The sequence below is a fragment of the Prionailurus viverrinus genome, chromosome F2, assembly GCF_022837055.1.
Source record: "Prionailurus viverrinus isolate Anna chromosome F2, UM_Priviv_1.0, whole genome shotgun sequence".
Lineage (NCBI taxonomy): Eukaryota > Metazoa > Chordata > Mammalia > Carnivora > Felidae > Prionailurus > Prionailurus viverrinus.
In genome coordinates, this window is record NC_062578.1 from 67,182,105 (window position 1) to 67,250,620 (window position 68,516).

Sequence of the window (68,516 nt, forward strand, 5' to 3'; positions counted from 1 at the left end):
TGGGTGCATTTCTATATTTGATGACCTGTTTGGAATTAGCCAGACATTTCCCTGCACTGGGGTGGACCAGTTCTGGGCAGATCTCCATGCCATCCTGATGAAACCTTATTTCGGGGTTGGTTGTTGGCAGGCCTGAGCTGGCCTCTGTTCTGCTGGCCCCATCAGCAGGCTCATTCCCAGCATCCACTTTCGCTGCCCTTATGGTTGTCACATCACCCATGTCCTCAGCAATCCTGTGGACCTACAGTGACTTAACGTGGTTGGTATTATTTACATGTCACACGGAGATGCCAAGCTGACGTCACCAGCAAGTCTCATGCTCCTGCTCCCCAGCTGGCCCAGGTCAAGGGCCTGTAGAAGGTCTTCCTCTTGGAAAGGGACTTGTGAAACTCATTTACTTTTGGAACTTGCATTTGAGACCTGTTTTGCTGGGTGTCATCTCTTCCCCCATCTCTGTATGCCAGTATCTACAATAATCTTCTTGGGCTCCATATGCAATGCAACCTCTGATGAAATCAAACATCTGGGCAATTATCTCTGGACGTGTTTCTAATTGGACTAATTGAAATAGAATTACTAGAGCTGCAGAGAGACCTGCTGCTCCTGTCTGGACCTCTAAATGCCAAACAAAAGAAGCAACCAAGTAGTAATTCAGATGGTGGATGCCTCGGGCAGTTCAAGACCCATTTTCCTCATTAGCCAAATCTCTGTTGCCCTCTTTCCCCTCTCCTCTTCAACATTTGCTTCCTAGTGTGATATAATTTTCATGAATCACATCCATGTGTCTTGTTTTGGAAACTATGAGTAACTGCTGTAAACATAGCATTGCATCTCCCTACATTTGAGTACCCTGAGATTTATAGTGCTTGTGATGGCTAATACATTAATTAGGCCTTCATTTAATAAACATGTCAAATGAGTCATTTGTAAACAAATCTTTATTAAGCACCTACTATGTGTCAACCACTGTTCTAGTGACTAAGGCTATAGGTAGAAGGCAGACAATAGATAATGCAGAACAAATAAATCAATAGAGATGAGATGATTTGAGATAATGATAAGTGCTATAAAGGTGGCAACATGACTGAGAAGGGAAAGACTATTTCACATTTAGTGGTCAGGGCAGGCAAGGTGGTTAGAGGTATAGAGAATTACTATGTGTGTTGGACTGGAAAACTAGGTAAGATGTGGCCCTTGGTCTCAGCTGGAGATATGGGTAAAGAGAACGATAAAGAATAATGCAGTATGTGCTCTGATGGAACTGTGTGAAAGGGAGAGCTTGGAGAGAGTAGCTAACTGCATGGGGAGAGGGGCAAGCAGGGCAAGGGGTTATGCTTGAGCCACAGCTGAAAGAGAAAATAGACTGGAGAAAGGGAGGAAGGAAATTGTGTTGGTAGTTCACCAATTCAACCACTTTTATTGAGCATCTACTATGTGTCAGGCATTGTTCTAGGTGCTGGGATTACATGGTAAACAACAGAGAGACAGTCCCTGACGCCCTAGAATTTATCTTCTGATGGTGGGGGCAGTGGGGGTAGACAATGAATAAGTAAAGAGATAAGATACTTTCAGATGGTGACAATTGCTATGAAGATAATACAGGATAAAGTTAAAGGGAAATTTGGGGCATGTTCTGAGGGGTGTGGTGGAGATGGGGCTTGATAGGTTGGCCAGTGTAAGCCTCTTGAGGGAGTGACATGTGTGATGATGTTGGATCATGGAGTGGTCTGGGAGAAGGGGAGTTCTAGGCAGAGGGAACTATGGTGCAGAAGTCTTGAGTCTGGAATAAGGGTGACAAGTTTGAGGAACAGAAAAAGCCCAGCACAGTCAGTGACTGGTAAGTGGGGAGGGAGGTGTATGCCTGAAGGACTCAGAGGTGAAGCAACTGGGGAAGTAGGAGACCAGTTATGAAGCTATATTGTAGGGGTCTAGGCTGGAGAGGATGGAGGCTTGACCTGGATTGACATCTATAGAGGTGGTGAGTCATGGAAACTTTAAGACGTTTGGAGACAGAGAGCTAGCAGAACTTCTGATAAATGGTCCTTGAGGATTGAGGAATAGAAGGAATCAAAGATGACTGTGGTTTGACCAGCTGACTGGCTGGGGGTAGTTACTGAGGGAAATGCAAGAAAGGAACTGGTTTTGTGGGGGAAATGAAGATTTTTCTTTGGATGCATTTAGTCTTAGATGCTAATTGGACATCCCAGTGGAGGAGAAGCAGCCCTGATAAAGGCTTGTGGTCTGAGTGGCCAAACCTTCACTGGGGACAGTGTGGGAGAGAGCTATCGTTAGGGAAAGCAGTGCCAGCTGTGGGGTGGGAAATAGCCTGGAGGAGGATGTGATGGGAGGTAGTGGGGGGTGTCTGTCATGTTAGTCCAGGTGGGAAAGGGTGGGAGGCATGAATCTATTTGGCATCCACACCTTGGATTTGCCTCATCGTGCAAGAGACTGCTTCGTGATTCCATTTCAGGGTTGGCTACCCCAGCACAGATGGGGTGACTTGGTTAGACAACCAAACAGCAGGAGTGTAGGGAGCTCTTGGCATGGGTCCATGTCTGTGCTAAGAGCTTCTGATACTTTATTTCATTTAATGTGCACCAAGATCCTATAAAGTAGGTATGGCTCCTCCACTTATTTGTAAATGTAGTTATCATGCTGTTGTTTTTCATAAGCTCAAAATGACGGAATAAGTGACCTCTAAAAACATCTCTTGTTAGCAGGGAGAGCTTCCCTGTTTGTCCTGGGGTGGTATTGTTCTCATGTATGAAGGCTTTTTTTGCTTTTGGTCCTTAAGTGTGGGAGCTTCTGAACTATCACCGTGCCCATTTAAAGATGAAGAAGCTGGGTCTCAGGAGAGCAAAGTGGTTTTCCAAAGTGACATGGCCTATGAGTGGAGCTGCCTGAAGCCTCTCCCTGGTCTTTCCTTCTCCTATTAATCACTGTGTGGAGGGTTAGGTATTGGGATATGTGGGAGGTGATGACAGTGACTTAGAGGTCTTTGACCTAAAAAAAAGCCTGTGTGATTATCATAGACAAATCAGTGTTTCAGAAGGAGGAAAAGATGTGTGCACCTTTTGCAAGATGGACCTTCAGAGTTGTCATTGATTCTTTTTATTTTAATCGCAACACACCTTTATTTAGTCTTTCCAAAGCTTTCAATTTAATGTTTATAGAAACAAGAAGTCCTTTTTTTTTCTATCTAATTAAATTATGTAATTACCATAGTGAGAACAATAGATATGAACAAATTTGGGAACAAATACAGGGCACTCTTGCCAAATGCATGATCTACCATAAGACAAAGGACTTCCTACTCAATCCTGTGCCAGCTACCAGCCTTAAGAGTCTCCAGGACATCCACAAAATAAATTCCCTAGAGAGCATGGGGCATGTTGGTTAATCTGGCAAATAGGTTAAATGAGATTCAGTTAAAAGAGCTGCTACTGGTAGAAATACATATACAGTGCATATTTTTTTGTGCAGACATGTGAATGAAATACTTTTATGGAAGTGATTATGCTTTTCTTTTATCTTCTGGCTCAACCTTTTGCAAAGACTGGTTCCAGTTTCAACTGGTCTGGTAGGATTTCAAAAACAATAGCTTTGATTTTGTTTTCAGTTCAATAAAAAAAAAATCAATACTTGGGTTGGGTTCAGAGTTCAGTCAATTCGTGTGTCCATTTTGGTTTGTGAGTCATATTATCCTGGCCCACATTACAGTGAGGAATGATTCAGATTCAGTGCTTTTTGTCTTCTAGCTAAGAGTCTAAAAATGCCTCAAGCCTTTTTTGTCGTAAGACATCCTTGTTCTAAGCAATCCTGAAGTGACACTTATTGGGGACCAAAAATCATTAACAGGAAGAGAATGGCATAAGAACCCGCTATTTCTTGATTTTGACACTGAAGGTGGTTGTCTTGCTCTCCATTTCCCCTTCATGGTATCAATATTGGTTGAACACATTTTGGATTCATTGAAAGTTTGTTACCTTAGGAACAGAACACATCGGTATTTCTGACTTAGTCACAAAAGAGTCACGGAGCATTCTCTTCAAAACCTAAGGACAATTCCATGGGTGCCTGGTAGTGGAGGAGGTCAGAGGACCACTCAGCCATGGTCTACCCTTTCTTCCCAGACCTGGGCCAAACTTGGCCATTCAGAATGGAAATACAACCAGTGGCACATGCAGGGGCACTGTATGCTTTGCTTTGATTCTCCCCATGGATCCTTTCTCTAGGAGCTTCCCTCCCACTATCTTGCCTCCTTGTGCTGTTTTTAAGGTGTCAAAATCCCCTTTTTTAGTGTGAACTATATGGTCCTGGATGAAAATTGACATAGTATGAACTTGTATGTAATTTAGTATAGATACAGATGGATCTATGTCTGTGTCTAAATCTATATCTATGTCATATGTCTATATATATGGTACAAATATAGATATGTGTGTATACACATTTATATTTCCTAGCTCTGTCCACTGAGCGGCCTTAGAAGTAATGACACCCCAGTAGCAATGAGCACACCTAGTGCTCAGATCTTGGTTTCTAAAACCATTCTCCCATAAACAGAACCAGAGCTCCTTGGAGAAATAGCAGATTCTAGGGCTGGGAAAGGGAATATGCAAGATGAATGTGGAGCACCTAGCAGTGCCAAAAGTTCAAGAAGTACTAAAAAAGCAAAGTGAGGGGGTATGTCAAAGGGACACAGGAACCAACTGAAAGAACTCCCAATAGAAAAAGCTGGAACATTTTGAGTAACAAAATAAATAATATAGTATTGGATTTGTACCCAAAGTACAAAATAAATATTCCTAAGCCTATACTGATATAAATAAATTATTGAATAAATAAATAAAGGGAGAGAACAGACAAACCTCCTGAACAGAAGAATCCCAAATAATTTATGTAGATACTTCTCACTCAAAGAGGTGGAGCATAATTTCCTACCCCTTAAGTGTGGGCCATCACAGAGACTTTCTTTTAATGAGCACAGTGGAGATACCTGACAAACTGCCTGAGCCAGATGGTCAACGTCAACGTCAACAGTGATAAGTCATGTTGATAGCATGTACCTTTGATATGATGTGGTAGGAATGGCACTTTTCCTCTGTGCTCTTCCTCCCCAAATTCCCAGTCTATTCATGAGGAAAAAAAAATCAGACAAACCGAAACTGAGGAACATTCTGCCTGCCCAGTACTCCCCCTAAACTGTCAAGGTCAACAAAAACAAGGGAAGTCTGGGGAACTGTCACAGTCTAGAGGAGCTTAAGGGGCATGCAGACTAAATGTAATGTGATAGTCTCATGGCAATCTAGTACAGAAAAATGACATTAGGTAAAAACTACAGAAATGTGAATAAAGCTTTATTCAATTATAATGTATCCATGTTAGTTCATCAGTCATGACAAATGTTCCATATTAATGTTAGCACTATGAGACACTGGGAGTGGGGTATATGGGAACTCTGTAGTATACTCATACCTTTTTCTGTAAGTCTAAAATGTACAGAAATAATAAAATAAAAAGTTTATTTTGAGAAATCGCCCCAACCCCTGTTGCCACTTCTTTTCTTTCTCCTGACCCTATGTTTCCCAACATACTAGTCTGCATCCTGTGCCCTGGTCATGCAATAAATTGCAGTGACACTAACAGGCAGCCTTCACATCTCTCTGAATTCAATGTGGTAGCTCTTGCTTGTTGGCATGAAGAGTTGAATACCACTTCTGGTTTTCCAGCACCCTTGTTTCTTGGCTTATCTAGTTTCTTGGGGCTTATCTGAGGCATTTTTATTGGCTATAATATGTCTGAGAAATACTTTATTTGCAGCTTAGTGGAGACTTGTGCATTGTCTCTTGCTGCTGGAGGAGACAGACTGCATTCCTAGGTCAGGGACACGTTGCCCTCCACGTGAGGATGGCAGAATCTTCCAGGGCTGTCACATCTAATTCTGATGACGCTGACATCTTCCTGAAGGCAGCCTGGGTAGCCCTCTTCTGCTTCCTTGTGCTTCTTCACCATCTATCTCCTTGAATGTGATAAAACCTCTGTTTCATCTTCTGGAGCATTATTCCCATCTCCTTTTTCCTCTTAATCTTTGCTTTCAAGTATTCTCCTAAGAATAGATTTGCGACGGGGCGCCTGGGTGACTCAGTTGGTTGGGTGTCCGACTCAGGTCGTGATCTCACAGTTCGTGGGTTCGAGCCCCGTGTCGGGCTCTGTGCTGACAGCTCAGAGCCTGGAGCCTGCTTCGATTCTGTGTCTCCCTCTCTCTCTGCCCCTCGCCTGCTCACACTCTGTCTCCCTCTCTCTCAAAAATAAACGTTAAAAAAATGTTTAAAAATATTTAAAAGGTACCAAGGTACCAAGAGATACCAAGAGGGGCAGAACTTAAAGTGTTTAGAATTAGAAGCTGATAACAAGGCATTCTGTCTAGGGAAGATCTCTTGAATGTCCCCTCTTAGGTAAAAGGGGTTACTTACCGTTCCAGGACCACTCCATATGGTAGCTCTGTGCAAATTAGCAGGAAGTACCCTCTCTAGGCAGCAGCTAGCTACCTCTCTAGTTTCAGCCCTGCAGGCAAAATCTGATGGGGAAATTAGGACTGGATTTCAGGTCCCAAACGTCTCCTCAGCCAGTCAGCCTTGTGCAGTAGACAACATAAACAACTATTCATTATGACCCTGAATGTATGGTAGGTAATAATCCATTGCAGGGAAGAGTGTTCAGGATAACCACTTCTTATGTGAGTACCTGGAATCAGGGTTCAAATTGTCTTGGGAGTCCTCTGGAAGAAAGGGGTTAAGACCCATGCCAAGTGGAGTGCTGGACTTGGCTCCTATTAGTTCATGAGGTTTAATTATTAACTTTACAGGAGTTTTATAAGTTAGTTATTAAGCCTAGTGATTATTAAAAATTAAAGTATACAAACTTACAATTAAATTATATTGATACAAATGTAGTGAAAACACAAAATTTATTACTTCCTAATTATTTGCCATATTTTACTATCATCTATGCTCTTGAAGTTATTTACATCTATCGTATCTGTATGGTGGAGATAGTACATACTGGTGTGCTACCGCTCATCTCCTGACTCTGTTCAGTGACATCATGTCAATAGCTTGAAATTGACGATGGTGGCCACAGAAATAAGCAAATGCTATAAATCAGCTCCCACTCCCCCAGAAAAGGGAAAAGCAGGGAGATGGGCTGGGACCCACAAATGTTAGGGGTGGGCCTACAGGACGAGAACCACTTGGGACTCCCAGAGATCCTGAGAGGAACTGGGAGGCTGGATCTCCCATGTTGGTTGGTCGGGGACTTCCTTTGCTCCTCAAAGGAACATTAGCTTCTGCAGTGGTTCACTCAAGCAAGCGCCCCCAAGGTCTATGTTTCCATGTCCGGGTGACTCAGGCTGGGTGAGCAGTGTTATGGAGCCCAATGGGGACTGGAACAGAATTTCATGGGGAAAAGTATGGCAGGTTACCACATGAACCCATGGGACCTGCTCCCTTCTGATGCAGCTCCACAGGTGGTGTTCAGACTCCTCCCCATCTATCCAAATATCTGGGGAGGAGCTGTGGCTCAGGAGAAGGGTGAGGGGTGGGGGACAGTGTCACTCAGTGGGAGGGTGACAAGGTAATGTTGCTCTCACCCTCTCTCTCTTCTAACTTTGTCCTTTCTTTCTCCCCTGAACCCCCTCCACAGGCAAGCCCTGCCTTTTGACAGCTCTGGGAACAGGGGTCTTGGGTAATGGTGAGGTGGGACTTGCGCAGGGCAAGGGTGTGTGGAGAGGAGAAGCAGGAAATTCCTGGTCTGCCATGGGGTGGGGCATTCCTGGGTCAGACCAGCTCAGACTTCTCCTGAGGCAGCCCCCAGCAAGCACACAGAAATGGTCTTCTGCTGTGAACAGTGATCAGCTTTCAGCAGCTACAGAAAGAGGTACCCAGTGCCTTGCTCAGCAAAATTTTGGAGAGAGCACTTGTGGACCTGAGCTAGTGTGGCAAAGGGCTCAGGCATTAGAGTCAGAAGAACGCAGGTTTGAATTCTGGCATTTCCTGTGCGAGAACTTAAGCAAGTAAATGACATTTCCCCTCAGCCTTGCTCAGCCTGTTTCCTCGCCTGTGAAATACCTTCCTATCCTTTGTGTGTGAGTGATGGCCTTCAACAATCTCCAACAGTGGCTGTTTTTAATAGATCTCCTTTCACTCTGTTGGTTTGTTTTTCTATCCTTACCGTGAGTTCAGAACCCAAGAACTGGTTGTCTTGTTTCTGTTTTTAAAAGCAGCTTTGGCAACAAATAAGTAAACACGAGTATGTTCTATCACTGAGCTTGGCTCTAGAAAACTTTTTTATGTGTTAAAGCTCATAATGACAACAATGACTGCTAGACTGATAAAGCAGCATGTGGAGGACACAGATGTTATCATAACTTCTTAATGTGTCAGTCACCATTTTATAGCCACTAGAAAGGCACACCATGATATATACTTTTATACTGAGAGTTTGGGCTATTTGCTATATGTTGATTGCACCACCAAGTCAATGGCTAAGGCCCCAAACTGATCATGTTTCTCACTCCTTAAACATCTCCAGGGACCCCCATTGCCCAAAGGACCGGGCCCACGCTTGGCAGGCAAAACCATTGCTAATGTGATCCAAACAAACTTTTCAGCAGCTTCATGGCCTGCCTCCCCAACCCTCTCCCTCCTTTCACCGCATCTATGCCCAGGAGAATGGATTTCACCACTTCCTGAACATATCCTGCTCCCTCATGCTTCTGAGCCTCTGCTTTTACCCTTCTTATTTTGTTTCTCTGGAGAACATTCTTCCACATTCTTCAACATCCAGCATTAATACATCTCTGTGAATTATTCCCCAATTCCTTCAGGCAGACCTGTGTGTACCGTCTTTTTGCTAATGGGAAGAGAGCTTTACCTGCCTATATTAACTTACTTACAGCATTCTGTTGAATACAGAGGCATCGGTCTACATTACTGGCCTGGGAATGAACTCTCCAGTTTCTTCAACTGATACATGGGAGTAATAGTAACCTTATAGGGCTGTTGAGAGGATTAAGACATGAAAGTGTGCTACTGAGCAGTGCCAGACACAAATAATCGCTCAATGAATGATAACTGTAATTATTGGATCAAAGTGTCCATGTTCTCTTGACAGACCCCTCTACATCTAGTAAGTCATGGCTGTGAGACAAACATCTTGAACAGAGATTCTATTGGTGTGGAACCAATCCATTTGAGAGTCAGACCATTGACCTTGATCCTGTTGGCACCATGCCCAGCCTAATTGTATTTGAAGATCAGAGGTAAGGCTCAAGTGGGTCAAATGTCTAGAGAAATAAGAAGAACCATTTATACAAGGTAGCCATGAATCTTACCCCTAGTTACATTCCACACGGGCACCTCAATTGTTTCCTTACTGCTAGCCTTGATTGTTATCTTTGGTGGTTATTAATTAAAGTTGTTATATGCATTTCCCACATATGTTTGAATTTCACAAGTCATATACTTCCAGGACAAGAGCCAAAACGAATCAACCCAGTCTTTGGAAAAGCAGCTGATGGGGCATAATCCACTTTAATTAACATTGAGCATTTGAGATTGAATGCACAGAAGGAACACTGATGAATTGGTTAATTTTGTCTTCCCTGTACCTTAACCATTCAGTCTTTACCCGCCTCTATTTGATACATACTCTTCTGAATGTTTTATTACAAGTATAGTGTTTTCATCAACTGCAAATTTCATTTGTGCTCAGAAAGCATTCAGGTTGCCACGCTAAAGGAAAGCTGAAAGGCAGCTCAGATACTTGCTAAGCCAGCATTCAGGGTGACCTGCACAAGTGTCTTGAGGCTGCTGCCCTTCACCTAAACAGCTTGGCCTGGCTACAGTATTCAAGCTGGCAAGAAAATAAGCCAGAACTCTTCAGTACTTTTTGTGCTGGAGTCACATTTGCAAATCTGGTTTGAAATGGGCTCTTGACAAAGGTGGCTCCTCCCTGTCCTTCCACTGCTCTGGCTTGCTTTAGTGCAAGAGGGCCACCAGCAGTTTCTGGAAGTCCCCAGACGTGTCTGAGCAAACCATGTCAGACAGAGACTTCTGATACTTCTCTTGGAACTTTGCCTTTATCCCCTGAAGGTCCACCTGTAGGAGAAATGATGACAGCAGTGAGGACAAGGACATCTATAGGGTGTTCACTATGAATGCAGGTGGGCACTGTTCTGAATACATTACACTCATTTGCTCATGTATGCCTCAACACAACCCTTGGAGGTAGGGGGTATCACTATTATTACTATTATTTTATGGATGGGAAAAGGAAAGCTGAGTCTAGCTCCGGTTACAGAGGTGAATATATATATATATATATATATATATACCAGTATAAATTTATTTATGGACACAAAAACTTGAGTTTCAGATGATTTTTATGTATTACAAAATATTTTTCCCTTGAGTTTTTTACAGTCATTTAAAAACGAATCATTCTTAGGGCGCCTGGGTGGCGCAGTCGGTTAAGCGTCCGACTTCAGCCCCGTCACGATCTCGCGGTCCGTGAGTTCGAGCCCCGCGTCGGGCTCTGGGCTGATGGCTCAGAGCCTGGAGCCTGCTTCCGATCTGTGTCTCCCTCTCTCTCTGCCCCTCCCCCATTCATGCTCTGTCTCTCTCTGTCCCAAAAATAAACGTTGAAAAAAAAAATTAAAAAAAAAATAAAATAAAAAAATAAAAACGAATCATTCTTAGGTAGCAAGCCTATATAAAAACAGGCCCACCTGCAGGTCACAATTTGCTGACTCTTGGTATAAGGTTAAGAAAATTATCAACACAGAGATTTGAAATGAAGCTTTTTTTTTTCCTTCTTGTACCCTGGTCAGCAAGACCATTAATGCCAATCAATAAAATTCAAATCGATACCAATTTGTAGGACTTATTTTCGACCTAATTCATTGAAAGCTTGAAAAACCTGGGTGCTGGAAATGGGCAGAGGACTCAGAAGAAAAACAAATAAGAAGATTGTTCCGCTCCAGATATTCTTAGAACCTAGTGAGGGAGACAATACTGGCAACAGAAAAGATGTAAGTACAGAGAGAACGCAGTGTGTCTCGTAAAAGAAGCAGAGCGCTCTCTTGAACCAGGAGTTGTGTTCTTTTTATAATTTTTAAAACTTTAGACTCTATCGTGCATTCCAGACAGATCCACAACCCATCATTCAGCCTTCTGGTTCTTTTCCTCCTGCCCCAGTTGGAGGGATGAACTAAGAAAGAAGATGAGAACAGAAGGCAGGGGAATGAAGGATTGTGCCAAGCGGATGCTGAGCAGGAGGGAGACTCCGGCAGGATGTTGCCTGTGCCCCCTCCCTGTCCCCCGACTTGTCCGCTACTTGGCTGGGGGAGGGGGCAGGACGGTGTGGGTCAGTGCGGGGGTGGGATGGGGCACACTGGGGTTCTGTTCTAGGATTATGGGGCTTTGGGGAGATTAGGGTATAGCCAATATATCTGGCTGGGCCTGAAGCATTCCAAGGAGATGCTTAGTCTCCTAAACTATCCCAGGACATGTGGCCAATACTAAGATGGGACAGAGCTCTGGTGGGCCCTCCAGAAGGTTCCAACCCTCTGGGGTCTTTCAGAATCCCCACCCTGCTCCGTGTTGCACATGCTTCTATGAGCCTCAGAATCTCTTGAGACTTTGGCAGGAGCATGGGGGGATGGGGATGGCTTGCTAAGAGACAGAGAGACAGAGACCATGGAGATCTGGAGAGACAGTGGAGGAGAGAACTCAGGAGAGTGGCAGAGAGATGGGGAAGGGAAGGAAGGGAGAGCAAGGGAAACAGACAGTAAGCCAGAAGAAAACTATGAACAGTGGAGGGGGAGGAGAAATTCCTGGAATAGAAATAAAAACGAAAGAACGGTCTTGTTGCTAAGTTATATTTAAAAATGGTGTCAGATGTTAAGTATTATTTGTCAAAGCCATGGGCCAGGATTTGGGTTGGGATCTGTCCCCCTTCATTTAACAATTTTTTTTTTTTTTGAGGGAAGATGTTTGTGGTTTTTCAAGTGCTCAGTTACACTTCATTCTCCAAGGCTTCTCCCACTGTGGTCGAGATGCCATTTCCCCTTCACTTGTCCCTCCTTCCCTCTGTGACCCGTGTGCCAGAGCATCAGTGCTGAATCTCGACAGCTGCTCACAGGCCGTGGGTGCTCATCTCCCTCTTTCTTACAGTCATGCATTCCCAAAGGTGGGCGATATCGCTCCCAACAGGGCAAAAATGCATTCTTAGAGGGTGAAAAGAACCTTAATCTTTTTATGTCAAAGCGCGTGCGGGCACACACACACACACGCGCGCGCGCACATACATACAGAACAGAATCTATAGATGTATTTACAGAACACAATATATACATACAGAATATGACAGAATATGTGTAAACGGAACATAAACAGATACAAAGTCCCTCTGTGGTGTTCATGTTTTGGGGGGAGTGGCAGTTAGGAAAAAACTGGGCCCCAAAAGTCTCCTTAGTGGGACGATTACTACTAATAATTTTAAAAAAGGTTGAGGGACGCCTGGGTGGCTCAGTCGGTTAAGCATCAGACTTCTGCTCAGGTCGTGATGTTGCGATTCGTGAGTTTGAGCCCCGCATCGGGCTCTGTGCTGACAGCTCGGAACCTGAGGCCTGTTTCAGGATCTGTCTCTCTCTCTTTCTCTCTCTCTCTCTCTCTCTCTGCCCCTCCCCTGCTCGTGCTTTGTCTCTCTCTCTCAAAAGTAAATAAACAATAAAAAATTTTTTTAAAAAGGTTGAGAAATACTGTCTTGTACTGATGTGTCTTTTGTGCAAAGCTGTGCTTCTGTGGTGTGTTTAATTAAAGGCCTGGCTGGGGAGCGAGGCAGTCATTTGCTCATTGTCTCTGCTGCTGGGTGACCTCGTCCGTCCCCATCCTTTCAGCGTCTCTGGTTCGTCTTCCTTACCGTGGAGCCGAGCGTGGGCTGCACTCCCCCAGGTCCCCCTGCACAGGCCCCGAGCTCTCTGGAGCCACACATGGCAAAAATAGAAGCAACTATCATTATTGTATTTTTATAAAAAGAAACAGATTGAAGCATGGCACAAGGTCTTCCACAAAGTCTGGGAAGGCGAGGGCTGTCTCTGTTTCACTTTTTCTGTAAATAAACCCTTAAGAAAAGCTTTGTTGATGACATCAGCGGTGGCCAAAAGAGAAGTGGTGGCCCACGTGCTGGGAGTGGAGTGTGTCTTACCTCAGCCCTGGTCACGATGATGTGAATTAGTGTCTCCTCATCGGTGCCTGCACCCTTCATGGACTTGTACAGACGGTCAGCAAAATAGCCCTCCTGGTCCCGGGCACACCTCACTGGGCAGGACGAGGGACAAGAGAAGGTGAGGCTTTTACATGTTGTTGAAGAACATGGAGACCCTCTGAAAGAACGGAGCTGGCCCCCCGTATCACCTGGCTGTCCTTGGAGCTGACTCAGTTGTGAGACAGGTGTTTGAAAGGAGCAGACTTCACACTCTAGTGGGATCTGGAAGATTCCCCCGGGTCAGGGCACCTGGGCTCTTCAACCAAGAACTGAGTCAAAACCCCTCTGCTGGTCCCTGAAGACCCTTCAGGGGAGGAGGAACGCTGCGGCCACCCTCAGGCTTTCCCTGCCAAGTTCATGGTTCTTACCAGCAGGAGTAACTTTTCTTATCTGAATGAAATCTCTGATGCTGGCGTTGGGTTCAGAGGGGAAATACAGATTGGCTGGGGACTCTGCTGTAATAAAACTTCAGAATCTCGAAGACTCACTCAGCTGGACTGCCGCCAGGATGTGCTAAACATCTTTCCCGCCCTTTGTTTTTCCTCACTGGTTTGCTCGGTGAGTTTCATCTTGGAATCTTTTCCAAGTGCCCCACAGTCTGAGCTCTCCATCTGGGATGCGGCCTCATGAAATGTTTGATGCTGTCTATAGGCCACCTTCCTGTGTTCTTGCTAGCTGCTCTTTTCTGGTCCTCCCCTTGCCTGCCAGCTTTGATCTCATCCACAGATTAGTGAAGCACAGTGCCTCTCTACTCCTGGGGAGAAATCATTGTTTCTCTCCCCTCCTCCCATGCTTAGGGGGGCCCATCAGGACAAACACTTTGGGGAAACGAATCATTTACTCTTTAGGTGTTGGCATTTACCTAGAACACTTAACATTTTTGATGTTAGTGATTGATAGCAAGTAATACATTGAGCGTAAGTGTGGGATGTGCATCCTTGATATGTCCTGGGATGGGAACTCTTGTTTTCTATGTAATTGCCTATATGATTGATGCTTCTGAGAACTGGAAGGGAACAGGATTAGGGAAGTAGCATCTAGGTGGGGGGTCTGTCTCTTTTATAGGACATGTGGAAGCCACCAGAGTTTCAGGAGAACAGAAAAGCCCAGCCCCAGGTGTCTGACCTCTTTATCCTGAGAACAATCCAAAAAGCTGCTGGATTGGTGGTGGTTGGTGGGGGGAGCCTGTCAATTTGGGGAGTGGCATACTTGAGACTCACTTAAGACCCCCTCCCAGGCAGGACACGTTGATGCTGAAATGCCTAATGTCCGTGTGTTCCAACCCTTCATAGGTGTCTTCTCCCCTGACATTCCTTCTTCCTGATGTCCTGGGAAGAGAATTCTCAGCTTTTCTATTGTATGCAATCTATGCCTGGTGAATAAGGTCTGTTGTTAGCTGCCGAAGGAATCCCTCAAGAGTCTGGATGGGGCTAGCCAGGGAAAATGTGGGCATATACCCTGTGGTATCTGGAAGGCAGGATAGCCAGCCATCATGAGGAGAAGACAATCCCTTGGGGAGCTTGTAAAAGTGCGGCTTCTGGGCTCCATTCTTGGAGATTCTAATAGGGAGCCTGAGATGGGGCCCAGGAATCTGTATTTTCACACACCTCTCTATAGGTGGTTCTGGTGCAGGTGGGCCCTGGAGCCCACTGGAAAAGTGCTGCCCCAGAGCATGCAAGTGGTAGGAGTCATTTGGTCTCAAATTGAACCGTAAACCGGCATCTTTATGAGTCAGGTATGAGTGGGGGTGGGAAGTGTCTCGAAAATACAACTGTAAAGTCATGCTCTACAGCGTGTGTGGTTTATACTTAAGGTCGTTTCTAATCACTTTGAAGTTTCCTACCACCGGAGCATACCTAAGTCCTGCATTTTATGTTCCCCGTCTCCAGGGATGTGGCCGTTCCTTCCTCTGTACCCTCCTCACTCTGGTTGTTTTTGTTTTTATCTTTACTGTAACCTAATCTGCTGATTTGTTTGTTTCCACCATGGACTTGAAACTTCCTAAGAGCAAGAACTGGACCTATTTACCTCTGATCCCCTCACCAAGCGCAACCCCCAGCCCGGGTAGGTGCTAACTAAATATTAAACAGTTGAATGGCTTTGTTACTGTTAATAATATTGATAGTGGTTTATCATCATTGGTATAATCTTCTGACTGAACTCTGGTATTTTCCTGATTCTTTGCACTGCCAGCACAGAAAGGAAGAATTTGGAGCCTTTGGGTCAGGCTGTTAGTGGATCTCTCCATTTACTTAAGAGACTCATCTTTTAAGCCCCAAGGACAGTTGTCCCTGTATGTCCAGTTGGGGTCAGGAGTGACACTAGGGATGTTTAGGCCTCTCTACACCATGGTAGAGGTCAAATTAGTCGAGGCCCTGCTAATTTGAATGCAAAATGAGGACGGACTAAAAAAAATCAATTGCTGACATTGTTTAAAAATTTTTTTTAAAGCCCCACAAAAAGCAAAACAAAAAGTTTGGCAGATAGAGCACATTTTTTAACTTCCAGGACTACTTTTTCAATTCTTCCTCTTCCGGGGACCCGTCTTTCCGTTTCTTGTGCTATTTGAGATGGTGCCCTCGACTCCTCGCCACAGGAGAGTATGGACAATGGACAATGGCTTCATTCCGGGGCTTGCAGAAAGGAAGAAAGGAGCCTGCCAGACACAGCCCCATGCCCGTCTCTCCGCTCTTTCCTGCCTATGGGCAACACCTGGAGAGAAGGTGCTGGTGTGCTCGCTTGGCACAATAAAGATCTGGTCTCCCTCCCCACTCTTTCTCAAGAGACCTCATTCATTCTAAATGTTGAAGGGCATCAAGTGGAAAAGAACACCCTCGAGCCATCAGGCATATGCAAAAACTTGTTCATAGGTTGGAAACCTGGCTGAACCACGTATGGCTCCCTGAGACTAGACAATGCTGCAGCCTGTTGACAGATGCTCTTCTCGTCGACCCACGATCTTAATGAGACTGTAGTGGATGCCATGATGCATCGCCCAGAGGCCCTCTTTGGGACCAATGCACTCATTCCATCTGCGGCCTACTGGCTGCTCACAGCTGAGTCCCTCCCCAGGAATGGCCCTCCAAGGCCCTGCCTTACCCACCATTGCAGATGCTCCGGGGTTGCGGCCAGCATCCACCGGTTGCTTGGTGTGTGGTTTAAACACCTTGCCCCCTTGCCTCCTGGCTCCAGGGCTCCATGGGGGACCAGCAAAGCCCCCGCCCCCCATTACAGCTGTGTCATGCTTACTCTCTCCCTTACCCAATGCTGCTGAGGTGTGTTGTTCCCGAACTATTCCCTAAAGTCTTCCCACATGCAAACCTCCGACTCCGAGCCTGATTCCAGGGAGCCCACCCTAAGTCAGGGACTCTGCTAGGTTTACTTTACCAAGAGTTAAGTAGGCCTTCTGCACGTCTCCCGACGTTTCTGCTTCAATGGCCTCTTCGATGTCTTTGTTGATGAGCTGGAAGGACAATCAAAGGCCAGCCATTATCACAGGTCTTGCTCTTGGCTTTGGCACTCCTGGGGTCACTTGTCTACAAAAAGCACTAAACTCTTCCAGATTTGGTCACGTGACTTTAAGGAACCTATCCTGCTCCGTGCCTTACATTTGAGTGGGGGCTCTTATGGCTGATGACTTTTGACCCCTAATGGATTTGATCCCTTCCTTGGATCAGGACAATTCCCTTGGCCTCAGTTTCCTCACCTGTAAAGTTGGGAGTAGAAGAACAATGAATATATATTGTAAAATAATTCTTTACATCTCTATAATAGTTTAGTTTCCAATATGTTCTTAAAATTCTTTTCATTTCCAATTCTCTAGGAGGTTGTGGTTATTAATCATCTTACCCACACTTTTCTCATCTCCCACGTCCTGGGACTGGGGACTCAGCCACCCACAGTTTGGGTGACATAAGTAGTACAGGCTGTGAAGTTCACAGTAAGGACTTGGTCCAACGTTTTTGATAGAACGGGGCTGCGTGGGCTGGAAGCCAGGGGGCTGACCATGTCAAAACGTCACTTTCCTTCACTCTGGGGGTGATTCTAAATGATCCTATATTCACCACCGGCTCACATATCACTCTGCACAGCATTACACGCTGGGTTTCTTTCCAAATATTTACAGAAGCTGAAGTTCAGAGTGTATTGTGACAATGCTTAATGCAAGTACCACCTGGGCCAAACTCAGGGCAGGCAAATAAAAGAAAGGAGAACTCTTTGTTGGGTTTGGGGAAGTGCAGTTAAGCATTAAGAATACAGAAACTTCTTTCTTAGAAGTTATTTTTTGAGGCTATGACAAAACGGTGGTTCCATAAATAGTTGGGGCCTTTGAGGACACACCAGTCGAGTGTATGTAGTTTATTCTGAAAACACTAGTAAACAAAATAGCCTTTGTGATGCACGCACAATTGATGTGGGGGGGGGGGGGGGAGAGGTCGAGATGTAATGAGGTTTCTCGGTCTCCTTGTCGTGGTTTGACACCTAGAGGTCTGGTGTGGGTGGGTAAGGGACGTAGACGGTGGGGATTGGCTGGGGGCTTTCAGTTCTGTCCCTTCCTTAGTTGCTCCTGGCCTCTCTTGGGTTTGATGTGGGAGCTGGTGTTTCGAAAGGGACTGGTACCACTTTCCCATGAACAGCGTTCTTGTTCTGTAGGCTGAGATTGCATTTCAAGAGGACATCTTGTTCACACGGGTCTGCATTTACTAAAAAAATAATCCTCACTTTAAACCACTTTCTGTTTCTATTGTTAGTGCTGGGACAGCATTGCCAGGTTTCTGCTTTCTCAGTCTTTTTGCCACACAACTCCAGGGGGCACTGTTCACATTGCCCCCTCTTCTCTATCAATCTCCTGCCCACATTCCCCTCCTGGTAGCTACCAAGGCACCTCCCGGGGCTCCAGAGAACACAAATGGAAAACAATCGACTGGCCCAAGTGAATCTCCTTTGCAAATGGCAGGCTTTTCACTTCAGTTCCCCGAACACTTAATTCTTAGGGGGCTCTTTAGACAGATCAGGTTTTCTGATCTTAGTACAAAAAACATCACTGGGGTAGATTCCACACAAGCCTCAAAGGCCTCTCGTTACCAGGTAGCGTTGACCGTAGGGAGATTACTAGAAGAATAGGGGAGACATTTCTTTCTTTCAAAACCTATTCACCCATAGTGACAGCATTCTCATAGCAGAAGCCTATGCCCTCTGGGTTTGGCCACAGAAGGTACAGGACTAGAGGCTCTGGAACAAGCTCAGGAACACATAGAGGACAGGAGAGAAGTGGTGACTGACGCGGTGGGGACGCAGTGTGCCTGCGCTGTGGGTATGTGTACCTACAATTCATACTAAGCCCTGCGTAGGGAACTTCCTTCAGCTTTATAGCTGCACAAGCCTTTCATGTTTGGTCACCTTCGGGACGGTGATATTCCTGCCTGGTGTAGCAGGGCCGCAAACGCAGTTTCTTGGTGAGGATTTCTGGGAGCGTTAGTAGTTAAGACTCAAGCTTAGAGGGCAAAACCCTAACGTTTTCATGCCAAAAATAAAAATTCATCTCTATGCCAGGGCAAGCTACGCAACGTAATAGACTCCCATGATCTCATGCTAGCGGTTTATTGCTTTTAGCCAGAGACCCTTGTGAAAACTTATGAACTAGGGTCATGAGATCAGGGTGAACCCACAAAAATCAGTGATAAGAATCAAAACAGATGGTGTTCTGGGGAAGTTTTGGGAATAGAGGAACAGGTAGCATTTTAGAGCTAGTTTCATGTAAAGAATCACTAAATCAGTCAATTATTTTATTGTCCATTTGGGCTTTGTTGGTTCACATAAGGAGACAACTGACAGTTGCTGGTGTTTACTGAACACCTATGGCATGCCAGCACTTTATTTTTAGCACTTTATTTCTATTAATTCATTAATCTTTACTAACCCTATGAAGTCAGTACCATCGTTATCCCTGTTTGACAGTTGGGGAAACTGAGGTCCGGAATCCTTAATGACTTGCTCTGGCTCATAGAGCTAGCAGTCTAGAGCAGACCTTTGCGATTTTAACAGGCACCAGAATCACTGGAAAGACTTGTTGAAACATACACTCTAGGACTCCCTCTGATTCAGTAGGTCCAGGGTGGGGGGCTGAGCATTCCCTCTCTCTTTTTTTTTAAGTTTATTTATTTTGAGGGAGAGACAGCAGGGGAGGGGCAGAGTGAGAGGCTGAAAGAGAGAATCCCAAACAGACTCTGCACTGTTAGCATGGAGCCTAATGCGGGGGTCGAACCTACCAACCATAACATCATGACCAGAGCCGAAATCAAGAGTTGGACTCTTAACCAACTGAACCACCCAGGTGCCCCTCTCTCTCTCTCTCTCTCTCTCTCTCTCTCTCTCTCTCTTTAAATAAGAGAATTCTCATTTTTAACATGTTCGCAAGTGATACTGATGCTATTTGGGGATTAATTTTGAGAACAACTGGCCTGGAGAATATCCTTGTAGGTCGTTAGCAGTTCATGTATACACACACACACACGCACACATGCACACATGCACGCTAACATGTATGTGTGTTTCCACAGTGATCACCAATGGCAGCCATCCCCAGAAACTCCAATCATGGCCCCAGCCACGTGGGAAGAGGGTGTAGGTCATGGAGAAGTCTTCCAGCTCAGAGTCTACCCCGTTCCAGGAGCAGAGGCCAGAGGAACGCAGGGTCAGCTGGCTTTGATCATGACTCTGGGCATGATTTGAAAGCAAAAGGCCCTCCAGGCTTATATACAGTAATGATAAAATTCCCAAGCTTTATTGTCTTTTCATCTGCTGGCAACACATAGGAAATGCTATTTCGAGTGAGGAGTGGCCAGCTCCCGCCGAGGTAGAAGCTCGGGCTGGGGAATCTTGCTGTTCTCATCCACTTTCTGCTACCGGCTTGCTGTGTGGTCCTGATAAGTTACAGATGGCGCCTTACTCATAACAGACTTTCCTTGTCCAGCAGTTGTAGGTAACAATGGCTGCTTAGCCGACATTACCGTTACAGGATTGTTGTGAAATTGGAATGAGATACAGGGCACAGAAGTGCTTTGAATAGTTAAAAGCACTCTACAAATATAAAATAGGAGACCAAAAAAATCTGATACTCCACAAAAGGCTTCTTGCAATGAAAGACTGATTTTCAAGGAAGGACTCACCACTAAATGCTTTGAAGTAACTAATTCATCTTGTTGGCTTAAGATTATCATCAAATAAAAAATAATTGTAAACAGCAATTTATACACATCTTTTCAGGAGTATCTCTGAGGTATATCTCATCTGTCTTGGGAGTGGTAGGCACTCTGTTAACCCAACTATAAACTGGAATAATAGTAAGAGAGAACATTTGTGTGCTTACCACACGCCAGGTACTATTCTGAGCCTTTTACATTTATTATTTAACTTTTTTTAAATGTTTATTTTTGAGAGAAAGACAGAGAGAGACAGAGCATGAGTAGGGGAGGGGCGGAGAGAGAGGGAGACACAGAATCCTAAGCAGGCTCCAGTCTCCGAGCTGTCAGCACAGAGCCCGACGCGGGGCCCCGAACTCATCATGAACAGTGAAATCATGACCTGAGCTCAAGTCAGACGCTTAACCGACTGAGCCATTGGGGCTCCTCTATATTATTTAACTCTTGAAAGAAGCCCAAGAGGGTGTGACGATGAAGATTATTGTCCCATTTTACAAATGAGGACAGAGAGTCTGCCAGTGATAGGACATGGATTTGAACCTGGATGTTGACTCTAGGGCTTTGCTCTTCACCTTGACACTCCTCTGTTTTCCTAGCCTCTGCTGTTAAGCAGGGGTTCCCAACCTTGGCACTACATTTGGGGCTGGATAAGCCTTTGTTGCGGGGCTGTCCTGTTGTAGGATGTATAATAGCCTTGACCTACTAGATGTTCTTAGCGTTGCCTCCCCAACACCCAAGGTGACAACCCAAATGTTTCCAGATATCACCAATTATTCCTTGAGGTGGGGAAGAAGCAAAATCATCTCTGATCAAGAGCTGCTGTTGTAAAACACCCCCACAGTTCCTTATCCCTGATCTGGACTTCTTTTGGAAATAGTAGTTTTGGTGTGAACTCCATTTCCCTGGTGCTTGTTTACTTACAATCTGGTAGGCTTGAAAGGTGGCCCGTAATTGCTTGTGGCTCCTCTTGGCCAAGACTTCATTGAAGGCAAGCTCATCAGTGCCCCAGCGGTCCTCCCCTGCCTGCAGGACAAATGCAAACATTATGGAAAAGCCTTTTGCGTAAAAGACTGAATATACTGTTCTATGACCAGGCCTTGCTTACAGGCAGTTAGAAAATATGCACTGAATAGAAGTCAAATTGATCAACTAAGCACTATACCTGAGAGTTTACTTCACACATCTATTTATAATATTTATACCTTCCTTGTTCCAAAATGGGCCTGAAGCAGTAAACTCTGAAATGCAAGAATAGGAACAATTCTCTTTTTTTCTTTAATTTTTTATTTATTTTTGAGAGAGAGAGAGGGAGAGAGAGAGACAGACTGTGAGCCAGGGAGGGGCAGAGAGATTGGGAGACAGAACCCGGAGCAGGCTCCGGGCTCTGAGCTGTCAGCACAGAGCCTGACGTGGGGCTCAAACCCACAAACCGTGAGATCATGACCTGAGCCGAAGTCGGACACTTAACCGACTGAGCCACTAAGGCGCCCCAAGAATAGGAACAATTCTTACAGGTTCACAAAGACTGTATATATTGAAAATATTTTAAAGATCATACTTATTTCTCAAGAAACTCCCATTTGCATGAAACAGAGGAATATTTGTTGAAAATAGTGCTAAGAAACTTTAAAAAGGACAAAGAATTGGCGGGGACTGGTGCATCTGCACACTTACATCATACAGATCCTTGGCATCCCGACCAGCTAGATCTCTGTCCACCTCATCTCCTTCATCACGATTAGCCTAGAAAAATTGACACGTTGTTATTAACTTGAGTTCCCACTTGACCACAGAAAACAAAAAGAGAAAGTCCTGGAAAGCTGGGGGTGATTGCAGAAGGGTGGTCTGGAGGAGATGGAACCTGGCAAAGTGGCAGTGTTGCTCTTTGCTGCCATCTTTAGGCACAACTGATAAGCAGGGTAGCTTCTGAAACAACACTTGAGTTTTTCTCCTAGAAACCAGGGTGGCTTACAAACCCCACTGACCTCTAAGCAGGCTGAAAGCAACCTCGTGATGTTCCCTGGAGTGACTCCATTGGAAAGCTAATAGTGATCCTTTCAAAATATCTTATTTCACCTCTCGGGGGTTCCCAGTGCTGAAGAACCCTGAAACTTGGTCATGGAAGGTTCTGAATTCTAACCTGAGCCCTGTGTGGCCAGCAGAATCCTGAGTGGTCCGACCCTTATATGACCCCCTTCCCTTGAGTGCGGCTAAGACCTGTGAATATAAGCTGTCACTCCCACGATGTTATGTTAATATAAAAAAGAGATTTTACAGATGCAATTAAGGTCTGTAATTAGTTGTGTTGATCAAAGGAGATATTCCCCTTGGTGGGCCTGATCTTACCTGTAGCAGGGACACCAGAATTTTCTTTAGGGTTCCACTTGTATCAGCTTTGACATCTGATTCAAGGCTCCTGTCAAACACTTTCGAAGAAGAAAAAGGGAGGAGAGAAAGCAGATGATTTCATTTCCCAGAAGTATTTTGAAAGGAACATTCTTTATCCAAAGTCAGAACAAAAGGTCACTTACACCTTTGGTAGGCTTCTTTAATGGCCATGATCTCCTAGGAAGGGTAATAAAACAAAAATCAATACTCCAAGGTGGGGTTGATCAGTAGGAGACACAGAGATACACAAGGAAATGGCCAGAACCTGTCTCCAGGCACAGGATGCCTCCGTGACTTCCTCCAAAGAGAGCCATCCTATGGCTCAGGGCCTAGGCCTGGGGCGGGTCCCTGGAGGTGTGAAGAAGCCCCCGGGTGCAAACATCTCAAACCACACACCAAACACACGCATACATTCTCCTTAGTTAAAAGCAAAACTACCCCAGCTCAGCTAATGTCTTACTTTGCTGCCTCCTCACTCCGTCTCACGCTCCCATCTCTACTCAGGTGGCTAGTGTCACACAGTGGGTATCTTCCCAAGCATTTGTCCTTGCATTTGTATACAGATAGGTGTGCTACTGAAAACATATAGAATTGTTTTGTGTATGTGTTTCCAAAGTGGAATACTGTATGTGTCGTTCTTGGACTTATTTTTTCACTCACTAATGTGTCTTGGGGATCCAGCTACGCTTATCTGTAGTCACCTAGTGTTTTTTAGGTGGATACAAAACGTCCCGGCCTACAGCAAGCCACGGTGTATTTAGCGAGCCTCGGATGGATGTACATTCAGGTTGCTTCCAATTTTTTCCCTGCTGGACACAAGGCTTCATGCAGTAAACAATGTGCTGCGTGCAGGGCTGCAAGTTTCTCTCTGGGGTGTGTACTGGGAAGATGTGCTTTGTATTTCAATGACTCAGGCTAAGTGGCCCCGTCAGGAGCTGCCTCAGTTTACATTTAGGCCAGCAGTGTCTAGGAGCAGGCGTTCCCCAGATGTTCACTGGCAAACTGTTTAAGAGTTAGCAGCAGGCCAGGGAAAAGGCAGTGGGGACAGTGGGACGGGGGGAGCCTGGGAGGCCGGAGGATGTGGGAGTTGGTGGGAGCTGATCACTTGTGTCCATGAAGCTCTTTCTTTTCTTCTCCTTCTAACCCACTTCCAGGATGTGCCTGAACCCAAGACCTGCTCTCTCCCTACTTTTCTTTTTATTGTCAGATCGATTTGATTGTGGGGGAGAAAGAGAGCTTGTTTGTTGTTTGAGAGCAGGGCTTGAAAGAAACTAGGCTGAGGGGGAACCACATGTGGTCAAGTGAGATTAGAAAAATAATGATCAGAACCTTCTTGGCAAGGCAGCCTGCTGATTACCCTAATATTGGACGCCTCCTGGCTGGGACTGTGGAGCTTCTGGAAGGTGGGGGACCTCGACCGGGAACACCGTATAACTGCAGGACCGGACTGATACCATCCTCCTTCGCTGACCCTTCCTGAACAAAAATTCCTTGAAATGGAGGGTTTTTATTATCTTGTGGAAAGAAAAGAAGTCCAGGGATGCTGAGGAAAGGGGTTCAGGGGTTTGGAGAAATGTGCTGGACCCCACAGACTGAGCAGAAGGAACCAACCCAAGGTCATCTACATGCAAGGCTTTTAAAGTATTGTTTTAGCATCAGAGATCTGTTGAAGTTTTTCCTTGCTGTTGGCTCCAAGCACTGCTTCTGTTTCCTACCTGGAGGCCTCAAGGATGTTGGGGACTTTCTGGCTTTTTCCTTGCTGGACTTCCCCCATTCTACATGATGAGTGGTTGCAGCAGAGAGTGGGGGTCTCCAAATAATGATTTGTGGACCCTCTCTACTCGTGATGAATTCCTTGGCCCTCATGGCTTCTGGAACCAAAGATGAATGAGCTTCGACTAAAGCCTTAACAAAGGCTCTTTTCAGCTCCTGAAATGGCAGCATGTGCCCAGGGACAGGGGGAGAGGTCTGCTGATAGAAGTAGATGGAAACCTCCAGGAAGGTGCTGGCAGCCACGAGAGGTGTTCACGGGGATCCCCTCTGCACCAACTGCTTCCCTGCCTCTTTATTGTCCTTTTTGTACTCTATGCTAGATGACAGCCATGGACAAGGCAGCTGCACAAACACGCTTAGCCTATTTATTGCATTATTTGTGCCGAAGACCTGCAAAGTCAGGCTGGGTGGAGGAAAGCAGAATCTTGCCTCCTGCATATAAAACTATGCATTCCTTTCAGAAATACAAAATCTGCGTTGACACAGCTGTTCTGGAAGGATCTATTCTGTCAAGCCAGAGGCAGAAACACGAAGACTGACAGCTGGAAGATTGGAAGAGGGATCTCTCCTGCACGTGCCAAACAGACATGTTTCTGTCCAGACACTTGCTCACCTCACGAATGGAATGTGAGGTGTAGTTTTCCTTCTGGCTGCTGCAACCCTCTCTGATGGGCATCTGGATGCTCCTTCAGGGGCTGGGGCTGAGGGCTTGCCTGGCACTCACCTTATTGGTTCTTGTGCACAGGACCTCGATGACCACTGCTTCATCTGTGCCCAGACCCTTCATGGCCTTTTGCAGCTGGCGGGCATCGTACTCGCTGGGGCGGTCCAGGAGGGCCAAGGCTGTCTTCTCAAAGCTTCCACTCAGTTCGCTCTTGAACACCTCCTCCAGGTCCTGGAGGAAGATAGCGGGAGCCCTGACTGGGGAATGGCCCAAAGCAGAGGACAGGCTTCCAGCTGCATGGCCTCAGGGTCAACAGGAAGATTGCCAAGGACACATGGGGGAGGGGAGTGAGCTGGGCAGAGCTCTAGTGACATGAGTGACCTGCTCTGGAGGACAGTCGTCACTGTGACTTCCTCTGGGACTGGCAGAGAGGCAGAGAAGATCCCTTGCTCAGGGCTGGAGACCCCAAAGATGAATCACAATAACAAACAGCATTTTCTGGATAGTTTAGGGTTCAGAGAGCCTTCTCACTGAACTCCAGAATAGCCCTGGCAGGAGAGGGGAGAGGTATTGGCATCATTTCTATTTACTGACCTCAAAAAAATGAAGGACTCCCCCCCAAACACTTGTGCGACTAGAAAGGCCTGAAACATGAGTTTGTTGTCTCTGGAGGATCAGATCATTTGTCATCCAAATTTAAATGGTTCTTGTTTTGTTTTAGAGAGAGAGTGAGTGGAGGAGAGGGGCAGAAGGAGAATCTCAAGCAGGCTCCACGCTCAGCCTGGAGCCCAATGTAGGGCTTGATCCCACACCCTGGGATCATGACCTGAGCCAAAATCAAGAGTGAGACGCTCAACTGACTGAGCCACCCAGGCCCCCCTGAGGTGGTTTTGAGAGTGAATGGGGGAAATAATAAACTAGCAGTAATTACAGCGGCATAACACGAATAAACGAGGGCCACCCTGAGCAAACCAGATGTGTAGTCACTTTGGTTAACTTGTTAAATCTGGACAGGGACACACGTGGGAAAGCACTCAGGTAGGGAGAAGAAATGAAATACATTAAGGAAGAAATGAAGTATATGAAATGCCCACTGGCGTCTGTTTTTAGCAAGTGTCCATCTTCAAGGATGTTTTTTGGGAGGTGCGGTCTTATAGGTGAACTGCCTGCTCCTACCTGTGTATCTCTGACATGATGGGTTAGTGACAAAAGGGACAAAAATTGGTGTTCAGTCTAACTAGTGTTGCCAATGTCCCAACTTTAGTGAAGGACCTTGAAGAGGGAACCTCGTGTCCAGATGTGGGTCAGACTGGGGACTCATGGAGCAGTTAGCAGCTTAGGAACTCAAATTACATCACGGAGTAGGTGTGGCCACTCAGCAATGTGGCATGATGGCTAATGACACGATCACAGCAGCCGTGTGACCTTGGAAATGTACTTTAACCAATTGTCAGTTTCCTTCTCTGAAAAATGGGGGTCTGATGAGACTCACCTCTTTTTTTTAATGTTTATTTTTTGAGAGAGAGAGAGAAAGACAGAGCACGAGCAGGGGAGGGGCAGAGAGGGACGGAGACACAGAATCCAAAGCAGGATCCAGGCTCTGAGCTGTCAGCACAGAGCCCAACTCTGGGCTTCAACTGACAAACTGTGAGATCATGACCTGAGGGGAAGTCCAACGCTCAACCGACTGAGCGGCCCAGGCACCCCAATAGACTCAACTCAGGGTTGTTGGGAGAATTAACTGAGACAATCCATGTAAAGCCCAAGTCTGGAACACTTTAAATGTTCAGTAAGTGGGTATTACTATTATTCCACCCTGAAAGGAACTTTCTAAGAGAAGGCTAATCAACTGTTTCTTTTATGAACCTCTGAGCTCTGAGCCTGGGAAAAAAACCCGGAAAATTTTGCCTAATGAGTGGGGTTTGCAGTCTTATGTGGGGGCCGTGGTATCACTGCCTCTGTCTTCAGGCAGCTGCTCCATCTAACACTGCATCCTCTAAAGGCAGGCCTTTGGTCAGTACTCTACAGTGTGGATCCATCCAAAGACTGGAAATGTTTTTTTTCAGGTCAGATGGGCATTGCGTAGAACTTCAGAGAAGAGAAACCCCAGCTGCCTACTCTTACAAGCCACAAGCATGAAAACAGATCCTTGTGTGTTTACATTCTGTTTGGACACAGAAGCCGGCTCAGGATATCTCAGCTCTAATCCCGGTTTTCCGGCTCACTAGCGGTGTCACCTTGGGATGTGAGTTCTCTTTGGAGCTCGGTTGCCATGGGGACTTTGATTTGTCTGTTTCTAACATCTTTGAGCTTCAGATGTGATTCTAGACCACCTCCTTGGCAGTCTCAACTGTCTGAAACAGCCACGAACTGGAAAGTAAGCAAAGATTGGCACGTGTTGGTATTGCAAAGTTTGGTGCTAGAGCATGCCTACTTTATCTTTAGCAGAGCGCCTAAGTCCTCACCTCGAACTCATTTACTCTGCTTTACACTCAAGTTTAAGAAGCCTGTATCTGACTTTCCATGTCAGTAGGGTGGGGGTACACATAGCACTTGAGAGGCTGCTACAGTTAGGCGTGCCGACAAGCATAAAAGTTCAACGTCATTCAATTCAATTCCATGCAGCTGAGCTAAAGATTCACAGACTTTCATCAATGTCATCAAGGAATGACACTGACAAGCCTGATTCTGAAGAGAGAAGCAGAAAAACTATAAAAGTGCAGCCATGTGGGCCATTTAGTGTAGAAATAAATAGCTCCTCTCGTGGCAATGAGTTCTTCAGGAGTGGACATTGGCCCTGGAGTCAGAAGACTGGGATGGGAGTGTCGGTTCTTTTTCTTACTAAGTGTGTGATTTTGCTTGAGTCATGGAAACAGAGGAGCTCCAGGTTTCTTCTCTATAAAATGGAAACAATCGTACCTAGGATAGCTTCCCTTTACTGATACGTGCTGCCGTTAGCCTGTTCGATTCTCTCAGCAACCTGAGAATTACATTTCATTCTGTATGTGAGGACACCAAGGCCTAAAGAGATTATTGTCTGCCCAACGTCAAATAAGTAAGAAAACCCATCTCTATATCTATTTATACATGGAGGGATTGAAACTGTAAAGGTTTTATAAACATGTATTAAAATATAGCATGATAATTAATATTCATTTTGCACGCTGATAATTCTAATGACAGTAAAAAGTGGTTAAATTGTAGGGGCACCTGGGTGGCTCAGTCGGTTAAGCATCCGACTCTTGATTTCAGCTCAGGTCATGATCTCACGGTTCATGAGTTCAAGCCTCCCATCAGGCTCTGTGCTGACAGTGCAGAGCCTGCTTGGGATCTCTCTCTCCCTCTCTTTCTGCCCCCTCCCCTGCTCTCTCTCCCTCTCTCTGTGTCTCAAAAAAAAAAAAAACCTAAAAAAAAAGAAAAGGTTAAATTGTGTTCATCTTATATTAATAAAGAAAATAGAAAGCCTACTGCATACTTAAAAAAAATCGATACATAACAACATCAACAACAACAAAACAAATGAAAGAAAAGACACATAAAGAAAGAAAAAAGTGGTCATGCTTAACGAAATGGAGGTTTTTTTCAGTGTTCTATAACAATCACTTATGAAGAACATATCATTCTTGAAGACAGATGGATAAATGAAGAATTCTTGTATAAAGACCCACCTGTGAAAACTGATTTTCAAGTTATTGGCCTATCTGTAAGTTAGTATGTAGAATTATCAATGGGAAAATGACAGAGGGATTACTAGGAAAAGGAAGTCAGTTTTCAAAAGGAGTTAAAGAATATATTATATAGGCTATGAAGTTAACAAGGCAATTTCAGTTTTTCTGAAATCAATTAAAATTGTAAAGAGTAGTTTACTTTTGTTTGCTCTTGAGCTAAGTTATTAAAGCTTTAAAGATATTCTCTGCTGCCTTGGGAAGGTAGAGAAAGCAGAGACCTCCAAGGCCAAGGCTGTGTGCCCGTTTTCAGGGACGCTTGGAATCACCTTGCCATACGTTGCCTTGTACTTTTGCTTTATTTGTTGCCTCTCATCCGATGTCCTGCTTGATAAGATTTCAATGATGGCTGCTTCATCGGTTCCTAAAGTGCAGGAGAAAGAGACAAGGCCAAGAGTGAACAAGAAAGAAGATGGAGGTTGATTTTACTCAATTCCAAGGAACCTGGGGCATTGGTTAGAGGCTTCAGTGGAGCCTAGATGCATCCCTTAGCTTTAATATCTCGTGGAGAAGTGTGTTTTTTTCACTCACTTGACAAATATCCATGGAGGCCTCACATGGCATGAAGCACAGTGCTAGACATTGCAGTGGAAAGAGACATGAGTATGGCCTTAATTTCACTCCAAGTATTCAAGAGAAATGAAAACAAATGGCCACACAAAACTTGCACACAAATGTTTGTTGCTTCATCATTCATAATAGCTGAAAGGTTTCTAACAACCTGAATGTCCATCAGTGAACAAACAGATGAACAAATGTGGTATATCCATACAACAGAATATTACTTGGCCAGAAAAATGAATGAAGTCCTGATACATGCTACAGTTTGAATGAACCTTGAAACATTATGCTAAGTGAAAGAATCCAGTCACAGAAGAACACATATATATATTATTCCATTCATATGAAAGTCAAGAATAGGGAAATCTATAAAGGTAGAAAGGAGATTAGTGTCTGGGGATGGGCTGGGTAGGGAGGTGACAGCTAAAGAGTAGGAGGTTTCTTTTTTGAGGTGATGAAAATGTTCAAAGTTGATTGCAATGATGATTTCACATATCTGTGAGTATATTAAAAACCATTGAATTGTACATTTTAAGTGGGTGAATTGTATGGGATGTGAATTTACACCTCAATAAAACTGAAAAATCTGAAAAAAAAAAAAGTATGGTCTGTTCCTTGGCCTCCAGGTACTTAAAGCTGAGTAGAAGAGAATAAAATATAGGCCCACATTGCTACAATATGAAGCCCACCCTTAAACTTGTCAATGTCAAGAGAGAAGTCCAAATTGGGACCATGATGGGTAATTGTCTCTTTAAGCTCCTGGCTGTTACATTAAAATTTTTTTTATATTTATTTATTTTTGAGAGAGCATGAACAGGGGTGGGGAGAGAGGGAGAGAGAGAGAGAGAGAGAGAGAGAGAGAGAGAATCTGAAGCAGACTCCACATCATCAGCACAGAGCCCCATGTAAGACTCAAACCCATGAACCACAAGATCATGACCTGAGCCGAAGTCAGACACTCAACCAACTGAGCCACCCAGGTGCTCCCTGACTCTTACATTTTTAGATTACACTCTTTCTAAAAAGTTTTTTCCTCTGATGTTCCAAAAGTACCACATGCTCATTGTAGGCAATTTGATCAGTATCAAAAACTGTAATGAATAAGAAATAAGGGGAGAATATCCTTTTTAAGAACATGGAGACAGGATTGGAAAGCTGATCCAGGGATTGCAGGTGTGGGAATGAGAAAGTCTATTTAGCCAGCAAACCCCGAATTCGATTCTTCAGGCTGGATTCAAGTAATTCTTCTACCCTTATGGACTATATGGCATTGACTGTATATACCATTGACCCTTGAATAATACAAGGATTGGGGTGCCAAGTCTCATTGAAGTACAATATTCATGTATAACTTTTGAGTCCCCCAGAACTTTAGTACTCAAGTAATAGTCTACTATTAACCAGAAGCCTCAGTGGTAACATAAAGTCAATTAACACCTCTTTGTATGTTTTGTGTATCATATATTATTATAGTAAACTAGAGAAAAGCAAATGTTACTGAGAAAATCATAAGGAAAATACATTTATAGTACTGTACTGTAAAATTCTGCATATAAGTGGACCTGTGTTGTTCAAGGGTCAAACCTGTTTTGTTCAAAGGTCAACTATATATAGATATCACTGAGTCATTAAACCCATGATTTTGCTGATATTTTGTAAAGGACAGGGGTTGAATGAGTAGATTAACTCAGTAGTGCTCAGGTTGATGAAAATCATGGAAGGTGGTAGCTGAATGATCGGGGTTTGAAAGCCTGCTACAGAATGTAGACCTTTGGCAACAAAGGCACAGGGAGAGTGCCATGTGAGGACGGAGGACTGGAGAGATGCATCCATAAACCAAGGAACTCCTGAGGCCACCAGAAGCAGGGTAGAAGCCTGGAACAGGTCCTTCCTAGTGCCTTCAGGGGGGGAGTATAGCCTACTGACTTCTTGACTTGAGACTCTGGCTTTCAGAACTGGGAGACAATAAATTTCTGCTGTTTTTAGCCACCTGGTATGTGGTACTTCATTATGGCAGCCCTAGGAAACTAATGCACCCATTATCCTCAGCAGTGTCTCAAGACTTCAACAAGGTCTTCACAGCCCGAGTCTGGAGAATCCTGCTTTGGCCTTTTCCCAGCCCTACTCCTAATGGCCGCTCCCTGTGACTAACTAGCATGTGCTTGGTCATTTTTGATTGGAACTGACTTAGTTGAACTGGCGTGATCGCTCCTACCCAGCTGAGAGCTCAGAATCCCCGAGAAACAAGAGATGGTAGATGCATTTCATAGAAGAGTTGGGAGGAAGAAAAATCTGGGTCATGGGTGTGGGGAAACTGTGGAAGGGGGACATAACTACAGACAGAGGGACGGGAACAAAGAGACTCCCCCTTATTTCTTTGCTGGCGAAGGCTTGAGGTGTTCTACCCCTGCCTCGACCCTGGTATCAGTCCTCACGGCAGTATTTGGGGAGACAGGGATAAGAGAGCTGCGTGCTTGTCCTGGCACAGCCATGAACTTTGTGTCCTCAGACTATTCACTTAGTCTCAGGGATTAGTTCCACCTTTATAATTCTGGGAAGACCTAGCTGTTTGATTCCAAATGGAGAAATAGAAAATTCTAGGATGAGCTCACCTATAAGAACAGCAGGGATTAATTGCCTGCCTCGTTCTGGTTCATTTCCAGCACTGTTATTTATGTTGTTCCTCTTAATTTTTTCCTGCTGTTTCAGCTTTACAAGGGGTATCCAATTACTTCCTCTGTGACATTTTTTTTTTTTTTTTTAACTTTTGAGTGCCAGAAATCTCACCTCAGAAGGGGTTTCTTTTTCTGGTAAAAATCTCTTGAATCGGTCCCTTTCTTTCTGTGAGGGCTGCTCCTGCCCAGGTCCAGGGCCTCTGCATCTCAGGTCTGGATTCTTAGAGGTGTCATCCCTAAAAGGAGCCTTCCTGCTTCCCAGATGGCTCATTCGCTATATTGTGCCAGCCAGAATCTGGGGCTCATCCCTGGCTCGCTCTTTCCCCTCACCCCACTCCAATTAGTTACCACTAAGACCTCACTATTCTACTTCCTTGATATCTCTCAGATCCACCCTTTTCTCTCCACCCTCACCTCTGTCACATTGCTCAGCAGAACTACTGATATCCAAATGGGGTTCCTGCATTATACACACCTTTCCAGCCGGCATGCACTGTCCCTAGAATGTGCTTGCTTATGGGCAGCTCACCTGTATCAAAGCTTGTAATAAAGGGCCCTACAAATCCAGAATAGAGTCCCAACTCTTCAGTGGGGCGTATGAGGCCTTTTAGAGTAGCTCCTACTTGCCTCTCAAAGTCATGTCCCTCCCACTCATGCTCTTTTGGGTTCTCCATAAAGCACGTGCAGCTCCTAGAACAGGCAACACTTTTCTTTCTCACCTCTGGCTCTTCCTTCTACCTGGAACACCTTTATCTTTGATCCTCACCTTCACTCCGTTCCTCGTTCAGGACTCAACTCACTGGACTTTTCTGGAACGGAGGAGTCACTCCACCTTCTATGTCCCTCACATGGCCTGTTCTCCGTCCCATTTCTGCCATGCCACACTGCAAGTCCCATGGGACAGAGGGGGGATTTGCTCACTGCTGTATCCACATAGAAGCCTCTCAAAATTCATCAGATGACTTGTTGAATGAATGGATATTTAAATTCATGCATATAAATGTGAATGATTGAATGAGTGGAGACGTTTGCATAGCATCATGACGGAACCTTGTCCCTGCATTCGTGTAAGCTGCGCTTGCTGCTCGGACCAATAGGAAATCTACTCTGATGCCAGAGTCAACCCATAGCAGGATAATTCAGGAAAATTGAATTAAAATTTTAAAAATAACGTTTTTTAGATTTTCCTTCCTGGAATGCATTAGAAAGTGAGACCGGAGACCAACGCCGTCCTGGGATGGCTTAGCATCACCCTGGAGGTTGGAGGGAGAGCCTGGAAATGACTAGATTTCCCTCAAGCTCTTTGAATCTGGTGTCAGGTTTATGCTGGGAGCCTTTCCCACTACCCGACCAAGAAGCGATTTACTGAACAATGACCTCATTTTACATTTCACAATATGTGTGTCATATAAGCAGTCTGTGCTGCTGAACGGTTTCCTGTAAACATTTACAATGGTTTGAGGCACCGGGGCCAGTCCCCAGTAGTTCTGGGAAAGACTTTTTAGAAAACAAGAAGGAACCTCTGCCCCAACTGTACATTGGACACTGCAGAGTAATTATACAGTAGAGGTCAGGCCCAGGGTGATAATTAGCCTTGGGGGTGCCAGAGGGCCTCCTCGCTTTTGCTCTCCCAGCAATTTTCTGGGAGGAGACAGAGCTGAGTTTCAGCAGGATGGAGGCCGCTGGGTGTGAAGTGCCCTCCGCTTCACACCGGGGGCCCATGTGCCACGTGAGTGATCTGAGTGGTGTGCGGGCGGCGGTGGGGTCTCCGCTTTCCCCACAGGCCCCTCATGCCAGCCCCAGGGGCCTGGCTGAGCTGCGGAGGGGGGCAGGCTGTGGGCTTCCCAGTCCCTCAGTGTCTCCTTTGAAAATGGGAGTGCAGGTGGGGCGCCTGGGTGGCGCAGTGGGTTAAGCGTCCGACTTCAGCCAGGTCACGATCTCGCGGTCCGGGAGTTCGAGCCCCGCGTCGGGCTCTGGGCTGATGGCTCGGAGCCTGGAGCCTGTTTCCGATTCTGTGTCTCCCTCTCTCTCTGCCCCTCCCCCGCTCATGCTCTGTCTCTCTCTGTCCCAAAAATAAAACAAAAAACAAAACAAAAAAAAACGTTGAAAATGGGAGTGCAGGGAAGGCAGGGGAAGCAACCAGTGGGGGAGGATCTTGCATGACAGGCAGGGTACTTGTCTACTGTGTCAGTTTCCTGAGGCTCCTATAATAATTACCACAAACCCTGTGACTTAAAACAGCAATATATTCCCTCACAATTCGGAGGCCAAACGTGTGAAATCATGTCGGCCCCACTCCCACCAGAGGCTCCGGGGTCAAATCTGTGCCTTGCCTGTTCTAACATCCGGAGGCTGCAGACAGTCCTTTGCTCAGCGTCTGGAACATTGCTCCACTCTCTGCTTCTGCTTCACGCGGCCTCTTCCTGAGTGTTTGCTTCTGCCTCTCTTGCTCTCTCTCCTTTAAAAATTTTTATTTATTTATTTAAGTAATCTCTGTACCCCGTGTGGGGCTTGAACTCAGAACCCCGAGATCAAGAGTCTCGGGCTCCACTGACTGAGCCAGCCAGGCGCCCCTCTCCTGTCTCCTTTAAGGACATTAGTCAATGGATTTAGGGCCCACCCAGGTAATCCAGCTTCATCCTTTCTCAAGTCCTTAACTTAATTACTTCTGCCAAGATCCTTTTCTCAGTTAAGGTCACATTCACAGGTTCTGGGTGGATATATCTTTGGGGGGGAGCACCATTCACCCTGGTACACTCTCAGTAATAAAGAGCAAAGGCCACTCCGGGGGTGGGGGTGCTCTTTGCTGCCCATACTGATCTAATTGGCTTTGTGGGGATTTTGGATCTGAGCTTATCCTTTAAAAGGAGCAGATTAGCATGTAATGAGGGCCAGAGTCGTGCTGAGACTGTGCTGCCTTCTGCCTCAGCACCTGTCTGCAAGGAGGCATTATTAGCCCATTCTGCAGTTGAAATGGGGCACCAGTAGGTAGCAGAGCAGGGGCTCAAACCCAGGTCCGAAGTTCATTCCCATGCCTGGTGAGGGGAAAGGGAACTGGGCTCAGGGTTACCAGATCCCAGTTCTAGGTCTGGTTCCACTCCGGTGTGGCTTGAGAAGCATTAACCTCTGTGGCTCTCAGATGGACTAGACCTTGCTCCCAAAGTGTGGTCTCAGGATCTACAGCATCAGCATCACCTGGGAGCTTACTGGAAATGTAGGATCTCAGAAATCACTCGGAGCTACCAGTCAGAATTTGTGTGTTAACATCCTGGTGACTCAAAAGCACGTTACATTTTAGGAAGTCATGAACTAGAACTAAGGTAATCTTCATGGCAACTTTTCCTTCAGAGAGACTGTTTCTGTGTTTCTTTGAGGGAGAATGACAAGCATCCTTTTACATTTCAGAAAGGATAATGGGTGTTGGGTCCATACGCTGTCAGGTTTAAGGCATTCTCTTCAGAGAATAACCTCTGAGCTTCAGCATTCTCTCTGTTAAGTTGTTATAATACAACTTTATAGGGTTGTTGAAAGGGTTACACGAGGTGATGTGTATGCAGTGCCCAGCTTAGCACTTGGCACATAGAAGGTGCTCTACAGCAGTAATCAGCACAACAGTGTTCCCACCTTCAAGCCACATCCAAAAGGGAGAAGAAAACACTGGGTGGCTTTGGCATTCAGTAGGTACTCTATGTTGAATGCACCGAGTGGCTGAAAGCACAGGGATGTATCATTAACTGCAGCTGAGTTATTCCCACACCCACTTTGCTCCTGTCTCCAACCCACATCCAGGTGTCAGGACCTCACTTGAGAGGCAGCAGGGAAGCACCTGTGAGGCTGGCTCAGCCACTCAGTAAAACTCAGAACTATAAACATCCTGCCACTTCCAGGCAAACATGGCTCCCGGCAGCTGTTGTCCAAATACAACATGAGCCAGGTCAGGATATGAGCAAGAAGCAGCTTCTCTCTGCTGAGCTTTTCTCTGATGCCCCCCCCAAACCAAGCAAGCTAGTTGTCATCCTTCATTTCCAGCTCCCTCTCCCTCTGATTTATTCCAAAACACTTACTATATAGAAATCCCTTTTACCACTCTCCTACAGGGTCGTCTCCAGCCCCAGCTCCCTTGGGACTTCTCCAACATTTCTTGGGCAAGACAGACTATTCTATATTCAGATAGGTCCTTATGTTGAAGCGAAATATGTCTTCTTAGAACTTAGTTCTTTCTGTGGAGTCTCAAGGAATTTATGGTCATATTTGTTCTACCACAAGTACCCATTCCTAGGAAAGTAAATCTTCACTGATTTACTTCTAAGTAAAAATCTAGCACTTGTTTTTGCAAAACAATATGCCAAGTGAAAGAAGCCAGACACAAAAGGTCACATACTGCATGATTCCCTTTAGATGAAATGTCCAGAATAGGCAAATCCATAGAGACAGAAAGTAGATTATGATTGCCTGGGCCTGAAGGGAGGGGGGAGTGGGGAGTGGATGCTAATAGAAATAGGGTTTCGTTTGGGGGCAGTGAAAATGTTCTGGAATTAATAATGATTGTTATCGATCCTGTGAATATACTAAAGCCCAGATTTCTGGGACTAGGAAATTTTTCATCAGTGATCTCCTTGGGTCTCAGAGCCTCTCTTCATGGTCTTATTCCTAGATGCTCTTCCCTTCATCTTACTTTGTTACTGGGGTTACCTTATTCCTGATCTCTTTCTCAGTCTCCTATTCTTGGCTATGCACTTACCTGACGCATTGATGTAAATAGTTTCCCTGGCCTTGACCCTTGATTCTTGACCTCGGCCACTGTTTTATGTTTACTCGATCTACTTCTAGATGCCATTCCAGATCCCTAATCCAGCTTTCATCAGACCTAATTCCCTACCACCTCTCATGAGAGGGACCAGAGAGACTTGGATGACATTAGGATTGCATAACTACACTTCTCATGAAGTTTCTTCCACCTTAAGGTCAGATGCAATGTCATAGTATCCAGTTTTTAACTATCCTATTGGACCTTGAAAAGCATTAGGATCTGATTATAGTTTGGGTATCTTTTACAAAGAGAACCCTAGAGGTAATTAACTTGGGTTAGTTCGGAATGTACAAGATCAGTGGGAGGTCATCTTCCTAAGATCATGGGAAAGTTGGACAAGAGATCAAATATAATCAACTTCAAAAGTAAATTTAAAAACAAAATAGATTCCATACCCATTCCTTTGCAGGCTTCGTTCAGCATTTTGGCATCCTGATCCACATCAAAACCTTGATGACTTCTTGCTTTGGCCTGGAGAAAATAATTGAAAAGGTAAGTGGACAATATGGGCATTCTTGAATTATCTCTGGCTGATGTTGGCAGCTATTTAGAAGATGAAGAAGTCATCCAAATGAGGGACCAGCTGCCACTTTATACATAGGTACATGCGGAAATCAGCTTGGGAAACTCTGGCCCCAGAGAGACGACTGGTACTCCTTGGAGCCAGCTGGCCTTGGAAGACCACTGAGAATGGGCCTCTCTGTTCATAAGGACAATCAGCCTGGCCATCTCTGGGTTGAGCCATTTTGACATCAAGCCTACCTTTGTGTGACTGCCTCTGAAACAGAGAATAATACAGTGGGCCAATGTCCTGGAATGCTGGTTCTACCCTCTTGTCATGAGACACAAGTGTGTCTAGGGAGTAAGTGTTGCCAGGCAGAAGCTGAGGGTTCTAAGATTTTATGACAGATCCATCCATTTGGTGACCTGGGCTAAAGCTTTGCCATCCACACAATGAGAGACATAACATTTAGTTTGCCAGAGACACCTACCGACCAGAAATAGCAGAGTTACTGGTTTTTACTGTTCCTCAGGGAGAGAAAGTTCTGTTCGTATACTAAGTTAGGGTTTCTCCTTTTACTTCAGTCATTGGTATAATAGATGCACTAATTTGTCCACAGCTACCTAAGTCTATGTTATTATTATCTGCTTACAATTTTTCTTTCAGCTGACTTAGCTGGGTTTTACTTAAAGTTATTTTTAAAAGGAAATTTTCTATTAGGACTAAAATGGAAAAACAATATTGGTTGCCTAAACAAAAGCAACATAAAAATAAATGCATCACTATTAAAAATTTAAAGATGTGAGGTTAATTGCAGTGACACAACTATTAGCTTTGAACCTACCCTGTGTTTTTGCAATTCTTTGCCTTTCCTCACAGAGATTATCTTTGATGACACGTGTCACTTATTTCCCACCCTTCAATGAAGGAGTGATCATGCTGCTGTCTACACCACCTACCCAATTCCCCTCTCCCGCCTTTCGTTTTCCTTGGTCCCCATTGGGAAGGCATAATAAACCACATAAAGCACAGTAGACATATTGCACTTATGCACAATGTCTGGCATTGCTATTCCTTTGGTAGGGGGCTTCCCTTTCCCCCATTTTATATGTTTTCATGGGGGCTGTCAGTCATGAGGCTTGAGCCTCCTTGTCCCGCCCTTGGGTGGGCACAAACCCTGCCACTCTGGCAACTGTGACTGGTTCAGGAGTAGGAGTATAATCCAAGCAGTATCGGAGTCTTTTCTTTGGTTGATATTGAGATAGAGAAAGAGATGTCTTCTGACTGGGCTTGTTCAGCTGAAAGAGTGAGTCTAGGCCTGCTGGTTGCCATTTTATCCTCTGCATGAAGGGACATGAGTTCAGAGTGAAGCAAGGCAGAGACAAAAAGAGTGGAAATATGGAGAGAGAAAGAGAGACTGAATACCACTGCATAAATCCTCGGATGCAGCAATGCCTGTTTCCTAGCTCTTCCCATTTTCATTAATAAACTATGACTTTCTCAAAGTCAGTAAGTTGGGTTTCTGCCCTTGCAACCAAAAGTGTTCTGAGTAATATCCACAGAATAGAGGAGGGCTGACTTCTAGGCCTTTCTTAATAGAGATTCATGTAATCCTAGAGCCAAAGGGATCTTCTAGGGCCACCAGTCATCTCTCTGCCTTATGGGATCCCTCCATTACACAGCCCATCTTGAAGTATCTCTTTCTGAAGCATGCTGGGAAGGGGACTTACATCTCTTGAGCACCTGCCACATGCCAGACAATTTCTTCGTTTACAGACCTTTCTTCATTATTAACCCAGAAGAGTAGCCATTAGGAGTCTAAACTTACAGAGAAGGACATCAGGCAGGTTAAGTAAGGAAGGTGTCTGAACACTTGCGGATATAGGCAAGCCCAGCGTGGTTTGCCTCCTAAAGCCCATGCTCTCAGTCCCATGCACCATCCTGCCTCATGCTCTAAGTAGGATGGGGGCCTTTATGTTCAGCATTTTTTTCTTTCCAACTCTCTTGTGTGGTGTGAGAAAGCTATGTGGTGCTGCTGAAGGCTTGCTGGCAGGACCATCGACAGAATTTTCAAGGCTCAATGCAAAATAAAAATGTAGGGTCCTTGTTCCAAATGGATTTAGAACTTCAAAATGATGACATCAGAGCATTAAAGCAAGCTCGAGGCCTTTCTGAGTGCTGGGTCTGTGCACCTGCACAGGCTGACACTATGGAGCCCGTCCTGCCTGTTGATCAAGTTCTCTGAGTGTGGGAGAGTGGCAAATGGCAATCTCAGAAGAGTGAATGGTGTCTTTGCTTTTCATTAGAAGGATTTTGTGGAAGGTTCGGGGAGTGAGGTGCCATTGAACCAGAGCAGCACACATCTCCTCTTAATAAGCTGTTCATAAACCGTTCTGATGTCATTTGAGCCTCATCAGGGCAAAGAATCTGGTGGGACACTTATATTTGCCCCACCTCACGTAAATTGAAACAGAGGCACAGGGCTCTGTGAATAGCTAGGGAGGTTGTGCCCTGGCTGAGGGGCAGGGGGGCTGGAGTCCAGCTGGGATTACATTTGCTAAGCCAGCAGGGCTGCTTCTCTCCCAGAGAGACACATTTTTTCCTCAGTTGCACAGAGATGCAGCCAGGACTTGCAGAAGCCTTGTGGAGACTTGCTTAAGATCCCCTGGCCAGGTGATGGCTGCGGGGGAGCCAGGGGTAGACTCGTTCTGTCAAGTATGAAGAGACACTTCCGTCCTTCGTCCCCTTACTATTTTAGTGAGGTGGGTCCTTGTTACAAAAATAGAGTTAAAGAAGCCAAAAATAAAGGGGGAGGGGACCCTCTGAACATATCTAGTTTATCCAAGGCCAAAAGATGAAGTGTCATTTAGTCCCCAAATAACAGTGATATCGGGGGTGGGGGTGGGGGTGGGGAGGGCAGTGGGAGAATATTGAACTACACGTTAGGAGCAAAGATGACGTGGAGACAACTTTTTCTTTTTTGCTTAACTGAACATGCAGTATTGAGCTAGTGAGACCCTGTTGGACTTCCAACCTATAGAACTATAAGGCAATACGTTTATGTCATCTTTAAAAAATTCAGTGTACAAGTCTGCATCCGACACACTTCAATCTGCCATCAAGGCAGGTGGAAGTTAGGAGTTCCCAAGTTCCTTCTAAGGACCACTCTTAGCCATGTTGGTTATATTTCCTAATCCAAAGAGTCTTGTTCCTCATAACAGCAGGCTATTTGATGTCAGAATAAAGAGATCACATGATGGGACTTATTTAAAGGCAGGGAGGGAGGCGAGAAAATAGGCTGTTAAGAATTTCCCCCTCTGCGTGGCTGGGACTGCCTCCACAAAGGACGTATTATTCATCAGTGCCACCCAGTGTTGATGCAAGGGGTGTCCTTGGCTTGTTCTAATGAGCTGGGTAACCATCTTCTCTGGAATGTATACGGAGCGGACATTCCACCGTTCATTGTTCATTGTTAGCGATCCAGGCAGCTGACTTTGGGACCTCAGGCCCATTTGCCCATCAGATTTCATTTTTGAAACCTGAGGCCATGGAGCAGAACTTCCACATAAAGCAGGTCTGCAGGAATATGAGTCAGGCACAAAGTGGGGGTACAGGGGACTCCAGTATGAGGACAGATAGGACTGTGATGATTTGAGCAAATACACAATGTTCCACTTGCTTTCAACTTTAAGCAAAATAGAGGCAGAACAACATTCCTTTTTTGTTTTCTTTTGATTTGTTGTTTAACAGCATTTACACTGACACTCAAGGGACACATTAAAAAGACAAGATGTCAGATGTTAATAAAAATGATTATAGAAGTCTGGGCTTTGAGCCCACATGAATCCAAGTTTGAATGTGGTTCTAACCCTTAGCAGCCATGTGAACTTGAGCCAATAACCTCTAAGTGATCATTTCCTCACCTGTGAAATGGGGACAATGTCTGCCTTGTAAGATTTGAGGCTTATGCGAGATAACATTTCAAAGGCCAGATAGATAAGGAGCCACAGAACTGCTAATTTTTCCCTCTGCTTCTTTGGGCCATCTCTTGTTTTTTTTGCCTTACAGTGAGGTTAGGTTTTCAATTCTGCATATTTCCACTTGACAAGTTTGAAAGATTTACATCTATCTATCTATCTATCTATCTATCTATCTATCTATCTATGAGAGATGTCTTCCAAACTTGAAATTGTAAGATATAGATCTATCTCCAGTGCTCGAAACTGTATTTGAATCCCAGAATAATTGCTATTACTCATGTGACCTTCGGCAAGTTTGGGAGCCCCTCTGTGCTGTGGTTTTGTCATGGCAAAATGTGGCCAATAATAGTTTCCACTCATAGGTCTCTTACGAGAATTTAAATGAAGTCATTCATACCAAACATCTAAATGAAGCCTAGCAGAGAGCATGTGCTTAAAAAAATGTAAAGGATTAATAATGGAAGGCAGATCAGCAAAGAACCTTCTAGAATATTTGAAACCGTCTCCTGCTCACAGGGTTTCTACCTTGTAAATGGCACTCTAAGGATCGGTTTTTCATTGATCACCTGCAGTTTGGATCTAACGCTCCAGACACATATTTCACACCAGGCAGTGAAGTGGTTCACAATTCAGGCTGCACGGAGTCAGGTGACCTGGGATGACACCCAACACCACATTTTATTAACGGCCTCATTTGATTAGTGTGATAATTGGCACCTCATGGAGTGTGAGGATCTCACTGAGATGCAGCCCGGGTGGGTCACTTGCCAATGTACCAGTCAGGCTCACAATGGGAGCGAATACCGTGAACTCTACAAGAGGCACTGCCTGGTGCAAAAATGGGCTGGGGACTTTCAGTCTTGTTTTTGCTTCCTTCCTTCCTTCCTTCCAGCATGTCTACATGTCACTTCTCTGTGTCTCCATGTTCCTGCATCTTAAACAAGGAAATGAATGATCCATTTTTCTGGAAGGAGGAGTTATACAAAATGAACTGAGATGCTATGAGCCTGGAAGCAGAATGAATGCCGAAAACACCCACTCTGTGAAATGACTCAGAGACAGGCCAACTTCAGCACATCGAGTGCCTAGGAGGGAGGTTGGCTGTTGTACCAATTCAGATACCACATCCCCTACCCTGCCCCACCAGCCACAAGGGCCAGAGTGGTGACACAGACAGCTGACCAAAGGCTTCTCTCCTGGTCCAGGTCAAGGAAAGCTTAACTCTTGGGATCAAAGGGAACATTGTAAGAAAATCTTCCTCCAGCTTGCAGCAAACTCTGGAGATGGAGTTTGTGAAAATTTAGCTGAGGGATATGATTGGCAGACTGTTGCTATGTATTATGTGGTAACCAGGATGTTCCAGGACCCAGCCTTAAGCGCACTCCTATTTAAGGCCACTCCCACTCATCAGTCCTGGTGACCTGATGTATTTGGAGAGCATCAAGACTGGGAAATAAGAATATACTTCTCACGAGAGACATGGGAATTAATTAAAAAGCAATACGCCACAGGCAAATTAGAATCTCCTCTGAATGGTTCCTCTTCTCTGCCCGCTTCCTTCTTCTTTCCTCCTCTTTTTTTCCTCCCTCCCCTTCCTTCAACAGACAAGTAGTGAGGGTCTGCTGTGGGGCCAGCACTGCCCTGGTGAGGGGGACTTGATCAATGAAGCGCAGGTCTTGTCCCCAGGGAAGTAAACATGCAAGAAGATCAATGACAATTCCGTTTATAATGGGGCATGGATGTTGGGTGCAAATCGCTGAGAGGAAGAAGGGGAATTTTTAGGGAGAGGTTGACATCTGTGCTCGTTCATGAAATATGAGTTAGGCAAGCATAATACATACGTATGTACATACACACATATATACGTACATACATACATACGTACACAAATAAGGAGGGGTGACCTGCCACTGAACTACTGCAGAACGGACATGATGGATCTAAACAATACACAACGATGTAATGTGGACTTGGGAGTGGGACCTACAGCGTTCAGTTATGCTTTGCTCCTACTGGTTGTACGACCCCTGCCCCAGGCAAGCTGACCCATCTCTCTGAGCCTTTGTTGTCTCAGGTTTAAAGTCGAGGTGCACCTGTGCATGGGCAGCGTGAGGTTTGGATGCAGTCGTGTTGGGGATGTAGTGCCAGGTTACAGTGAGCACTTGGTTGGTGGCACGTAGGAGGTGCTCAGTGACATAAGGATGTAGGGGTCATTTGTAAGCCCTGAAGTATTATCAAAATGTAACGGGAGTGGCATTTTGTTTGCTCTTTCCAGTGCAGTTCCCCAGAAGCCCTGGCTTGCTGCAATTTGCTCGGTAAATATTTGAAAGTGGTTGCTTGGTATCCAGGCTCTGAGACAGGAGGACTCTCAGGAAGCGCTGGAGAGCAGAGGGCTCATTGTTACACTGATCTCAATGGTGTTGCTTTTGGAGCCAACATGAAATCAGGAGGAGGCTGAGGAGATTAAAAATGAGAGCCAGGATTAGAACCAGGTGGTGGTCTGGGCATTTTAAACAGGAGCAAGGTGGAGGCAGGCAAGGGTTGTGCCAGGGAGAGCCTCAGACATGCCTGAATTCTCCCCAACATAAGCAGTGACTGTTGCCCCTGCTAGTTAATGGTACCTTGAGCCAGTGCTGGTGATTTGGGCTAAACCTGCATAGATTTTAGTCGTTAGAGAGTTAGGGAAACTGAGGTCCAGTTCGGGAAAGAGACTTCTTCGTGGTCACGTTGGTATCCATCCCCCCAAAGATGTCTACCCTTGAACCTGGCATGATGCTATTTTTCTCTCCTTACCCTTTCTAAGCATCTCTTTTCCATCTGAAAGATAACAAGGTCTTGGGGGTTGTTACAAGGATATGCATCAAACATACTTGGCAGGAAGCTGGGCACATGGTGAGTGTTCAGTGTTATTTTTATTACTTCCTTCCATCTTGACCTGATTCCTATGGAGTGTTGAATGAGCCCCTGACATGTTGCTTTGTGTGGCACCTTTAAAATAACTGATTACATAATTTTGTCCTAAATCAGAAACCATTTTGTACTTAACAGATAAGTAGTAAGCTGGGCCAAGCGTTGAAGAGAAATTTAAGGGATTAACACTTAAAATTGAGAATGACAGCAAAATACAAAGCACTTACTATGTGCCAGGCACTGGCCCAGACAACTTAATCCTCACAAAAACCCTTTGAGGTAAGTATTATTACCTCCTATTTTGCAGTTGAGAAAAACAAGAAACAGAAAGGTTAATAAGTTATCTGAATCACACAGTTACTAACTGATGGAATTCAAACCTACACAATCTGGATCCAGAAATTCCACCATTGGCTTCTCATTAACTAATTTTTTTGTCTCTTTCAAAATTATTATTTTTAAATTTAATGGTAGAAAATCTCAGTCCAACCCTCAGAATGCTAGTATTTTATAGATACACCGGCTAAGACCTGTGATTTGTCCACTGATCAGGGAAGCCAAGGACCCCTTGCATAGCTGTGAGATCAGGAAATGTTCTTGATGAGACAATAGGAAGTGAAGTGGAAAATGAAGGCCAGCTACCACTATTTGCAAGGCAAAATGGATAGCCTCTCCCTGTGAGCAGAGCATATGTGCAGGAAGGCACTGTTGTCAAATTCTGCTCTCAGTATCTTTTTGAGTCAAATGGAATCATGTGTTCTGCTTTTCATCTGTGAACTAAGACTAATACCTATGTAGCAAAATCTTGGGAAGATGAAATAAGACAATGTGATTCACTACAGCATTATTCACAATAGCCAATACAGGGAAATAACCTAAGTGTCCATCAACAGATGAATGGATAAAGAAGACGTGGTGCACACACACACACACACACACACACACACACACACACACACTTACACTTACACACAAAATGAATATCAAGCCAACTTACAGAAACTGAGACTAGAATGGGGGTGGGGGAGAGGGGAGATGTTGATCAAAGTGTACAAATTTCCAGTTATAAAATGAATACATTCTGGGAGCCTAATGTACAGCATAGTGATTATAGTAATAATACTGTACTATATACTTGAAAATTACTAAGAGAGTAGATCTTAAATGTTCTTACCACAAAAAGAAATGGTAGTTATGCATAATACAGGCATTAGCTAAGGTTATAGTGGTAATCATTTTGCAATATATAAGTGTCTCACATCAACACACTGTTTACCTTATATTTATGTGATATTGTATGTCAATTATATCTCAACAAAGCCATATGAAAAGATATTGTGAGGGTTCTGGGCAGGGAGATTTCATTATGATGATCCAGAGCTGGCAGGGGAGAAATTGGCTTTTCTGCCCTTCTCTAGCAGGCTGTCAGGACACCTCCTCCTTTTCCTCCTCCTTCCCCATCTTACCTCAAACCTTCCTGTTCCCTGTTTACTAAAACATCTTGCCCTTTGAGTAGTGGAGAGATCATAGCTAAGGAACTGTGGTGTGCCAAGGGGTTGAAATTTAGCAGAGGCAGTCTGAAGATAGAAAAGCATGAGGCCAGAAGGATGATCAAGGTTTCCAGCATGTTTATTCTTAGGGGTGACTGCTTTCCAGCCTGATAAACTGTCACATGTTTTCATAGGTAAAATTTCATTTCTCCCTACCTGCCGGAATCTGGGCAAACTGACTGCAGATTTACCTTATTAGGAAGGGTCCATGAGTGTTCAGTGGGGGAGGAAGAGGAGGGGTACTGCAACCAGGCTCCTCACTGTAACTTCCCGAGTCCTCAGAGGGCCAAGGGGTTTGGGGGTTGACAGCACGGGCCTCATGCTCCTCCATTTCTTAAACACCTGGTTGCCCACTGTTGAGTCCACTGGCAACAGTGGAGAATGTATCTACTTAAGGGAATTTGCTGAACCTGTATCTCCTCTCTGAAACCACTTATGACCCTCTTGGGAAGGATTGAGGACTTTCTGCCAGTTGGGCCTAAGGTGGCCAACTGATTGCCCAAGACTCAGGGTTTCCTAGGATGTGAGATTTTCAGTGCTAAGACTGTGATGTTTCCAGGCTAATCAGGATGGTTGGTCACCCAAGCTGGAGCTGACTTTGCAAGCTTTCAAGAGACAATTGTGTGCATCTCTTCCCAACTCTGTGTTCAGTGAGGCCATGTTGGTAACTTGAAATCAGCTGTGATTTCATATTTATACTATGGAAATTGGCTCATGGCACAAATTGGGTTTTTGTCCTCCCCCGCCCCAAGAGCTGGTTGTGAAACATTTTCTGGCACACCAGTTTCTTTTTTGTGCTTATACTCCATTCTAGAGACTTCTATAAGATCTTCTTAAGATACATTATTATATTTATTCACTAATTTATCTCCCTCCCTAGATTGTAAACCTCTTGGAACCAAGAACCATGTCATATTCCTTGTCATATCCAGCACCTATCATAATGCCTGGCACATTATAGGCACTTGGTAAATGTTTACATATTGATGGAAGCTCATTTGAATTCTCTGCAGCTATAGGGTATTTCTCTTCCCTTCTAGAGGCGGAAGAATCTTCTTCCTTGGTATGTTACAGAATATGCCACATCTCTTTTCCTTTGCATCCTGGCCTTACTCTAGTTTGTATCAATGTCAGGGGTCAGTGGCAAGAGTGGAGACAGAAGAGGGGGAGAGTGGAGTTATCCAGTTAGACATCTTGAACTGATAATGATGTCAAGCCTCCTAGGGTAATGAAGCAGAGAGAATGATAAAAGGAACAGTAAACTTAATCAGGACACCTGGGAGAGCTCAACTGGACCTCACTTGGAGGCTTAACAAGAAACACAAATGAAAGTGAATGCCTAACGCTTTTAGGTCTGGAATAGTTTGAGCTAAATAGAATTTGATGCTCTTAGACTTAAGACCTATGGAGGAAATAGTGGACTCTGAGGAAGATGCCCTGAACACAGATGGATAACTTTTCAACCCTGGATACACATCAGAATCATTTGAGATAGTTTTTTTAATTATTTGAGAGAGAGAGAGAAAGCAGGGGAGGGGGCAGAGAGAGAGAGAGAGAGAGAGAGAGAGAGAGAGAGAGAATCTTAAGCAGGTTCCATGTTCAGTGTGGAACCTGATGTGGGGTTCAATTCCATGATCCTAGGATCATAACCTGAGCTGAAATCAAGAGTCAGACACTCAACAGACTGAGCTACCCAGGCGCCCTGAGATGTTTTAAAATAGACAAATGACTGAGTCCCAACCTGATCCTATTAAATCAGAATCTCTGATATAAGTATTTGCAAAACTTACCAGATAATTCCAACGTGAAGCCAGGGTTAGGACCCACTGGTCTGACAGAAATTAGAAACTTTCCCATTGACATCCCAATGAATCAGAAAGACAACTTAAAAATGTGCTGAGGCTTTACACAAATAAGAAATCCTAGACTTTATTAAAGGAGCAAAAGATAAAGGGAAGAGGTTTATCATAGATTCTGAGGGTAGAAATTCAACCCAGGGTTTTCAAAATGGGTGACATGGAACACTGAATGTATTAAAGCCTGTTGGACTTTCAACTGAAAAAGGAATTCTTTTTAAAATTCTCTCTCAGTTCATCATATTGAGTCATTCTTTGCCTCGTGATAGTATGTCTTTCACACTCTTTCAACCCGGAGATTGGCAAACTATGGGCTATGGTCAAATTCTGGCCCATCATCTGTTTTTATAAATAAAGTTTTACTGGAACATAGCCAACCTACTCATATACATTTAGTCAAAGGCTGCTTTCACACTTCAGTGGCAGAGTTGAATAGTTGTAACAGAGGTTGTGTGGCACACAAAGGCTGAGATAATTATTTTCCCAACCCCTTCTCTTCTTTATGCAAATAGATTTTTTTAATCAGAAAACAGATGACAGAATCTGAGCCTTCAGCTGGCAGTAGTATTTAGCTAGAATTTAATATAGTCTTTTTGCCTTCATTTAGTTATCCACATTTATATCAACTGGTAATTGATTTTCCATTTATGATACTAACATAAACTTTCTCTTTAAGATTAATTTTTTATGTCAAAAAATGAGGGAATTTAAAGAAAAGAGATAACAGAGCTATTAGCAGCATAGACAGCATATGTGTTTGGCAACATTCATGAAAGTCGTATTCAAATCTGAAGTTTGGGAAACATTGAATGTATATCCAGTCCTTTCATTTTACAGGTAAACTGAGGCCTAATTGTTGAGTCATCTGCACAGGGTCACTTACTTGCTTATGGAAAAATCTGGAGCCCTCCCTCTCAGGACAATGTTCTTTTACCTCTCACTGGCTACTCATTTGTACTTTGAAACTAATTAGCATGAATGCAAAGTATTGTACTGTTCACGGATTCAGAAACACAAAGATTCTGGCAACATTTCCACGGGCATGTTTAGTAGACATTGATGGGCAATTTGAAACACAACAGAGGGGCCATTCACATCTTTAAACATGAATCTTGGGTGATAGTGGCATATTGTTTCATTAAGTTGATTGTTTCTTAGGCATGGTTTCCTTGGAACAATACATTTGACTTTTTTTTTTAAGTCTTGCTTTTTTTGTTGTTGTTTTAAATCAAAATCTACTTAAATGCTTATAGAGCAAAAAGGAGACTACTAATTAGAAAAAATATATATATTGCATTGTACTCTGTGGGGTCTATTTAAACACAGTTTCAGGGGCGCCTGGGTGGCGCAGTCGGTTAAGCGTCCGACTTCAGCCAGGTCACGATCTCGCGGTCCGGGAGTTCGAGCCCCGCGTCGGGCTCTGGGCTGATGGCTCGGAGCCTGGAGCCTGTTTCCGATTCTGTGTCTCCCTCTCTCTCTGCCCCTCCCCCCTTCATGCTCTGTCTCTCTCTGTCCCAAAAATAAATAAAAAACGTTGAAAAAAAATTAAAAAAAAAAAACAAAACACAGTTTCAATCGTATAAGAGTATTTGGTATTTCACCATGTACTTATTGTTCTATTAGCATTCTCCATGGTCATAGCAAAGTTGATTCCTCCATTCTTAGATCGTCTGCCCATTTGGACCCTTTCAGAGATCTGTTAATCAAGGAGGTCGACAGGATAGCCAGTCAGTGTGTAGGAAGCCTGAGAGTTCTAGCTAACCTTAAAAGGTGATAAGAACACATAGAACTGTTACACTATTGATCTATCCTTTCAGAGATGCAATTTTAAAGTGACACATACGAGGGGCACCTTGGTGGCTCAGTCGGTTAAGCGTCTTACTTCAACTCAGGTCATAATCTCATAGTTTGTGGGTTCAAGCCCCACATCAGGGCTGTGTTGACAGCTCAGCGCCTGGAGCCTGCTTTGGATTTTGTGTGTCTCTCTATCCCTCCTCTGTTCACACTGTCTTTCTCTCAAAATAAATAAACATATAAAAAATTTTTTAAAAAGTGACATGTATGAAATATGTGTTTGGCCATCATTCTAAATGGATAGGAATATTTGCATCATTTGGCAAATAAGTCTGAAAATAGAAAAAACATCCACTTGAATCAGATCTTGATATGATTTACATATATATGCTGACTGTGTATTCTTGAAAAATGAGTGAAACTTTTCAGTTAAAGTAAATGACCTGTCTTCTAAACGTGGGATTATCTATACGTTGGCATTTTGAGACCACTTTTAATGAAGATTGAAATTGTTAGATCATTTTCCAGAAAGACAAACTTTCTCAGGCTATGCTTTCTGCGTTATACATTGAGTTGGTGTGAGTTGAGTTGGCATTATGCATTGAGTTGGTGTGATACATTGAGTTGGTCACCTATCAAAAGGTGACTAGAAGGTGGGGACCTGACCTTAAGGAGATCTGACCTTAAGACTCTCCAACATCTAGCGCGCTAAGGTGGTGGGCACCATCATTTCTGAAGGTACTGACAATATATTCAGAAGTACAAACAATGTGACTGGCCCACCATGCACTGAGCTCTGATATAGGGAGACTATATGGGGCAGTCCTTTCAGGGGCTACACTCAAAGGAGAGGTGAACAAATGGACTCATGATTGTTTCAATCAGTGACTTTCCATTGAGCACTGCTCATCTGGGCAGGAAAACTTAGCTCAGCTCAACGGCCTCAGTGCTGGATATTTCTGTAGAGAAGCCTCTCTCACTCTGGCCATCAGAATTACTTATGGATTAACAGTCTTTTGGGGGGGAAACCGCTGCCTCTCGCCTGCTGTTGTCACTATCAGGAGGACAAGGGTCAATCTTGAAGATGGATTGGCTCTACCCTGTGATAAGAAAGGCAATCAGTGTGAGGGAATATCTAGGCCAGAGGGGCAGGAATACATGGTTGCTGGTAGAAGTTCAGTCAGATAAAGACATTATGGGGTCATCTCCTGCCCTATTGCCTTGCTTTCCCTAAGGTCTGTGTCTCAGAAGCAATTCTGTCTCTCTGGGGACATTTGGCAGTATCTAGAGACATTTTTTGTAGTCATAAGTAAGGGAGTGCTACTTATCTCTAATCCTAGAGATCAGCGATTCCTCTAAACCATCATATAAGGCACAGAACATCCCCTCACAGAAGAATTTTCTGGTTCCAATATCAATAGTGCCAAGATCTAACATGATGAGTGTCTACCACCCTGGCCTAATGACTGCAACAATGCTATAAACATGTTTCTTTAAAAGGTCTTGAGGGGCGCCTGGGTGGCTCGGTTGGTTAAGCGTCCGACTTCGGCTCAGGTCATGATCTCACGGTCTGTGAGTTCGAGCCCCGAGTCAGGCTCTGTGCTGACAGCTCAGAGCCTGGAGCCTGTTTCAGATTCTCTGTCTCCCTCTCTCTCTGCCCCTCCCCTGTTCACGCTCTGTGTCTCTCTCTGTCTCAAAAATAAATAAACGTTAAAAAAAAATTAAAAAAAAAAATAAAAGGTCTTGAGAAGGCTGGGCTTCTGGTGCAAATGGCACATAGGTACTGACAAAGGCAAGGTCCCCAGTGACAAAGAGCGAATTGCTGTGGTTACATAAAAGGGAGGATTAGAAGTGGACCATGATGTCTTTCTTCCTTTAATTTTATTTCAAAGAAACTAGATGACAAATCTGAAAGGTAACTGGGTAACTAGGAAGAATCTGACTTAAAGTTGGTCATCATCCTGTCATCATCCTCTGTTCTTTGTCTGCATCACAGTTGTAGGCTTCACAGCCTCAGCTGGCAGGGGCCTCATCAGGCAGCCTCAGCTGACTCATTCTTAGGGGCCCTTTAGTATTGTGGTGGGCTGGACAGCTCAGAGTTTCTACTAGAGGTGGAATTACATGCCCTGTATGGAAACAAGATCGCATCCTGGGGGAAAGTGACTGCTTTGAGGTTGTCCACAGATTGTTTTGGGAGTCAGAGACCTCTAAAGAGTGTTAAAACTCCAGATATCCAATTACTGCTGTATTGCATCAATGAAAATGAACTTGGAGGATAAGGTGATTGTGGGGAGATGATGGTCATTCCTCAACCATGAAAGGAACCATGCCTTCAAGAGTTATGAAAAATGAAGCACTATTCTCATTAGAAAAGAACTATCCATTTCCTTCTTCTATTGCCAAAGGCCGTTTTTCTGCCAATTCAATGAGAGTATAAACTTGGGATTCATTGCTTGCAGGAAAAAAAGAAGCAAGTGTACTCTGGGGTCCTCAAGAGTCAATGATAAGTGGGTAGACGGAATTGGAAAGAGAAAATACTGGGGGCTGAGCTGGGTCATTACAGCATTGAATGGTGCTGTGTAAAAGGCATAGCCAACAGTATGTGGACAAGTTTTGATTTGCTAAAAAGGAAACAAGGTAAAATAGCTAAATTTGCTTTGAGCAAATTTCTGTCTCCATCAGAATCAAAACAATGAATGTTATTCTTTCCCCTGGTAAGACTTTAAATATGCATTGGATCCAACCCTATTAATTACTTCTTTAAAATTCTTTTAAACATTTTAATTTTCCTTTTCATTTCCACCACAACCATCCAAACCCCCATTACAGGAAGGGTGAATTATTTGACTGCCTTTCTATCTTATCTTTGAGTCATCATTCCCTATTTCAGTCCATCCAATACGGCAGCAGACACAGCAGTAGTAATATTAATAAAAATCATAGTTATAAGAAAGCAATATGATAAAGCAATATCCCCAAGCCCCAAGGATTGGTAAAGCCAACCTCTGCCACAGTGACAGTTCAAGGATTAGGTACATGACCCAAGTCAATCAGAATTTTTCCCTGACATGTGACAGAAACTTAGGGGAAAAAAAAAACCTCTTTTCCTTGATGTTGTTAACGTGGAGCTACGTGAGGCCATGGCCCTCTCTGTGGTGCCCAAACTATCTGTGGCCATGCCTCCCTCTCACCAACAACTTTTGCCTCCCACACCACTGGGGAAAAAGAAAAGGTTCATTTTCAGTGGGAGAGAATGAGCCCAACATGTAGAAAGAAGGAGAGAGAGCGAGAGAGTGAGATTGAGGAAGAATGTGCTAGTTGACAAGATGATATCTCCAGCCCCAGGGATGAATCACGATTCATGGCTGTCCTCTTCCCCTGGGCCAGTGATTGGTCTAGGGACAGGCTTTTGACCAACTCTGACTAATGAGATGGGATGTGATGCCTGCTTGGGGTCTTTCCAAAAAGATTATTCTCAGTGATAGGGGAGTGGTAAGAAGAAACGTATTTTTTTCTCTGTCCCCTTCCCTCTTACTTGTGATCCTGTCACGTGTGATCATGAACTTAAACACAGACCACTATCTTGTACCCATGAGGGGAGCTGCTGCGAACACATCAAGGGTGGCAGAATGGAAAGGTAGACATGACATGGGTCCTTAATGATGTGACTGAGCCACTCGACCAACACTGGAATCCCCTGCTTTCAGACTTCGTATGAAGGCTAATAATTAAATGTCTTTGTTACTTAAGCCACTCTTAGTCTTGTAGTCTACTGCTTGTACTCACATACTGACTTGAAAACAAAACAACTATGAATTTGTACTCCTCAAATTACCTCAAGTGCAGCCTTCTCTCTTGAGTTTCAGATCCAGCTACCTGCTAGGTGTTAAACCCAGGTGTCCCACGGATATCTCAAACTCAGCAGATCCCAAAGCCAAATTCATCCTCACAATGAGCAAACTTCCAGTTTGTTCTATCCCCAGGATGCACCCCATTCACCTGGGTACATAAGCCAGGTACCCGAGTCACTCTGTAGTCCTCCTTGTCCCTCACCTACCTGTCCACTTAGCCAGTTACATCTATTTGACCTTCCCATCAGTCCTCTTCTCTCTGATCCCACTGCCACTGTTTAAGTTGGGAACACAGGCTCATCATCTTTCTCCAGGGCCACTGCCTCCTAAGTGTTTTATTTGCCTTTGGTCAGGAATCTCTCCAAAACTTTCTCTACTAGCTTCTAGCATGGTCCATCCAAAGTGCATCTCTGACCTTGTCATTCCCTTGTCTGAGATTAGTTATGGCTCCTCTATTGCCTAAGATACTAGTTCTCAAAATGTAGCCCCTGGACCAGCAGCATTAGCATCATCAGGTAACTTGTGAGAAATGTAAAATTTGGGGCCCTGCTCTACTGAATCAGACACTCTGCAGATAGGGCCCAGCTCTCGGTTTAAACAAACCTTCCAAAGGAATCTGATGTACGTCGTTTAGAAAACACTACTGGCCTAAAGCAAAAAAAACCAATTTCCTTGGTGTAGTAGGTTGAATAGTATGCTCCCTGAATGCATGTCTACTTGGAACCTCAGAACGTGACCTTACTTGGAAATAGAGTTTTTGCTGAGGTAATTAGTTAAGAATCATGGGTGAGATCATCCTGGATTTAGAATGGGTCCTAAATCCAGTGACTGGGGTCCTTAGAAGAAGAGAAATAGAGGGGTGGGCCATGGGAACATGGGAACATGAGATTGGGACTCTCCTGCCCTGAGCCAAGGACTACAATGCCTGGGGCCACCAGAGGCTGAAAGAGGCAAGAAAGAATTCTTCCCTACAGTCTTCAGAGGAAACGGTGGCCCTGCTAACACCTTGATTTTAAATCCCTAGACACCAGAACATTGAAAGAATACATTTCCATTGCTTTCAGCCACCCAGTTTGTGGCCCTTTGCATATTAGCCCTAGGATACCAATACACTTTGCATAGCAAACAAGGGCCTTTAGGACACCCCTGTGCATCCGGAGTCGCTGCTCCCTGATCAGTGATCTATCAAAAATATGCGTGGTGCACCTGTTATGTGTCAAGCCCCAGTGATGGAGTTGTGATGAGCGGTGGCAGTGCGGGGCTGCAGAAGCTCCCGGCCAGGGGGAGGGGCTAGCAGCTGCACAGGCAGGTGATGTTTGACGGATTCAGTGCTCTGCAGGGCAAGAGCCTTCTTGTACCTCTCTGCACGTATTCTGGCACCATAAAGATTGCCCTTCTGCACCTTAGGAAGCCTCTCCCACTCCTTCCTCCCACACAGAATCCCTCTCTCCCCTAAGTTTCGGACGTGTTTCTATTAGTGCATCCGTTGCACATCGTTGCAATTGTTTACTTGTTTGCCTCCCTTGCTAGACTGTGAGCCATTCAGAGGGCATGGACTGTGCTCTTTTATTCCCCTTTTTATCAGTGGTGCCTCAAACAGCACCTGGCTCATGGGAGTTTCTTTAAAAAAAATGTGTTGAACTGATAACGAGGATGAAGAGTGGTTTCCTTCCCCTGTTGGCAGAGGGACTCGAGCTTGCTTTTCTCCATGCAGCGCTAGGATGGGTTGTGGGAGAGACTGCAGCCTGGGGTCAGTGGAAGGGGCAGAATGGGGCAGTTTCCTGGACTGCTTTTGGTGTCAAAGGCCCTGGAGGAGGGTGTGGGACTAAGTAGGCTTTAAAAGCCATCATCCGGGCATCTCTGCAGGCTGAGTGATGGGAATGGTTCAGTCAAAGCTGGGGCACAGCTCCAGCCTATGCCTGTGAGAGGCTTTTGCTTCAAAGTTGATTTTCTTTCTTTCTTTTTTTCCCCAAAGTTTATGTATTTATTTTGAGATGGAGTGAGGAGCGGGGGAGGGGCAGAGAGAGAGAGAGAGAGAGAGTCCCAAGCAGGCCCCACACTATCAGCACAGAGCCCAATGTGGGGCTCGATCTCATGAGCTGTGAGATATGACCTGAGCCAAAATCAAGAGTCAGATGCTTAACTGATTGAGCCACCCAGGTGCCCCTCAACACTGATTTTCAAACTTGAGTGTACATCAGAATCACCCGGAAGGTTTGTTCAGGTGCAGTTGCTGGGCCTTCGCCCCAGAGGTTCTGATTCCATAGATCTGGAGTGGGGCCCAATAACTTGCATTCCTAACGGATCCTAGGTTATTCCATTGATGGCCTGGGGGCCACATTTGGGCACATCCCTGCCTGCACTAGAGGAACACGTGACATAAGACCCATGGTTCTCAACTTTGGGTACATTAGAAATTAGTTGTGGAGTTTTTAAAAAGTACAGATACAGGAGAACCTTACTCACACATTGGTCGGGGTGGGGGGTGTAACTGGTCATAGGGATTTGGACTCCAAATGAGTAAAACATTGGTTTGAGTAAGCCTTTCCCGTAAAACATAATGAACTGATGAGTTGATCACACGTTTATTGAGCATTTGCTATGTGCCAGGGTTTGTGTCAGTAATGGGGATACAGAGATGAACAAGACACTGTCCTACCCCCAGTGAGCCATCAGCCCAGTCTGGGGAGGATGTGTGAACAGCTAGTTCTAAAATCCTGTGGGAGGGGAGTGATGACATTGTACACAGAGTAGCATGGAAACACTAAGGGGGAGCATCAGATCTAGGGGAAGAGGAGGAAGCTCAGGATCGGGGGTAAAGAGGAGATAATGGTCCACTTCAACAGATTTAGAAATCCCAGTAGGTTAGCATCTAGTTGGTATAATGTGAAGAATTTCTACCTAAATCCAAATGCATGCTTCACCTCTCCTTGGTCAAATTACCTCATCTCTCCGTGCTTCACTTTCCCCAGATTGCAAAGGGGATAATAATCCTGTCTCCCTCACAGAGTTGTGTGGACCAAAGGACCAAAAGGACAAGTGTACATGGGGGACTTGGTAGAGTGAAGGGCTCAGAGTTCATGCACACAGCCCGGGCCCCCAGAGCAGCTCACAGTCTAGCAAGCACTTGAGAAATGTCAGTTATCCTCATCATCCTTCCAGAAGGCCCCCTTGAAGCCTCCAGTTATGCCCACCATCACTGGGAATTTGAGTTCTGGGTGCTGTACAGCAGGGCAAGCATCTGCCAGATTCCATCCCCTACACCAAGTGGCCAACGGCCCCACCCAGGCTCCTACAGCATTAAAGCTCTTGTGTCAGTTTTTCAGTTTGCAAGTTCTTCCTTCCATTGGTATATTTGTCCTTGGCAAACTTTCCTCTCACCTTTAAATGACTTTAGAATGGGGGCGCCTGGGTGGCTCAGTCGGTTAAGCGGCCGACTTCTGCTCAGGTCATGATCTCACAGTTCATGAGTTCGAGCCCCGCATCGGGCTCTGTGCTGACAGCTCAGAGCCTGGAGCCTGTTTCAGATTCTGTGTCTCCCTCTCTCTCTGCCCCTCCCCCATTCATGCTCTGTCTCTCTCTGTCTCAAAAATAAATAAACGTTAAAAAAATTTTAAATGACTTTCAAATGACTGCTTTTTATCTTCCAGAGACAAGAAACCCCTAAAGCCAACATCGTGTGTGATTGTGTCTCAAATGCAGCCAACTTTGAGTGGGAGGCTTGTTTTTAAAGGAAGAAGGTATGCTTTAGTGCATGTCCTGTTTTGACATCAGAGGCCCTTTTTGTTTCCTTCTATACCCACGGTGGTGTTCAGGACTAATTTGGGGGGATAAATGATTTCCTGATAGGAGAGGTAGGACTGTGTGGTCTTAGTTTCTTTCGTGGTTTCTTTAGGGTTTGAGAATCACACTTCAATGCACACTCTTGGTTAAAGCCATACTTACTTTATCCCAAACTCCCAGTCACATTTTCACTTCCCTCCAGAGCCTACCTTCTTTTCCCAGGCATCTGGACCTATTCCCACCTCATGTGTTCCTAATTCCCTCCTGGGTGTTCCTAATCCACCTGCCTCGGAGCTTGCCTGTTCATCTGCTCCAAGTCCCAAACTGTTTTCCATTTTAGACAATATTTACATTGGCTAAATATTGGCACAAGCAAGTCATAAAATGTGGCATGCTCACAAACAGCATGGCAGATCGCTGAGCAGATGTTCTAACATTTACAAGTCGGTTTTCACTTATGGACATTTATAATGACACCTGCTTTCATTGGCGGTATGCTGATCTGTTCTTGTAAGAATAGTGTTATGCTCCAGTTCCGCGTTTCTCAAACACAGCTGCACATTTGGAACCACCTGGGGAGCATTTGCAAATCCCAGTGCCCAGACCAACCACCAGACCAAGTAATTCAGACTCTCTGGGGGTAGAACTCAGGATTCAGTGTTTTTTAAAACTCCCCCGGTGATTCCAATGTGCGGCCAACTGTGAGCACGCATTCCCCAGTTTAGTGCTTCTCAGACTGTACTGTGCGTAAGAATCACTTGACGATCTTGCTAAAACGCAGATCTGATTCGGTAGGTCTTCAGGAGCTTTGGGTTCTGCATTTCTAACAAGCACCCAGGCCATGTAGATGCTACCACTAGTCCAGAGACCACACTTGGAGTAGCAAGGCAAGTCGTGCCCAGTGCCTTGAAAATAATTTTCCAGAAATCATTTGTCCTCTTGAGTTTGTCCATGGCTCCCTCCCTATTGCTCTGCCCATACGCCACAGCCACACTCCAATGGCGAAGGGATTTCACTATTGATTTCAATTTTCTATTTTCCTCCAGATAACGATTCTTCTGAAAACAACCCACACAAGAGAAGAGTCATCTAGCTAAATCTGAGCAGATTTTCCTGTGGATCTTATTTTTCTGTCTATGCACAAAGCTCACTGAGCACAAGGTCATGTCCTCTAGGCTAAGCAAACTCTTTGAATATTGCTTGATTAGCAAATGATAGTAATCGCGATTATTACTGCTCCAAATAGGTTAGTCACAAACACAATGTCTTCAGTTGAAAAGAATCATTAATGATGGCAAAGGGATTGGGGGAAAGCGCAAAACAAAAAAGTAAATTTTCAATTCTCAGAATTGGCTAGGAAGCCCTCTGTATCACAGCACCTTGGAAAATGTAATTTCCTGGCCAATATCCTACTGGCTTTGGAGTATTGTTTGTCAAGCATCTGTCTGTGCATCCTGGTCTGTGGACATATCCTTGGGACTTTGTAACTTTCCTAGTAGGCTTTTAAAATATGTATTTACTGCTGGTAATAACTTAAAAACTAAATATAAAGCATATTGAGTCATTAGGATGACCAAGGCTAGCACATGATTTCAACGCCTGCATTTGTGTTTCTATTTATGAATGTGTATATGCCGAATAGCCATATTTTAATTGTTGCAAGCGAATGATAAAAGAACAGAGAACAGAGGGAGGTTTAATACAAAAATCACACATTTTAGCCAAGAGAAGGCCCGATTGTTTTATAGGGAGTCTTACAAACAAAAGTTGCTCAGTTTTGGATAGAGAAACATAATAGTAGAACTAAGAAATCGTGCACCACATCATATTTTAGACATGCTGCAACACAGAAGAAACCACATTATAGCCATCAGGACCATTTTAACATTGAGTGTAGTCATTTAATCCCGGCAAAATAACATGGTCTATTATGCTAAATCAATAACATGCATTTACTTGCACATTAGCAACTTGTATTTTACTAGTATTTAATTTTATATATTTGTTTTGGTTATGTAACTGCTTCAAAACCACCAGCATTGTAGTTTGAAGCTTGTACATGTTCAAGTAACTCTCTAATACGAGTATTCAAGTCATTACCAGGACAGTTTTCTGTCCAAAAAGGTTTTGCATTTACTTATTTTGAAACACAGTCTTAGAACATATTCATTCCTTGTGCAATGTTAAATTCCATTAGTATTTTCTAAAATGTCCTACTGGCCATGCTCTCCATTGTAAGGCACTGTTAAGGGGACACCGATGGGAATGGAAACTGAGCTCCTAGATTACATTTTTACATTAGCTACAAACATTGAAACAAACATTTGTTTGTGTGGGGAAAGATTTCTTTGCTTGGAAGTAATGCCTGATGATGACATTTTCAGGCCAGAGGATTGTGGAGGATCCACTGTGACAAGTCATTGGTGAATAATACTGGGCCCACGAGAGAGCCCAGTCATACCTATGATTTGGAGGGAAAATCAGTGCTTACAGGCTGTTGGGCCTCTGGCTCTCCATTCCCTGGTGCGTGGCTGAGAGGCTTCACGGCTGCCGAGGGTTGGATGTCCCCTTTGGGCAAATGTTGACTACCTTCTGAGAGGGAGTAAGACTGGCTCTGAAGATTCAAAAAAGAGATACATAAAAATGCTAGACCACTCACACAAGCCAGAGGCCCCATGGGGTTGACATTCAAAAGATGAAAATGTCCTCCTGAACTGCTATGCCAGGGACCACTTATTCCTGAGGCCCTCTGTGGCTCTCAGCAATATCTTAAAAGTAGGCTTCAGGGGCAGCTGGGTAGCTCAGTTGGTTAAGCGCCCGACTCTCAGTTTCAGCTTAGGTCACGATCTCACGGTTTCATGAGTTCGAGCCCTGCATTGGGCTCCTGCTGAGAGTGCAGAGCCTGCTTGGGATTCTGTCTCCCTCTCTCTGCCTCTCTCCCACTCACGCTGTCTTTGCCTCTCTCAAAATAAATAAATAAACTTAAAAAAAAAGTAGGCTTCAGTTTCTCTGAAAGATATACTGAATGTAAGGCTCATAATCTTGACTGGCAAGAAAATGTTATCTACAGAAGATTTTAAATATAACACCTCCCCAAAGAAGATATTTGTAGGCTTGCAACCATTGAGTGCAAATTTAGTTTATAGCAAAGGGAAAAAAACCTTCATAAACAAAGCGATAGTTTACAGAACATTTTTGAATTTTTTTGTCTTTGCTTCTAGTTTACATACAATAAGTCATTTCTTGCCAGGGGAAGCTACAGTTGGTGCAGTAAAACCTTATTAAAATTTTTATTGCAACAGTTTTAGATATACATTTTTCAATGTTAAAAAAAAAATCACAATTTAACTCAGACCTGCCTTGTGTATCGTTGGTTTCAAATGGTAGTATTTTAGTCAATTTTTAGTCATTAATAGTTTATAGACACAGTATTCATATGAGCGTAGACATTTCAGAATAAAAACCTAAATGTTAAGTCCATTCCTTGGATATCTGCAAATATCTGAATATTTGATGCTGCTTAGAACTAATACTGCTTAGAAATAATATTTTCACTTTTCAGTCCAAGTTATATGGCCTTGGCCTCATAGGAGTACTTTTACCTTGGTTTACGGATATTTGTAACATGAACCTGTCTTCCCCACAAAACCCTTATGGGCAGAGCCTACCAGATTTTATGCAACTTTGCTACAACTAACAGCTTTAATCATACATTCCACAAACACGTATTAACCATTTGCTCTCTGTGGGGCACTGTTTACTATCTTGTTTTAAATACTTCTCTTTAGCCTCTCCTAAGAGATTTTTGACCAATGGAGAAAAAAATATATTCCAAATGCATTTTAAAAGCATGCTATGCTGTTGTGAAAACCAACAGTAAGGAGTAATCACAATGGTATAGTGCAAAATTATTAATCATGATTTCATAGTTTAAATTTCTCCACATGCTAACTAAAATGAAAACTTTGTTTGATTCCCAAAGGCAATAAATACTTACATGACGATTGCCCATTTTCGTTTTTCTAAGATAGTTGTTCTGTATTTCATTAAGAGATCAGGTCTCCTTCAGGCCAAGTTTATAATAGTTTTCCCAGGGTGTAATATCTCTTGTGTTTAATAAGTAACTTTTGGCATTGAATTTGAATACATTATTGGGGATGGGTAGGGAGTGGTGAGAGCTACAAATGAGCTTAAGCTTCCCAAGCTACTTTGTAGACCATCTTTTTAAAATAAAATATTTATTAATACATCAAGTATGGGCTTTTTTTTTTTTTAATTTTTTTTTCAACGTTTATTTATTTTTGGGACAGAGAGAGACAGAGCATGAACGGGGGAGGGGCAGAGAGAGAGGGAGACACAGAATCGGAAACAGGCTCCAGGCTCTGAGCCATCAGCCCAGAGCCTGACGCGGGGCTCGAACTCACGGACCGCGAGATCGTGACCTGGCTGAAGTCGGACGCTTAACCGACTGCGCCACCCAGGCGCCCCAAGTATGGGCTTTTTAAGTTGAATAGAGAGCTGCTTTTCAACTAAAGGGCTAAACCTGTCTCACTTCTGGATTATTGAAAGGGTCATAATTTGTTTATTTTGGGTGTTTATTTAAAATTGTATAGCTTGTAATAATAAAAGCATTAACCGAACAAGACTGAAAAATCTTACCGTTTTACTAATATCACCATTATTATTACACAGAATCTTTTTGAGGGTAACATTGAGTTATGTTAACATCATCTTTATAATCTAGCTGGTTTTTGAATTAAAAAGTAATATGTGCAGATGGTAGTTTTTTTTCTAATAGTGTGAAAAGGTACTGTGAAAAGTAAACCTACTGACTTCCCAGGCCCTCCTCCGGGTGGCTTCTTGTGAGTCCTTCCAGAAATTGTTTGCATACACAGCCATGTCTGCCTGTCTATTTACCTTTCTTTCTTTCTTTCTTTCTTTCTTTCTTTCTTTCTTTCTTTCTTTCTCTGGACTGTGTTTTTTTGTTTGGTTTTGTTTTGCTTTGTTGTCAACACGTGGGTTTATACAATGCATTCTTTTCCATGCCTTGTATGCTTCATATACTAAAGACATAATATGACACGGACACATTTCTTTTTCAGTGACCACATAGTAGTTTACTATGAATATGAACCAAACCTTACATCATCAGTCCACTCTTCAAGGTCATTTTGGGTTTTTTGTGTGAGTATTTTCATTTATACATCTTTGCCTGTGTGTGCGTGTTTATCTTTAGAATAAAATCTAAAGATGTAATTGCTGGACAAAGAGTAAATGCATTTATAATTCTGACAGATCTTGCCCAGCTGTCCTCTGCACAGGTATTGAAACATTGAACTACTCTCAAAGTCCAGCTAACCCATGAGCCTGACTTCATTTTTTAAAATTAATTAATTTAATTATTTTGTGAGACTGACTTTTTTATTTTTATTTTTTTTTTTAATGGTTATTTATTTTTGAGAGAGACAGACACAGAATGCGAATGGGTTAGGGGCAGAGAGAGAGGGAGACACAGAACCCGAAGCAGGCTCCAGGCTCCGAGCTGTCAGCACAGAGCCCAACGCGGGGCTCGAACTCAGCAGCTGTGAGATCATGACCTGAACCGAAGTCAGACGTTCAACAGACTGAGCCACCCAGGCGCCCCAGAGACTGACTTTCTAAAGACAAAATGTATATCCCTTTAAAATAATATGCCAGTGTCCGTATTTTTCTACATACTGGCCACACTAAATATTATGAGAGTTTTTCATTTCTTCCAATTTCAAAGATGAAAAATGGTTATCTCAGTGTTTAATGTACATTCCTTTCTTTTGATATTCTTTTTGTTTCTATATAGCATCATTTTAATTTTTTTTTCTGTAAATTTTTACTTAAATTCTAGTTAGCTAGCATATAGTGTAATACTGTTCTCAGGAGCAGAATTTAGTCATTGATCACTTACATTCTTTTTTTTTTAATATATTTAAAAAAATTTTTTTTAATGTTTATTTATTTTTGAGAGAGAGACAGAGCATGAACAGGGGAGGGGCAGAGAGAGAGGGAGACACAGAATTGGAAGCAGGCTCCAGGCTCCGAGCCATCAGCCCAGAGCCCGACGCAGGGCTCAAACTCACGGACAGCGAGATCGTGACCTGAGCTGAAGTCGGACGCTTAACCGACTGAGCCACCCAGGCGCCCCTCACTTACATTCTTTTGATATTCTTGATATTATGTATCACTTCCCTTAAAAGTCATTTGCATGAATTTTTCTGTGGTCTGCTTATGTCCTTTATTTTTATTTTGAGTTATAAGTCTTTTCGTTATTTATTTATAACAACATTTTATAATAAGATCTAGGCCTTTGTCAAATGTAACAATTATTTCCCCCCAATTTGTTGTTCGTCTTTTGTTTCTGTTTGAGTGTGTTTTGTGCGTATATGTGTGAGTGCAAAAAGCGTTAGTTTTTGTGGATGTATTGACTTGCTTAGAAAAACATCTCTACATTGAGATGATCAAAACTTCTTGTACATTTTCTTCAAGTTTTTTAATGGCTTCTTTTTTAAAGGCTTACATCTTTGATCCATTGTAATTGACTTGATGTAGAATAAGGAAAGAATGGATTCAGATTTAGTTTTGGTTATTCAATAAAGCCGAGATAGTTATTAAATAATTCATCGTTCCTCATCTAGCCCAAGATTCCATCTTTATTTATTTTTTTCAAGATTCCATTTTTTTATGCTAAACTCCCATATAATATAGTGTTAAAAATTCTGGTAGGTTTATTAAATTCTGATTGTATATATTTATACTTTTGTTCTTTCACCTTTATCTATTGAGTGCCTTGGATGTGCTAACTGGTAGGACTATAACGGGGAGCAAGATAGATTTGAATTTTCTCTTCCTAGAATATAGTCCAATGGAGGAGCTATTCAAAAAACAAACCATTACAACATATTGTACAGCCTGTGAAGAAAATCAACAGGATGCTATGATAGAGGATAGTGTGTGTGTGTGTGTGTGTGTGTGTGTGTGTGTGTGATTTACTTTAAAAAGAGGTAAGGCTCTTCAAGGAGATAACATTTAAGCTGTGAACAAAAGGATGAGAAGGAACCCATCATTTGAAAAGAGAGTGTTCTAAATCAGATGCTCGTAGTTTACGCTGAGGATCAGAAATAAGAAAGAGCTTTGCTAATTGCAGGAAAAGAAAGACGGTGAGTGAGGCTGGATTCTACAATGCGCCAGGTGGGGGGACAGGTGCAGGAGACAAACAAGACAAAACCCTCCTCCAGGAATTTTCGGTGAATGTGGGGGGAGGGGAATGACAAGAAGACATGAATTAGCAACTTAGACTTTGACCATTCTCTATGATTTTGGCCTTGAAGTGTCTAATTTGGGCTCTGTAGCCCAAATTGGGACTCCCAGCCCCAGACTTTTCAGGGACAAGTTGTCTTGCTCCATGTCTCTCTGCTGGTTTGGAACCACCCTCTGCGTCACTAACCCTTCCTAGAGTGCTTGATCAGTGAAGTCTCCCTCCCTCCTTTCCTCCCTTACCCCAGGCTGTCAAAGCTCAAAGTTCAGGAGGAACAGGGCAATTTCAATGATCGAAGTGGAGATAAGTTCTGTTTAGGGCTCACAGGAACTGGTACAGTAGAGATACAGTTTATGGCCCCAGGGAGGTGAGATAGAAAGCTTAGAAGCCAAGTGAGAAGTTGACAGACCCTTTTATTTTTCTAGAATGCCACCACTATAGCCACGTCTTGATAATTTCACTTTGCCCATGCTCAAGTTTGGATCTGACTGGAACAGAGCTGTTCTAGTGTCATCTTCTTTCTGCTTCCCCAGCTGGATGGGCCCACAGGAAGGTGGCTGGAATAATTCCCAGCAAGAGCAGCAGGAGGAAGGAAAGGGAATTCCCTGTGACCCCACGTCATTTCTGGGAGGTCGTCATGGTTGGGGGCCCAGCGGGAAAGGAGAGGATCTGCCTGGGAAAGAAGAGTAAGCGGACATTTTAGGAGAGAGGGCACAGAACAGTGAGGGAAGGGTTTTTGTTTGTTTGGTTTACTATCATCTTACAGATTTAGTGATTCCAAATTATTACAGGTGCCTCATATTTTTCTCTACTAGACCTCTACTAGGTCTGTTCATTTACATCTCGTGAACTTTGGTGGTTTTCTTTTTTTTTTTTTTTTAATGTTTATTTATTTTTGAGACAGAGAGAGACACAGCATGAGCAGGGAAGGGGCAGAGAGAGAGGGAGACACAGAATGTGAAGAAGGCTCCAGGCTCTGAGCTGTCAGCACAGAGCCTGACGCGGGGCTCGAACTCACGAACTGTGAGATCATGACCTGAGCCGAAGTCGGACGCTTAACCCACTGAGCCACCCAGGCGCCCCGAACTTCGGTGGTTTTCAAAGTGGTGATGTCAGCCAAAGTTCTAATCTCCTTCTAACCTTATGGGTCTCCATAGCAAGTCATAGATCAGTCTTGTCAAAGAAAGTCTCTCCTTCTGTATCACCCACCAAGGTTAAGCTTCTAACACTTCTTAACAATGTCATTTATGGGACACCTGGCTGGTTCAGTCGGTTGAGTGTCTGACTCGTGATTTCAGCTCAGGTCATGGTCTCACAGTCCATAAGATCGAGCCCCGTGTGAGGCTCCATGCTGACAGCATGGATGGAGCCTGCTTGGGATTCTCTGTCTCTCCCTCTCTCTCTGCCCTCCCCCCTCAAAATAAATAAACGAACATTTTTTAAAAAAGGTCATTTATAGGGGCACCTGGGTGGCTCTGTCGTTTAAGCATCTGACTTCGGCTCACATCATGATCTCGCGGTTTGTGGGTTCGAGCCCTGTGTGGGGCTCTGTGCTGACAGCTCAGAGCCTGGGGTCTACTTCAGATTCTGTGTCCTCTCTCTACCCCTCCCCTGCTCATGCTCTGTGTCTCTCTGTCTCTCAATTAATAAATGTTAAAAATAAAAAAAAAAAAAAGAAGAGGAACGCACCACGTGAAGACACAGACACACAGGGAGAAGGCCATGTGACGATGGAGGCAGAGGGCGGGATTTAGGGTATAAGGTGAGGGACGCCAAGGACGGCCAGCCACCATCAGGAGCCAGGAAGAGGCAGGGAAGTATTCTTCTCTACAGGTTTCAGAGGGAGCACGGCCCTACCAGCCCCTTGATTTTGGACTTCTAACCTCCAGAACTGTGAGACAGTAAGTTTCTGTTATCTTAAGCCACCCCATTTGTGGTACTTCGTTATAGTAGACTTGGGAAACTAATAAAACCTCTAAAAGAGCAAAAACAAACCCCAAACTCACCAGCTGCTGCGATTACCGCAACACGTTGTGCTGTAGCATTTGTATTTAATAAAATTTCCGTTTAGAAAGACTTTGGGAGAATTTCATAGTATGTAATCAAAAGGCCATAAGTATTTCAGATTATTTTGTAGGCTTACCGTGCTCATTAAAATAACAAAAGCACATAGAGGCTACTTTTCTAAAGATAGCAGTCAAGTCGCACATTTCTACAGGGATAATTAGCAGTATTTTATGGACGTCTGGTCACTTAGAGAGAACCCAAACGTTACTGTTGATTTTTGGACTGCTATTTTCCTCTACGTAAAAAAGCCAGAAAATGTTTGTCTTTTTGGCGCGTTTGTCTGTCGTTGTTTTTCCCTCCACATTAGTTCATACATTTTCAAGTGCAGAGACACGCCTGTTGCTTGACGAGTCTTTGCATTGTCTGTGTAGAATGGCTACTTGACTGAGACAAAAACACTGGCATCTGCAGGCAGTGATTACAGCTGCTGACAACAGCTGTATTTCCACACTCTTCTACTTTTCTAGTACTAAAGACCCTGCAGGGCGCCTGGGTGGCTCCATCCGTTAAGCATCTGACTTCGGCTCAGGTCATGATCTCACAGTTGGTGAGTTTGAGCCCCACATGGGGCTCTGTGCTGACAGCTCAGAGCCTGGAGCCTGCTTGGGATTCTGTGCCTCCCTCTCTCTCTCTCTGTCCCTCCCCTACTCATGCTCTCTCTCTGTCTCTCAAAAAATAAATAAATGTTAAAAAAAAAACTTAAAAAAAAAAAGACCCTGAAAGTAACACATTGTCCGGCAAGCATACAAACAAACATCTCAAGGTATAAAAAGCCTTCTTAACTCAGTGACTGGCTAACCTGTACTTGCGCATTTGCCACGGGCAGGATACCGTGCTAAGCTAAGGACATGTGGACAATGTAGGACATAGGTCTTATGTTCTAGTAGGGGAAATAAAACATCCATGGAAGAAAAAATGCCTCGATTTGATAGAGCGTTTTGTGGCAGAAGCACCATGGCACTGGGAGAGCAAAGACCTGGGTCTAGGGTGGGCTCTGTTACAACTTAGGAGTGTGCTCATATTAGAGTCACGCTCTCTCCGTTTCTTCGGTTACTGTTATATAAATGTAAGGATTGAACTCATCTCTACATTTACTTCCAGACCTAAAATACTACGAACAATTAGGAAGACCTATTGGGACTCTTTGGGTTACAAGTGACTCAAAACTTGGCTCATAATAACTTAACAAACAAGGAATTTATTGGCTCACACAACTGGAAAAGTTAGTTAGCTTCAGGTGTAGCAGGATCCAGCTACTCAATATATAGCCCCAGGATCTATGGTCTCTCTTCACTTCTCAGTTCTGCTTGCTTCCCTCTCAAAGGGATCCTCCTTCTCAAGGGCAAGATGGCTGTCGGTGGGTCCACATTTTCTTCCTCACAATTCCAAATCCAGTGAAAAGAAAATGAGAACTTTCCTTTCCTCCAAATTCAAATACACATCCTGATCTGAATCCCTGGTGCCAATTAGTACTCATACTCTCTCTGAGCTGGCCACCGTAGCTGGGGGGGACGTAGTGAGGACTGGATTTCACGTCACCTCTAGAGCTGAGAGAGGAGTCAACCCCACCCAAACCTTGTGGTCTGAGAGTGGAAGAAGGGGTGGGCACCCAGAGAAAACTTGTGTGCTCTTAATGAAAGAAGGGTGAATGGATGGTAGACTGCTCAAAGCAAGAGATGTCCATTGCAGAGGGCCAACAGAGCAGCATCAAGGAAGCAAGAGGAGACAATGAAAGGGAAACAGGAGAGATCCTGAGGATGGGAAGAGAGGTGGAAACAGTAGCCCAGAGTATTTTGAACCCAGTGAGA

General features: G+C 44.2%; 1 protein-coding gene across 1 annotated transcript; it reads right to left on the reverse strand.

The window, feature by feature from the left end:
• Positions 1–9,597: 9,597 nt before the first annotated feature.
• On the reverse strand, positions 9,598–37,766 carry ANXA13 (annexin A13). The gene is made up of 10 exons (XM_047842016.1): positions 37,523–37,766; positions 29,351–29,445; positions 25,417–25,587; positions 23,063–23,096; positions 22,878–22,957; positions 22,206–22,274; positions 21,453–21,554; positions 16,717–16,792; positions 13,270–13,382; positions 9,598–10,160 (listed from the first exon to the last, which is right to left on the reverse strand). The coding sequence occupies exons 1-10, from the start codon at positions 37,638–37,640 to the stop codon at positions 10,041–10,043; spliced, it is 978 nt and encodes a 325-aa protein (XP_047697972.1). The 5' UTR covers positions 37,641–37,766; the 3' UTR covers positions 9,598–10,040.
• Between the last annotated feature and the right edge of the window lie 30,750 nt (positions 37,767–68,516).

Excerpts from the sequence above, each read along its gene's own strand:
- ANXA13 (XM_047842016.1), bottom strand. The coding sequence starts at position 37,640 with ATGCCCATATTGTCCACTTACCTTTTCAATTATTTTCTCCAGGCCAAA. Across the intron at positions 21,555-22,205 it reads ATGCCAAGGATCTGTATGAT|GCAGGGGAGGACCGCTGGGG; the intron begins GTAAGTGTGCAG and ends TTTGTCCTGCAG. Across the intron at positions 10,161-13,269 it reads TCATCGTGACCAGGGCTGAG|GTGGACCTTCAGGGGATAAA; the intron begins GTAAGACACACT and ends TTTCTCCTACAG.